The 72,089-nt window shown below is 38.7% G+C and overlaps 2 protein-coding genes across 8 annotated transcripts in view; one reads left to right on the top strand and one right to left on the bottom strand.

Moving 5' to 3' along the window:
- Window positions 1-14,925: 14,925 nt before the first annotated feature.
- On the bottom strand, window positions 14,926-51,523 carry LOC132496153 (zinc finger protein 33B-like). 4 transcript variants are annotated; one of them, XM_060108392.1, is made up of 6 exons: window positions 51,360-51,374; window positions 49,078-49,136; window positions 38,524-38,627; window positions 36,640-36,766; window positions 36,284-36,379; window positions 14,926-17,711 (listed from the first exon to the last, which is right to left on the bottom strand). In XM_060108392.1, exons 4-6 carry the CDS (start codon window positions 36,671-36,673, stop codon window positions 15,499-15,501), a joined length of 2,343 nt encoding a protein of 780 aa, XP_059964375.1. In that variant the 5' UTR covers window positions 36,674-36,766; window positions 38,524-38,627; window positions 49,078-49,136; window positions 51,360-51,374; the 3' UTR covers window positions 14,926-15,498. The 4 variants fall into 4 exon arrangements, with proteins under 4 accessions (XP_059964375.1, XP_059964358.1, XP_059964368.1 ...); XM_060108375.1 differs by lacking the exon at window positions 38,524-38,627 and having other exon boundaries at window positions 51,360-51,523; XM_060108385.1 differs by lacking the exons at window positions 36,284-36,379; window positions 38,524-38,627 and having other exon boundaries at window positions 51,360-51,523.
- Window positions 51,524-61,284: 9,761 nt separating this feature from the next.
- The window catches only part of ZNF248 (zinc finger protein 248), a 21,636-nt gene continuing 10,831 nt past the window's right edge, over window positions 61,285-72,089 (top strand). The window contains exons 1-6 of one of the 4 annotated variants that reach the window (XM_060108424.1): window positions 61,294-61,368; window positions 62,253-62,306; window positions 63,035-63,136; window positions 63,229-63,270; window positions 71,025-71,151; window positions 71,417-71,512. In XM_060108424.1, the coding sequence (XP_059964407.1) occupies window positions 63,256-63,270; window positions 71,025-71,151; window positions 71,417-71,512 (238 nt within the window). In that variant the 5' untranslated portion in view covers window positions 61,294-61,368; window positions 62,253-62,306; window positions 63,035-63,136; window positions 63,229-63,255. Of the gene's footprint in view, window positions 62,307-63,034; window positions 63,137-63,228; window positions 63,271-71,024; window positions 71,152-71,416; window positions 71,513-72,089 lie in introns of all 4 variants that reach the window. The other 3 variants (XM_060108431.1, XM_060108444.1, XM_060108437.1) reach the window with 3 other exon arrangements.

Below are 72,089 nucleotides of genomic sequence, written 5' to 3' on the forward strand. Positions count from 1 at the left end.
CGGACTCTTAGTTGTGGCATGCGGGATCTAGTTCCCCGACCAGGGATCGAACCCGGGCCCCCTGCATTGGGAGTGCAGAGTCTTACCTACTGGACCACCAGGGAAGTCCCCCTGTATCATTTTTTAATTTTCTCACTATCATAATAAACTACATCTTTATGTCATACTTAACTAATACAACCCAATAACAAAAAAAAAGCAAAATAGAATACCCAACTCCACCAGCTACATTACTAGTAAAATTATTTTATTGCCCACGCTTCATAGAATTGTTAAATGCTGCTCCAATCTAAATCCTGCCATCTTGGACCAATGCAGCCTGTGGTGGGGGCCTTGGAGGGCAGGGGACCCACCCTGGGAGCCCAGCAGGCTTCCTAGGCCTGAATGGGCAGGGCAAATGCTTTCTGCTGCTCCTCTCCTGCTCCTCCGGTCCTGGAGGGCCCCTCCTGCCTACCTCTCCTGTTCTCCCCTGGCCTCCTTCCTATGCCCCCAGGACCAACACGGCCCAGAGGGGACCTCTGGGGGCACAGGACCAGGCCTGAGAGCAGGGCAGACTTCCCCGGCCGACTGGGCAGGGAAAATGCTCAGTGTGCTCCCCCCTGATCTGAGCCCCAGAGGGTCCCTCCAGGCGTGGGAACCCCTCCCCCTTCTCAGCCACCCCTCATGGGTGCCAGTCCTGTCAGGCCTCCACTTCTCCACACCCCTCAGTCCCCGCACGTCCTACTGGTTCACTTGGGATTCCTCACATCTCCTTGGGCGTTGAGGTCCCCCACCAGCATCTGGCAGGCACCAGTGTTGTGGGGAGACACTAACTCTGAGTCTTCCCACACCGCCATCTTGACTCTGCCTTGGGGACATAAGAAGGAAGCCAGATGAGAACAGGAGACACAGGCAGGTGGGGCCCTCCAGGACTGGAGGAGTGGGAGAAAGAGCGGAGGACGTCTGTCCTGCACACTTGGGCCCAGGAAGCCTGCTGGACTCCCAGGCAGGGTCCCCCACCCTCTGAGAGTAGGGGCATGCCTGGGCCCCTTCTGTTCCGCTGAGCTTAATTCCCACACCCCCAGGGCCTTTTCTAGCCCTGTGTCTCCTAAGCATAAACCCCGCCCACCACCCAAACCCCGCCCCTGATTAGGCCAGGCCCTCCACAACCAAGGCCTTTTCCACCTTTGTTGTTGTTGTTGTTCTCGTCTTTTTTACTATTGTGGTTTTACCTTCCGGTTGTTGTTTCATCTATATTTCTATTTTTATATTCTAACCATTTTTGTTAGTTTCCCAGTCTAATTTTATTTTTTACTCTGTTACTGTTCTTTTTTTTTTTTTTTTTTTGGCTGCCCCATGTGGCTTGTGGGATCTTGGTTCACAAGCTGGTGGTCGGGCCAAGCTCCTGCAGTGGGAGCTCCAACTCCAAATAGAGAACCTCAGACTCCAGGGGATATTCATTGGAGTGACGTCTCCTGGAGGTCCTCATCTCAGCATCAAGACCCACCTCTACCCAACAGCCTACAAACTCTGTTGGAAGCCTCAGGTCAAACAACCAGTAAGACAGGAGCACAATCCCACACACCAAAAAAAAAAAAAAAAAGACATGGCAAAAAAATATGTCACAGATGAAGAAGCAAGGTAAAAACCTACAACACCAAATAAATGAAGAGGAACTGGGCAATCTACCTGAAAAAAATTCAGAGTGATGATACTAAAGATGATCCAGAATCTTGGAAATAGAATGGAGGCACAGATTGAGAAAATACAAAAAATGTTTAACAAAGATCTAGAAGAACTAAAGAACAACAAACAGAGATGAACAATACAATAACTGAAATGAAAAATACACCAGAAGGAATCAATAACAGAGTAACTGAAGCAGAAGAATGAACAAGTGAGCTGGAAGACAAAATGGTGGAAATAACTGCCAAGGAGCAGAATAAAATAAAAGAATGAAAAGAATTGAAGACCATCTCAGAGACCTCTCGGACAACACTATACACACCAACATTTGAATTATAGGGCTACCAGAAGAAGAAGAGAAAAAGAAAGGGTCTGAGAAAATATTTGAAGAGATTATAGTGGAAAACTTCCCTAACATGGGAAAGGAAATAGCCACCCAAGTCCAGGAAGTGCAGAGAGTCCAATACAGGATAAACCCTAGGAGAAACACACCAAGACACATAGTAATCAAACTAACAAGTATTAAATTCAAAGAAAAAATATTAAAAGCAGCAAGGGAAAAACAAAAAATAACATAAAAAGGAATCCCCATAAGGTTATCAGCTGAATTTTCAGCAGAAACTCTGCAGGTCAGAAGGGAGTAGCAGGATAAACTTAAACTGATGAAAGAGAAAAACGTACAACCAAGATTACTCTACCCAGCAAGGATCTCCTTCAGATTTGACAGAGAAATCAAAAGCTTTTCAGACCAACAAAAGCTAAGAGAATTCAGCACCACCAAACCAGCTTTACAACAAATGCTAAAGAAACTTCTCTCGGCGGGAAACACAAGAGAAGAAAAAGACCCACAAAAACAAACCCAGAACAATTAAGAAAATGGTAATAGGAACATACATATTGATAATAACCTTGAGTGTAACTGGATTAAATGTCCCAACCAAAAGACACAGGCTGGCTGAATGGATACAAAAACAAGACCCATATATATGCTGTCTACAAGAGACCCACTTCAGATCTAGGGACACATACAGAATGAAAGAGGAGGGATGGAAAAAGATATTCCATGCAAACGGAAATCAAAAGAAAGCTAGAGTAGCAATACTCACATTAGATAAAATAGACTTTAAAATAAAGACTGTTACAAGAGATAAGGAAGGACACTACATAATGATCAAGGGATCAATCCAAGAAGAAGATATAACAATTATAAATGTTTATGCACCCAACACAGGAGCACCTTAATAAATAAGGCAAATGCTAACAACCATAAAAGGGGAAATCAACAGTAACACAATAATAGTAGGGGACTTTAACACCCCACTTACCCAATGGACAGATCATCCAAACAGAAAATAAATAAGGAAACACAAGCATTAAATAACACAATAAACCACATAGATTTAATTGATATTTATAGAACATTCCACCTGAAGGTGGCAGAATACACTTTCTTCTCAACTGCACACTGAACATTCTCCAGGATAGATCACATCTTAGGTCACAAATCAAGCCTTTGAAAATTTAAGAAAATTGAAATCGTATCAAGCATCTTTTCTGACCACAACGCTATGAGACTGGAAATCAATTACAGGAAAAAACTGTAAAACACACAAATACATGAAGGCTAAACAGTGTGCTACTAAATAACCAAGAGATCACTGAAGAAATCAAAGAATTAAAAAATACATAAAAACAAATGACAACAAAAACACGATGACCCAAAACCAATGGGATGCAGCAAAAGCAATTCTAAGAGGGAAGTCTATAGCAATTCAATCTCACCTCAAGAAACAAAAATCTCAAATAAACAATCTAACCTTACACCTAAAGCAACTAGAGAAAGAAGAACAAAGAAAACCCAAAGTCAGTAGAAAGAAAGAAATCATAAAGATCAGAGCAGAAATAAATGAAAGAGAAATAAAGAAAACAATAGCAAAGATCAATAAAACTAAAAGCTGGTTCTTTGAGAAGATAAACAAAATTGATAAACCCTTAGCCAGACTCATCAAGAAAAAAAGGAAGAGGACACAAATCAACAAAATCAGAAATGAAAAAGGAGAAATCACAACTGACACTGTAGAAATACAAAGGATTATAAGAGACTACTACAAACAACTATATGCCAATAAAATGGACAACCACGAAGAAATGGACAAATTCTTCAGTTTGTCCATTTGATCTAGGTCATCTAGATTGTTGTCATGCAACTGCTCATACTATTCTTGTATAATCCTTTCATTTCTGTAAAATCATTAGTAATATCCCCACTTTCATTCCTGATATTAGTAATATGAATTCTTTTTAAAAAGTCAATCTAGCTAAATAAAGGTCTGCCAATTTTGTTGATCTTTTCAAAGAACTTTTTTACATTTTGTCTTGTTTTTCTATTTTATTTATCTCAGCTATAATCTTTATTGTATCCTTCTGATCTATGAATGTGAGATGTTTTTCCCAGGTACTTAAAGGTCATTTCAAAGTTTCTTTCAACAATGTTTTGCATTTTTCAGATTATAAGTTTTGCAGTTCTTTTGTCAAATTTACTCCTAAGTATTTTATTCTTTTTTGATGCTATGTAAATAGAATGACTTGTTAAATTTCATTTCTGAGTTATTTGCAAATGTGTAAAAATACAATTGAGTTTTCGTATACTGATGTATCCTGCCAACTTGCTGAACTGGTTTATTAGTTCTAATTGTTTTTTAGTGAATTAAGATTATCTATATTAGATCATGTCACCTGTGAATAGAGATAATTTTACTTTAATTTTCTATTGGTGTGTTTGTAGAACGTTTTCCATACTTTTGTTTTCACTCATTCTATATCAGTTTTATATCTATTGTAAATAAAATGTAGATACTATTTTTAAATGGGGTCTGTCAAATTCTGTACTCTAGTCAATTTACAATTATTGTAATTAATATTGATATATTTAAAATTCCATCTACTCTGTACCTTCTATTAACTTTACCTATCCTATCCATTCCCTTCCTTTTTCTCTTCTTTTATGAATTCTTTTAGATTATTTTTTCCCAGTTTTACATTTAACCCTCAATGTGGTTAGTCCACAATTCTGCTTTGTTGGGTTCTACTGGATCAGTCCATAGTTCCACTTTGAGAACTGCTGGTTTTGTTGGTGTACACCTAAGGCCTTCTCTTGGCTACTCCAAAGGACCATTTCTTTGATTACTGCTGGTGTCCACAGTTCTGTTTCTTCAATTACTGTTGGTTTCTGCTAATGTACACATGACGTAAAGGAATAACAGATCTGTTATTAATGGGAATCTCACTCAGAAACCAAACCTGCAAAATTGGTGAGCATGGGTTGAACGCTTAAATGGTGTGTTCACCACCTAACTCTTAAGACTCCTGTGCTACAATAAGCTAGTCATGGAATGGGTTAGATTGACACTAGGTCAGCTGTCAACCTTGAGAAAATTTCCTTGCAATGAGGTACACCGTAAAGCACCGCAAAATCCCCAACCCAATGGCACATCCCTCTTAGGTATTAATATGGTTCTGAGAGATCCAAGATTAGTTAAAGAAATGGGATCTTCAATTTTCAAAGAACTGAGTGTGCCACCTTCCAGTACACCTCAAGAACTGTGCTCCCTAAAAGCTGTGGTTACCAAAATGGCACAATTTTACTAAGATAACCTAGAATTACAATGGCCATTATGGGGAATGTTCCAATTAGATATGATCATTCATTTGAGAAGTACACTTGAAAGCAAGGGCTCCCAAATCAAACAAACAGAATGGGATACTTATTTTATATGCAGAAGCCTCCAAAAGACTTCAAGATTCCAAAATAGCATCACTGAAAGACTCATTACAAAAGCTAATGAAAAATTAAAGACACAAAAGGTACCTAAAACAAAAGACTAAATGACTGATGTGTCTCCGACCACTCCCCTTCTACCCTCATTTACCTGAGTACTCAGTCTACTAACTCTCTATCTTAATTGCCTTTCCACTCTGAAGACATTGTAAGGCTATAAACAAAAGACTACCAAGTTAGTCACCTTATAGCTGCAACAGCTCCAAGGCCAGAAACCTAGAACACCTGAGCCTCCCCTGTTGCACCCTCCTAGGGGTCCATCACCAAAACACTGGCCCAGAAACTAGTGTCTCGTTTGTAATAAACTCGGATAATGGAAAAAAGATTGTCCTTTTTCAAATCCTTCCATAAAAACTTGAATGTCCCCATTTTCACCCCCAAAGTAGACACCATATGGGGCCCTCCCAGGGCTAACAGGACGCTGAGGAATCCTCCAGCAAACTTCTAGCAATTATTCCCTTAAACAGCTAAGAGAAACTGAGACAGGAACGAAGGGGGGCAGGGCACAACCACTAAAAGAATGAGAAGGGGGACATAGACTTTAAGAAAAACAGAATATGACAGAAACTTATTAGAACCAACTAGGCCCAAGATGGCAGAAGATCTGACTTCCAGTAGACCTTATGCCTCATTGTACGCTCACTCTAATACATAAGCATGCTAAATGACACACCCACCAGTGCCACAACAGGCACCATGACAGTTCCGAGGCTGACCATATAAAGCCAAAAAGTGGGCAGTGGCCCAATTCCTGGAAATTTCCATCCTTTCCCCAAAATAGTTAAAACATTTCTCCCACTCATTAGCATATTAAATTACCCAGCTCATAAAAACTAACAACCCTATACCCCGGGGCCACTCTCTGAGCCCATCTGCATTCTGCCTATGGAATATGTATCTCTCTAAATAAACTTGCTTTCACTTTACTTTGGCTCACTCTTGAATTCTTTCCTGCTTGAAGCCAAGGACCCTCACTTGGTGGTCCATCCCAGGGATTCACTCACATGTCCCAGGACATAACATTTCTCTCTCCTGCAACGAAACTAAAAATTAGTGGAAAACTCTGCCAAAGTATGGTAGGTTCTGGGGCAACTCTCTCTCTACCCAACTTGCTCCACAGTCTGTAGATGGGATCCTAGGAAAACTGGCAGAGCCAGCAAAGGGTGAGAATTCTTACCAGAGTCAACTGTCCTAGATCTATGTAGTGCCTGGTTGAGAGGAAGATAAAATTTCATATTGTCCCTTTCTTTCCAAATTCAGATTCTTGTGAATTTGGTTTTGAGATACCCATTTGTTGTCATCCTTTCTCTCCCAAGGACAACTACTGCCTTCTTGTTTGTCTTATATTGTGTTCTGAGAACCTGGCTTGGTTTTCTGCCTGCTTGGGACATGCAAATTGTTGGTTCTTACATATGCAGGCAGCTTAACAGTCAGGCCAGGAGGCCAAAAAATGTGGCCTGACAGAAACGGTGGGTTGCACCCCATTTGTGGCTAGGATCCTATCAACAACTGCTAGCTCCCAGAGGGACTGTCTTACTTTCTTTTGGCTATCTTTGGGACTGGTTCTGCATCTTGGGAGGGCAGTATCTTTTGCACCCACTTTTTGGGAGGCCTCTTGTGTCCAAGAGGTTATTCAATACTGACAGGTATATTTACTGTTTGTCTCAGCTGAAACCTGACAAGATATGGGAAAAAAAATTTTTTTTAAGGGGCACTATGATCAAAAGTTGGCCAAACTGGAAGCTGATATTCAGAGCTCCATAGGAACTTTTTAAAGGCCTTCTCCTCTAAGCTAAAATGAAACTGTGTACCCAGAGAAAAGAAAAGCATTCCAAAGGGAAACAGCTCTAAATCAAGACCAATGGAATCTTTTGATTTCCATCTTGGTTGACGATCTCCTCTCTAACATAAGGGAGCAAGCTAAAGATAATACTGTCTGATGAGTGGGTTAGCTTCTTGATGTCATTCAGGTTGCAACCCAACTCTCTAAGGAAATAAGAACAACGGTCCTTGTCTTACAAATTTAGTCTTAGCAAGAACAAAAATGCAGCTGTAGAAGCAATTCAAAGCCCACCTAACCTTTTTACCAATCCCAAAAACTTCCCTATTCATCTCAAAAGTGTTATAGATATTGTAAAAAATCTGGACTCAGGGAACAAAAGTCCTTCTTGGTAGAATTTGTATTCTTTTATATATATATATATTTTAAGAGTTTGCCCTCTTTTTTATAAAATATGTATTTATTTATTATTTATTTGGTTGCACTGGGTCTTAGTTGAAGCAGGCGGGCTCCTTAGTTGTGGCTTGTGGGCTTCTTAGTTGCAGCTCATCGGCTACTTAGTTGCAGCTTGTGGGCTCCTTAGTTGCGGCATGCATGTGGGATCTAGTTCCCTGACCAGGGATTGAACTCGGGCTACCTGCATTGGGAGCACAGAGTCTTAACCTCTGCACCACCAGGGAAGTCCCGGAACTTACATTCTTTCTCTGTGCCTTTAGAGAGTCATCTCTAGGAACCCAGGTCATTCTTATCAGAATTCAATGGAGAAAGGATAGTCTTTTCAACAAATGGGAGTGAACAACTGGAAATCCATATCCAAAAAGTTGACCACAGACACAGATGTACAAGTTTAACAAAAAGTTAACTCAAAATAGATCACAGTGGTGTCAGCAAAAATGGTGGAATAAGGAACTCAAAATTATGCAACTCCATAAAAGCAACAAAAATATGGGCAAAAACTGTCAGAATCAACGTTATGAAATCTGGAATTTAATTAAAGCCTTGCATCCAAGTCAGAGTGCAAATTCAAGGAACATGGCTGATTTGGGGTAAGAACAGTGAAACTGTGGTACATTCTAACTTGCCCCCATCACAGTCCTCACTCTCCAGCTTAGGAATAAAATGTCAAAATAATAGCCCACATTTCCAATATTAGAAGAATCACAACAGACCCCACTCACAAACACTTATAATTTATTTATCTGATCTGTCTGATAGCACAGCTCAAAGGCCTTGTATTTCTTTCAGCTAATTCAAAACTGGCCCAGTGCTAAAGTTGCTTCCTGGGGGGCATCTGTCAAAAATATTTACAGACTGATGTTGCCTAAGGTGATGGATGGCATTTGAGGTGAAGCTACAAATAGAAAATCCCAATAAATTCACACAAAAAGGGATTAAATCCAAAACAATTCATCAAGTGGCACTATACAAGATTAACCTACAAAAATCACTGAAACTACAAAACATCACAGAAAGAATGAAAGACCTAAATAAATGAAATGACATCTCATGTTCCTGGACTGGAAGACTTAATATGGTTCAGATGACAATATTACCCAAGGCAATCTACAGATTTAATGTAATCCCTATCAAAATCCAAACAGCTCTTTTTTTTTGCAGAAATAGAAGAGGTGATCCTCAAATTTATAACGAATTGCAAGGGACCCCAAACAGCAGAAAGAATAATGAAAAAGAAGAACAAAGTTGCAAGATTCATGTATTCTGATGTCAAAACTCATTACATAGCTACAGTAATCAAAACAGTGTGGTACTGGGACTTCCCTGGTGGTCCAGTGGATAAGACCCCGTGCTTCCAATTCAGGGGGCATGGGTTCGATCCCTGGTTGGGGAACTAAGATCCCACATGCCACGTGATGTGGCCACAAAAACAAAATAAAACGAAACAGCGTGGTACTAACAGAAGGATAGACACATAGACCAATAAAATAGGATTTAGAGTCCAGAAATAAATCCATACATCTATGCTCAATTAATGTTCAATGGGGGTAGGGGTACCAAATCATTCAATAGAAAAACAATAGTCTCTTCAGCAAGTGGTCCTGGGACAACTGGTTATTGACATGCAAAAGAATGCAGTTAGACGTTTACTTCAGAATATATACAAAAATTAACTCAAAACAGACAAAGGCCTAAATGTGAGAGCTAAAAATATGAAACTATTAGAAGGAAACAGGTAAAAATCATAATCTTGAATTAGACAATTTCTTATATATGAAACCAAACACACAATCAAACAACAAAAGATAAATTGGAGTTGACTGAAATTTAAACATTTCTGCATCAAAGGAAGGACATTATCAAGAGTAAAAAGACAACCTTCAGTATGAGAGAAAATATTTGCATATTATATACCCGATAAAGGTATACAACCCAGAATATATATAAAACACTTATATCTCAAAATCAAACAAAAAATCCAATTAAAAAATGGGAAAATAATCTACTGAACAGACATTTCACCAAAGAAGATATGCTAGTGGCCAACAAGTTCATGAAAAATGCTCAATATCATTAGTTATTAGGAAAATGCAAATCAAAACCACAATAAGATACCACTCACACCCATTAGGATACCTAAAATTTTTAAATACAAAATGTCAAGTGCTGGTAAGTATTAGCGAAACTGGAACCCTCATACATTGCTGGTGGGAATGTAAAATGGTGCAGCTGCTGTGGAAAAGTTTGGCAAGTTCCTAGTAATTCCACTCCTAGTTATAAAAAAATTCACACAAAAACATGTAATATACGTGTTCATAGCAGCATTATTTATAGTAGTCAAAAAGCAGAAACAATCCAAATGTCCATGAACTGAGGGATGGATAAACAAAATATGGTAACTTTACAATGTAATATTATCCAGTCATAAAAAGGAATGAAGTATTCTTAAATGCTATAACAAAGATGACCTTTGAAAATATCATGCTAAGTAAAAGAAACCAGACAATAAAAGGCCACATAGTATATGACTCAATTTATATATAAAAAGTTCAGAATAGGCAACTCCGTAGAGACAGAAAGAGGATTTAGTGGTTGTTAGGGATGAGGATGAGGGTATAATTGGGACTAAGTGCTGATAGGTATGGGATTCTGGAAAAGAAAAGGACATTAGGGAAAAGTTAAGGATATCTAGATATTAAAGTACTGATATGAACTTCAGTTAACAATAAGGTGTCAATATTGGTTCACTATTATAACAAATGTACCATATTAAGATATTAATAATGGAAAATAGCTGTGGGGTATATAGCAACAGAAGAAACAAAACAAAATAAAATGAAATAAAATAAAATAAAAGGCTTAGTGTCCATGATACAATACCTACTGGTCTAAAATATATGTAACTAATGTATTAGAAGACAAGAAAAGAGAGACAGGAAAATATTTTTTAAATAAATAGGCAAGTGGGTTCCAATACTGACAAAAACTACAACCCTAAGATCAAAGAACCCGAAGCATGATAAATGAAAACAAACAAACCAAAAAACCCCAACAAAAAACCCAATCAATTTGGGTTGATCATAATCAATTTCCTGAAAAAGATATGAAGAAAAAAGTTTAAAAAAAAGTTTAAATGAGTCTGAGGGGGGGAAAAAAAAACATGTACAGAGGAAAAAAGATAAAAATTTCCTCAGACTTCTCATCACAAACTATCTAAGGCAAAAGACAATGACATGACATCTTTAAAGCCTCAGAAGAAAACAAACTACCAACAGACAATTCTATATCCAGCTAAAATAACCTTCACAAAAAGGCAAAATAACTCCCCTCCAAATAAAGAAACGAAAACCTGTGAAAATTCATTACCAGAAGTACTGCATTACAAGAAATGTTAAATGAAATTCTCTTAGGCTAAAGCAAAATGATATCAGATGAAAATGTGAATACACACAAAGTAATAGGAAACATCAAAAATGGTAAAATAAGGAGACAAATATAAAATACTTTTCACTCAAATTTATTTTATAAGAAATTTTAAAGTAAGCACAATAGTATATCGTGAGATTGATAATGAACAAAGAAATGGAAAATATGATAAAAACAGTGCAAAATAGGAGAAATTTAAGTACACTCATGTATTTTAAATGTTAAATGATCTATTACTTAAAAGTAGACTTGACAAATTAAAGAAGCCTACTGTAAATTTAAAAGAAACATCTACATGATAATTTTAAAAGAGGTATAGTAAATAAGCCAATAGCGCTGATAAAATAGAATATGGAAAATATACATTCAAATTAAAAAAGGTGAGAGGAAAGGAGGACAAAAGTATAGATGAGATAAATAAAAAACAAAAGCAAACTATTGGTTTATACAATATGGTGTAGAGCCATTTCTCCCTGCTCCTCTCTGTAAAGCTCTTCCTATGAAACAATATGAGACAATCAACAGTGAACTGTGAAAAGTGTTAAGAAAAAGGCAAACTGGTTTATGACCCCAGGACTGGAGGAACAACTGTAGCAGGTCCCTCCACTCAACAGAAGAAGGCCATCCAGACTCATTGTTTCCCAACCCTCAACCTAGCAACAGGAAGTAGGTAGTTTCATTCTTCTCCCCAGATTAAAAGGCAGTCCTTTTGACAGCTCCAGGCAAGCCAGAACTGCTGGCAAAGGGGACTGATCTAGAAGATCCCATCCAACAACAGGCAGACTGGGGAGGCACTCCCCTCCCCTACCAAGAAACAGAAGTAGGTGGGCCGAAATGACAAGAGAGACCCAACTAGCACAAGCACCTTGTCAAGGAAGCCTCTTTGCCTCCACAGGCTAAGATTTCTCTTTTCACTGAGACACCAACTGAATGGTGAGATATATCATATTCATGGATCAGAAGAGTCAATATTATTAAGAGGCCAATTTTCCCCAAACTGACTTATAGAGTCAGTGAAATCATAAAACAATATTAAAGCAGTCTTTTCTTTCAAAAAGAAATTGACAAGTTCATTCTAAAATGTATGTGAAAATGCAAAGGACTTAGAACAACCAAAACAATTTTGAAACAGGAGAACAAAGTTAGAGAACTTATACTATTTCCAAAAAGATTTACTATAAAGATAAGGGAACAGACAGTGTAAAGAAGATATAATGGTCAGAAGAACAAAATAAAGGGTCCATAGATAGACCCCACACACACATAAACAAATAATCAAATGATTTTTTAAAAGATGCCAAGTTAATTCAGTGGAGAAAGGGTAGTCTTTTCAACAAATGGAGCTGAAACAGTTGAATATTCAAATGAAGTAATAAAAATCTAGACCCTTACCATAGACCACATACAAAATGTACTCAAAATAGATCATACACCTAAACAGAGTTAAAACATTTAGAAAACACGGGAAAAAAATCTTTGATGCCATTGGATCTGCAAAGATTTCTTAGAAAAGAAAAAACTGATAAGCTGAACTTCATCAAAATGAAAAGCTTTTTGTGAAAAACCACAGACTGGGGGAAATATTCACAATTAACAAAGAACTCTTATAACTCAATAATAAGAAGACAAACAACCCAAACTAAGAAGAGGCAAATGATATGAACAGATGCTTCACAAAATAAGATACACAAATGGCCAATAAGTAAGTGAAAAATGCCTAACCTCATTATTCATCAGGGATATAAATGAAAACCACAATGAAAAACCTATACACTCCTTAGAATGGCTACATCAAAAAGTGACAATACCAAGCATTGACAAAAATGTGGAACAACTGCAACTCTTGCACACTGCTGATGGAAATGTAAGATGGAACAACAACTTCAAAAAAGTTTGATATTGCACATAATAACCCTACCAACCCAGAAATTTTACTCTTAAGTTTTTAACCGAGAGATATAAAAACACCAGTCTACACAAAAATGCACATTAAGTTCATTACAGCTATGTTCTTAACAATCAAAAACTGCAAACAACAGGTGAATGGATTAAAAAACTGTAATATATGCATACAGTGGAATACCACTCAGCAATAAAAATGAAGGTATTTATTGATACATGCTAAAACATGTTATGAATCTCAAAATCATGCTGAATGAAAGAAGACAAACAAGAGGACATCTTGTATAATTCCATTTATGTGAAATGCAATTAAAAAAATCAATCTAACCTAGTGCTAGAAAGCAGATCATTGGTTTGCCAGGGGCCAGAAGGGAGAGGGACATCCCAGGAGGGACTGGGAAGGGGAATGAGGAACCCTTCTGCATAAGGGGTATGCTGTCTTTCTTAATTGCAGGAATGATTACATATGGTTATACTCTTATTAAAACTCATTAAATCAGCTACTTAAATAGGGTATATTTTACCACATTTAAATTATACTTCAAAGTTGATTAAAAAACCCTCAAACCTTATTACTTTATATTGAAACTGAAAAAATTTTAAATCATAAACAGAAAAATGGACAATATTGTTATAGTTACACAGTCATATATTATGTTTTTTTTTAAGTTTTCTTGATATGGACCACTTTTAAAGTCTTTATTGAATTTGTTACAATATTGCTTCCGCTTTATGTTTTGGTTTTTTGGACACAAGGCATGTGGGATCTTAGCTCCCCGACCAGGGATCGAACCCACACCCCCTGCATTGGAAAGTGAAGTCTTAACCACTGGACTGCCACGGAAGACCCCATATATTACGTTTTATTAAAATGAATCAACTAAAGCAAAATATATCAACATGTATAAATACCAAAACCATGCATTTGAAGACAAAAGTTGCAGAACACGTTCCCAGTGATATACCTGTAAAACAATGTTATATCACACACATATACACAATAATATATGTGTATTATTGTAAAAGTAATGAGACGTGGGATCAGTATTAACCAAATTTAGAATACTGTGGAAGGTGGTAACAGTTATAGGATGTAGAATGGGCTATGAAAAGCTTCCTGTAAATTTAAATGGGAGCACTGAGGTCTTATGTCCTAGAGTATTCTAGCCAGTACTCTAGCTTCATTCACACTCAATGTTTCCAGTTACTGAACCTAAGAAGAGGAAGCAGAAGCAGTCTCAATGCTGCCCCTGGCTGATCCTGACAATTGTTCTGGGGATCTAGTCCATTCTGAGATCCCCTAGAGGTACACCCCTGGATGAACCAGACAATTAGGCAGTACAGTCATCCCTCAGTATCTGCTGGGGACTGGTTCCAGGACACCTCTTCAAATACCAAAATCAGCTGATGCTCAAGTTCTTTACAGTAGGCCCTCCATACTCTTGGGTTCTGCATATGTGGATTCAACCAACCACAGAACCGCAGATAGGAAAACACAGACATGAAGGACCAACTGTATTTGCATGGGTAATAGCACAGTTGGGGTGCAGACTCATCAAAAACATGTGATGGCTCATGATGTGGAAGGCCATGGGCTGATACGTGTTTCTCCAAAAGTAGTATCAGAGACTGAGAAGATTATTCAATTTACTTGTGCTTTTAAAAAAGCTTCATATTCCAGTTAATATTTTTATAAATGCCTATTTTCAGTTTTATTTCTACTAAAAGATTTGAAATAAGTGCAAAATATAACTTTTAGAATAACATCATATCTAAAGGAACATTTCTGTCCATATTTCCTAAGTTGACAGACTTCCTTCAAAACAATCTTCAGATATAATAAAGTCTGAATTCTGTTAAAGCTTTCACATTAAAAACATCTTTAAGACGTCATCTCAACATCGCCTTGTTCAGTAAAATGGCATTTCTTGATATAGGCTCAACTATATTTGCTGTATTCTTCAGGTCTTTTCCCTATTATTTCCCTGACATACAGTAAGTACAACTTGTGTATGAAGCTTTCAAAAAAATACAAGATGTTGACAGCTTTCCCCAGGCAGGTGTGGTTTATCTGACTGTTAGTAATGGCCAAGTTCTGGAAGAACATTTTCCTACATACATTTGATTCACAGGATTATCTCCTACGTAAGTTATTTGTTTAACAAGCCCTAACTTATAATATTTCCCCACATTCCCTATATACATTAGTAGGGTTTCTTCTACATGTATTCATTTTTTAGTTGTCTTATTAATAGATATTCATTACATTCATAGTAATTTCCCCCATGGTTACTCTTTCATTTACTTTGGAATATGACTTAGGGTAAAAAATTTGCCACTTTACATTCATAGGGGTCATGTTCTGTGTGAATTCTCCATAGTATTTCAAGGTATGAAACGCTAGATACTAAGATTTCTCTAATTGCTAAATTTAAAAGATTTTTTCCCCTGTATGTAATTTTGAATGTACTGTGAGAACTGATTTCTTAGAGGTTTTCCCACACTCAATACATTCATAGGGTTTCTCCCTTATGTGTCTTCTCTGATGTACTTTGAGACCTGAGTTGCAACTGAAGGTTTTCCCACAATGACTGCATTCATAGGGTTTCTCCCCTGTGTGTGTCCTCTGATGTTTAGTGAGATCTGACTTATGATAGAAAGGCTTCCCGCATTCATTACACTTATAAGGTTTTTCCCCTGTGTGTATCCTCTGATGTACAGTGAGGACTGATTTCTCAGAGAAAGATTTCCCACACTCCTTACATTCATAGGGCTTCTCCCCTGTGTGAGTTCTCTGATGTGATCTGAGGACTGAATTGCAAGTGAAGGTTTTCCCACACTGATCACAGTGAGAAGACTTCTCCCCTCTGTGTGTTCTCTTATGTACTGTATAGTCTGACTTATAGTAGAAGGTTTTCCCACATTTTTTACACACATAGGGTTTTTCCCCTGTGTGAGCTCTCTGGTGTACTGTAAGGTATGAATTTCTAGAGAAGAATTTCCCACATTCCTTACATTCATAGGGTTTCTCACCTGTGTGAGTTCTCTGGTGTTTAGTGAGATCTGACTTATTGTAAAAGGTTTTTCCACATTCGTTACACTTATAAGGTTTTTCCCCTGTGTGTATTCTCTGATGTACCGTGAGGACTGATTTCTCAGAGAAGGATTTCCCACACTCATTACATTCATAGGGTTTCTCCTTAGTGTGTGTTCTCTGGTGTACTTTTAGGCCTGAATTGCGACTGAAGGTTTTCTCGCATTCATTACATTTGTAGGGTTTCCTCCCTATGTGAGTTTTCTGGTGTTTAGTGACATCTGACTTATGACAGAAGGTTTTCCCACATACCTTACATTCATATGGTTTCTCACCTGAGTGAGTTCTCTGATGTACTGTAAGGTATGAATTCCTGGAGAAAAATTTCCCACATTGACTACACTCATAGGGTTTCTCACCTGTGTGTGTTTTCTGATGTACTGTGAGAACTGAGTTGCTTATGAAGGTTTTCCCACATTGATTACATTCATAGGGTTTCTCCCCTGTGTGAATTCTCTGGTGTACTGTGAGATATGACTTATGGTAGAAGCTTTTTCTACATTCCTTACATTCATAGGGTTTCTCTCCTGTGTGAGTTCTCTGATGAATTATGAGGTGTGAATTCCTAGAGAAGGATTTCCCACATTCATTACATTTATAGGGCTTCTCTCCAGTGTGGATTCTCTGATGTAAAGTGAGAAGTGACTTCCTAGAGAAGCATTTCCCACATTCGTTACATTCATAGGGTTTCTCTCCTGTATGTAGTCTCTGATGTTTGGTGAGTTTTGATTTTTCACAGAATGCTTTTTCACATTCATTACATTCATAGACATTGTCTCCTATAGTTGTTCTCTGAGTTACATTAAGAACTGACTTCTCCCAGAAAGGTTCCCCCAGGTTGTTACATTCAAATGTTCTCTCTCCTGAGTCAGGAAAGTTTGATCTGCTGAAATTACCCACTTTTTCAATATGTTCATAATCTTTCACCTTCAAATGAACTCTATGTTTCAAGAGAGATAATTTCTCAGAGGTTTTACCATGTTCATTAAACTCATAAAGACTTTCTCTTTTTGGGGGGGTTGAATAATTACAGAATGTTTTATCACATTCCCTATGTTCACAAGGACTCTGTCCCTTGTGAGCTTGTTTATATGTGATGAAAAGTGTCTTCTCACAGAAATCTTTCCCACGTTCTTTGTAGTCAAAAGACTGCTCTACATTTTTAATTTTCTCATAGGGAATGAAGTCTTCATTATGACTGAGGTACTTTCCATTTTGAATGAATTCATAAGGTATCTCTCCCACATGAGTTTTTTCATGGTTAATACGAAGGAATAATTTTCCATATGCGCTGAGATCATCAGACTTCTTTCTTAAATAGTTTTTCTCAATAATTAATTCTGAAATATATTTCAAACTCATACCACTTGTGTCACATTTACAAGGTATTTTTACAGAAGAAACTGGGTATGTGCTGAAATTAAACATTTTTCCTAATACATTACCTCTCTCTATAGTCAGTGTTTTGTTGCTGATAAACGGAGCTTGCCTGAAATGTCTGTCCTGGATTTCCTGACTCTGCTCTAGCTGGTTATCAACTTTGCACACTTCTGGAAAAGAGAAAAAAAAACACTATAAGTTATTAATTTTATTACAATTATGATAAACTTACACTTACATACAAATGCCCTTTTATATGATTGACTCAGTTTCTTAAAATAAGAGTAATCCAAGATGTTCGTGTCCCTCATCCTTTTGGCTTAGAAGAAATAAACAAAACCTGACAGAGCAGAAATTGGGGATAAAAACTTAGAATGCACCCATCTACATTTGATAATTTATAAATATGTACTTCAAGACTTAATACAGAGGTTTAAAATAAATACAAATCACAGTGAATAAAGGAAGACAGACTTTGAAAAAAAAAAGACTGATCCAGGTGTGGGAAATGCAGAGAAACAGAGAGGCAATGATTACTAGGTAAGAATACCCTGGAGAAATATCAGAGGACTGATTTGATCTTTTGAAGGATACAGATTAGACTTTACATGATTTCCTTATACTTAAAATACTGTGGCTAAATCTCTATGGTTTACATGTTTCTCATTCAATTCTCCTCTTTTTTTTTTTTTTTTTTCTTTTTGCGGTATGTGGGCCTCTCACTGTTGTGGCCTCTCCCGTTGCAGAGCACAGGGTCCGGATGCACAGGCTCAGCGGCCATGGCTCACGGGCCCAGCCGCTCCGCAGCATGTGGGATCTTCCCAGACCGGGGCACGAACTTGTGTCCCCTGCATCGGCAGGCAGACTCTCAACCACTGCGCCACCAGGGGAACCTGTTTTTAGTTTTAGTATATTCAGGTTATTCTCTAAGAGTTTCTGCAAAAGTTAACCTATCCAACCATCAAATGCTAACTTTTCCTCATCTTAAATTTGCTGTGACAAATTTAATATGTTAATGTATTTTTTTGCTTTTAAACCCAGATCTCTACATTTCTGGGTTTTATTTATATTTAAAACCATGGAGGACCTGACCTAAAATATTCACTGATACTTACATTTATTTATCCTAAGAATTCTCAGCTAGACTTCATCTTGTTATCTTCCTGTTCAGTATTTGCAATATAACAATGATGACCCTGTTCAAAAACCTGTCCAGAGCCCACTGTCTCCAAGCATCATTAGACAAAATAGACTGCAGTTACCATTCTGGGGGGAAAAAATACTTTTTCCAACTATATTCATATTGGGTACCCACACTATCACTCCACAAGGCCATAATAAATGTATTCTTTGTAGAAATGACAGACTATTAATTTTCCAGAAATTGTTCAAGTTCAACCAAGACTTTCACTAAGCTGGTTTACATTCCTATTTTGGCTTTGCTTAGAACTTAAACATTAAACATCAGGGAAATGACACTGTCTCATATCTGCTTCCCAATATGTCTTTACAAACATCTCTACAATTTCAAGTTCTATTTACACTGAAATTTAAAATTCATTACATTCTGTACATCTCATTCTATCACAACACTGGACAATACTCCTTTGTAACATAAACATCCTCTATTAACTGCTGAAATTTAAAATACTCAGTTGTCTTTTTTTTTCCCCTTCTTTTCCCAACTATAACCCATGGTCTTACAAGTGTTTACTTCTGATTTCCTTTGAATACCTTGAGTGGATATGGAATTAATGGGCCTTAACAAGCAGTGTGCTTTTCAAAACACAAATCACAAATTTTATTCAAACCTGTAATTTTTGAACAAGGATCTAAAGGTTTAAAACTCAATATATGCATTGAGAAGTTAATTCTTTTGTAGTGTCTTCTGAATGAATCAGTATAAAGGCCCTCTCACTCATCAAGAGTAACAATTAAGTAATGATCCAATATCCATTATAAGTTATATAACAGAATAAGATATGCTCTCTTTTGAGAAAGCATAATATACATAAGAAAACAGCCTCATTCAATATCCATACACTATCAAGAATTAGAATCTACAGCAGATAATGTATATCAAAACAAGCAAGAAACATTTCATGAAAGCTGGGGAACCTTGAGCTTAAATTTTAAAATTTATCAAAATATTTTTACTTCAAAGGATAAAAATAAAAAATAAAAATAAACTAAAGTGAATACATGTTTCAACATGTATACACATATATTATAAGCTAATGGGAAATACCAAGATTTGTTGGAAATATCTCTTAAAAATAACTGCTTATTAAATCTATAATTTTTATTATGAAAATAATGTACAAATATCTCATTAATGGGTATCATCAATATTTAAAACAAATAATTCATTTCAAAGCACTGTTAAAAAGCACATAAATACAGAGACTCTCAAGCTTTCTCTTTTATATCAATAAACTCTAAACTGATTTTTAATGGATATAGTTTCTATTCTGTTTCATGAATGGTAAAGCCAGGATTTGAAGCACAAAGACAAAGGAAAAAGAAAACCACAAGTATTTAAATAAAAATCAGTGGATGGTCACCTTAAGGCAAGCACTGAGTATAAAAAAAAACCTAATTAATAAATATAGCATTCTATATAGTGGAATAACATCCCTTTTTGGATCACTAACCAAAAAGGGCTTAATTATTTAAAAACAAATATGCTAGTACTGAGTTTATACCAGCTATTAGACCAAATCACTGCACGTCCATGAATAAACCTTAATCCTGACCTCAGGACCTTAGTACACAGTAGAGGAAATGTGGTAAGTGGATGCACAAATACAGCTATACTATATTGCAGAATGTAATAAACACATAAAAGAGAAATGAAGGATTATGAGAGTGGGAACAGGTAGAGATATTTTTTTTGAGGGGATCTATGAAGGCTTTTTAGAGGAAAGGGTAGAGATTTGTTTTGTTTTGTTTTGTTCTGGACTTACAAAGGATATAAAAATTATGAAACAGATATTTTTTAGTACTCTATTTTGAAATGAATAAGAAAATCAAACAATGGCAAAATGTATAGCTCCTTCTGAATATTAATAATTTTTATCATGGTAAATGAAGCATTATATGAATCTGCTGTACAAATACTGAACTATGACTAATTTAGTCATTAATCTGTAGAGGGGATAATTTCCAAATTCTAAATATGAGTTTGGGTATTTTTCAGCTTATAAATATTACTTGTTTTGTGAAAATATAATTTTAAGCAGAGTGCTCTTTTATTTATTTTATTTTATTTTTTTGCGGTATGCGGGCCTCTCACTGTTGTGGCCTCTCCCGTTGTGGAGCACAGGCTCCGGATGCGCAGGCTCAGCAGCCATGGCTCACGGGCCCAGCCACTCCGCGGCATATGGGATCCTCCCAGACTGGGGCACGAACCCATATCCCCTGCATCGGCAGGCGGACTCTCAACCACTGCGCCACCAGGGAGGCCCCAGAGTGCTCTTTTTTGCTCAAAAAATTATTTATGGAAATATATTATTTTTCTCTTTTGGCTCAGATGTTCGACAAAGTCAAGAAATAATCTAAAAAGAAGAGTAAAAAACAAAAAACAAGAAAAATGCTTAAAAATATTAATAATGATAATAACAACAAGAAAAATAACAAACCATCTCTATGAGCCAGGCTCTGTTCCATGTACCTTTCACATATTAATTCATGAGAATCACTGAGTACATAGGAATCAAACATAGAGCTGTAGGGAAGGAAAGCATATATATGGGTGATACTCAGGAAGGATTAAATGGGAGTTTAGCACCCCCAGTTTTGTGCCAGCATTATTAAGGGACTTCCCTGGTGGTCCAGTGGGTAAGACTCCATGCTCCCAATGCAAAGGGCCCAGGTTTGACTCCTGGTTGGGGAACTAGATCCTGCATGCATGCCGCCACTAAGAGTCTGCATGCCGCAACTAAGAGTCTGCATGCTGCAACTAAGAAGTCCACATGCTGCAATTATGAGCCCGCATGCCGCAACTAAAAAAAAAAAGATCCCGCATGTCTCAACTAAGACTCGGCACAGCCTAAATAAATAAATAAATAAATAAATATATTAAAAAACATCATTAAAAGAGAAAAACTTAAATTTCGTATATTACACATTGGGAAAAATGTAACTCAGGCTACTAACATGATAAATTAGATGCTTTGGGGGGAAAAGTATAATTTCATTTAGAAACTAGAACAAACTAAAACAATATGGTTAGTGTTCTGGGTGGTGTCAGTGGAAAATGAGAAAATAAAAATATTTTTTAAATACTTTTACAAAAGTATAACAATAATAGTGATCTAGGGACTTCCCTGGTGGTCCACTGGTTAGGAATTCACCTTCCAGTGCATGGGATGCGGGTTCAATCCCTGCTCTGGGAACTAAGACCCCACATACCACAGGGCAACTAAACCCACGTGCTGCAACTATTGAGCCCACGTGCTCTGGAGCCCATGCACCACAACTAGAGAAGCCCAAGCCGCAACAAAGATCCCATGCATGGCAACAAAGAGCCCGTGCGCCACAACGAAAGACCCCACATGTTGCAATCCCACGTGCCTCAACCCTGTGTGCTGCAACTAAGACCTGATGCATCCAAATAAATATTTTTTAAAAAACCAATAATAGTGATCTAATATCAGTAAGAAAGGATGATAGAGAGAAAAATAAAATGCTGCTATGTCAGTTTTAAGAGTAGAAGGTTCACAGAACCTAATAAATGAAGATAAGAGGGAAGATTGTAATTTGTGAATGATGATTTTAATAGTAGCTCTGGCCACATTAGAGGAATTGGAGTATCCTGTTAGAGATGTTCTGCAGACACATAAAACACAGAATGCTGAGTGAGCAAAAGATGCTGAAGATATGAAGTTACTAAAACCTGATATCTTAGATATAGGTTATTTTATTATTTGAAGATCCAATTTGACAATTTGACTGGTAAATTTAGTCCTTTTGTATACAATTATGGTGAATATTAAATATGTCACATCTCCATTTTACTTGACACTTTATATTTGTCACAGTTTTACTACTACTTTTATTGTACCTTTCTTCCTTTGTCTTAAACTGATTTTTTTTTATCTTTTCCACTTTTTTCTCTTTACAACTTTGGAGGTTATACATACCTGTTTCTCCACTTTAGGTGGCTGTCCATTAAATTCTGTCATTAATACTTAACTTAAAATCTAAGATGATTCTATAAGCTGAACCTCTTTTTCTGAACAAGCGAAGAGTCAAATGCCATTTGATCACCTCCCAACCCAATTATGCAACTATTTTTTAGTTTATCATAGTGTCTTTTTTAGCCTTACAAATGAGATACCATAATGATTCTATCCACATGTTGTTTAGCTTTAGCTATAAGTTTCCTAATTTCTTATGATTTACCACTCCTCTCATCTCAAGCACTCTTCTGGGTTTCATTTTCTCTCTTCCTGTAGTATTTCTATTTTAATTTTACTAACAAAATTATACAAAAGATATTGTTCCTATAATTTATTTCAGGACCAATCCAAATTTAATCATACACTCTGACAAAGACTCTCTCCTTGACTAAATTTTAGTTAAGCTCCTCTGAGACTTATTCTTGACTAGGTCTTGACCTTGGCCTTTCATGTCTGTCTCTGCTGAGCAGTTTTAGCAAGAATCCTTGTCAGTCTAGCGACAATCTCCTCACCCTTGATATCTCCTCACCCATAAGTTCCTCATGCTCCAACCATGATTTATAAACCCTCAGCCTGCATTTAGCAAGAATTCTGTTACACCAGTTTAGCAAGAATCTCCCTACCCCTGATGTCTCCTCTTAGTAATTTTCTATTCACTTACCCCTTCACTCTGCTTGTTGGCTACAAATCCCCAGCTGCCTTTGCTGTATTTGGAGTTGAGCTCAGTTTTACTGAAACTTTATCCCTCTATTGCAATAGTTACTGAATAAAATCTATATTGCCTTTAACTAATATCTGGCTTTATTTCTCTTTGACAACTCTCATCCTTTAAAAAATAGCTTCTCAGGGGCTTCCCTGGTGGTGCAGTGGTTGAAAGTCCACCTGCCGATGCAGGGGACACGGGTTTGTGCCCCGGTCTGGGAAGATCCCACATGCCGTGGAACGGCTGGGCCCATGAGCCATGGCCACTGAGCCTGCGCGTCCGGAGCCTGTGCTCTGCAATGGGAGAGGCCACAACAGTGAGAGGCCCGCATACCGCAAAAAAAAAAAAAAAAAAAAAAAAAATAGCTTCCTGAGTTCATTATTCTAGATTGACAAATATTTTTTGCTTCAATTTAGATGTCTCTGGAAATGTCTCATTCCTTAGGCGGTAACCTGATTTAATCTCTGGCTGCTATTAAGATCCAGTGTTCTCCAGTTATACTAATAGTACTTAAGTATATATTACTTTTTATTTATCCTGCTTGGTGTGCTTTTTGTGTCCACATATGTGGTCTTACTGAATGATTTCTGGAAAATTCTAAGCTATTATTGCTTCAAATATTGCTTCTCCATTCTTCTTTCTGCTTCTTGTGATCCAATGATTCATGTTATATCTGTCTTCTCATCCCTGTCCTATACATCTTTGAACGTATTGACCTATTTTCCTTCTCCTGTTACCCTATACTTGGACTGTGTCATTTATTTAGTGGTATTTTCTAGTAAAGTCTCTTCAGCTGCATCTAATCTGGTACTTAATCCATTTTTTAGAATTTAAACAACTTATTTTTAGTTCTAAAAATTCTAATGGAAAAAATAAATAAATAATATAAAAATTCTAATGGGTTATTCAACAATCTGCCTAGCCATTTAGACATTCTTTCTTCCTTACTGATTTTATTTCATCTTTTATTTCTTTGAATGGATGCTTTACACTTAACTATCTAAAAAAGCCATTATTTTAATTAACAGGTGTTGGAAAATATGTTATTCCTGCTTAATCTCACGAACAATATATTTCTTTAAGTTTTTTTTTAAGCTCCTATTTAATAAGTGAGAATCCTAATGTCCTGCATTGAGGGTGCTTTTCCTTAAGAGAGAACTCATTTTCTTTTGCTTAAAGCAAGCTACCAACCTGAGATGAATTTAGCCAACAATCTGGATCCCCTACTATGGGAGTATAGGGGGACAGGAGTAGAAGATAAATACTCTATCCCCAGAGAAGGAGCAGAGAACCCATCTTGGGCCCAAAATCCGTAGCTGATACAGAAGTAGAAGTCTCTTACCACTGAAGAAAAGGGAGGTACGCTGAGGAAACCCCACTGCCGAGGCCCAGGCTCACACCTAAAACTGAAGCTGGATCAGAACAACAAAGAACACCCTTGCCCTCACCAGAAGTACAGCATGAAGTAACAAGTAGTAGCAGCCCACTGCTGGAGGAAGAGCAAGAGCAGAAAGATAAACCTCTGTAATACAGCTTTGGGAGGACAGCTAAAAGCTGAAAATGGAGCACAAATACTGAGAAAATTCTCCTGACGTGAAAGATCCAAGAACCACGGAATAATATCAAACACAGCCACATATAAGTAACTGGAGTCACAGAAAAAACGATAGAAAAGATGAAAGACATCAAACCATGTATTTGAGCTGAGAAAACAACAAAAAAAATACAGACAAAACAAAACAAAGCTAACCCTAGAAACATCACAGCCAAACAGTTGAAAACCAAAGATAAAAAAAGTCTTGGGGCCTCCCTGGTGGCGCAAGTGGTTGAGAGTCCGCCTGCCGATGCAGGGGATACGGGTTCGTGCCCCGGTCTGGGAGGATCCCATATGCCGCGGAGCGGCTGGGCCCGTGAGCCATGGCCGCTGGGCCTGCGCGTCCGGAGCCTGTGCTCTGCAACGGGGGAGGCCACAACAGTGAGAGGCCCGCATACCGCAAAAAAAAAAAAAAAAAAAGTCTTGGATGCAGCTAGAAAAAACAGAACATTAAGTACAGAAGAACAAAGGAGGAAGTAAGAGTGTAAGCCAGAAGACAGTGGATCAGCTCTTTAAAGTAAGGACAGAAAAAAAAAGTGCCAATCCAGAAATCTGCACTCAGAGAAATTCTATACTTCACAACTAAAGATTAAATAAAGGCCTTTTTAGACAAATAAAAGCTGAGAAAATTAACTGCCAACAGGGATTCCCTGGTGGCGCAGTGGTTAAGAATCTGCCTGCCAATGCAGGGGACACAGGTTCGAACACGGGTCCCACATGCCACGGAGCAACTAAGCCCATGCGCCACAACTACTGAGCCTGCACTCCACAGCCCGTGAGCCACAACTACTGAGCCCGCATGTCACAACTGCTGAAGCCCGCGTGCCTATAGCCCATGCTCCACAACAAGAGAAGCCACCACAGTGAGAAGCCTGCGCACCACAGTGAAGGGTAGCCCCCACTTGCCGCAACTAGAGAAAGCCCGCGCACAGCAACGAAGACCCAACACAGCCAAAAATAAAATAAATAAAATAAATAAATTTACACACAAAAAATTAACTGCCAACAGACCTGTGTTACACGTAGTACTAAAGAAAGTACTGGAGAGAGTAAGATAAACAAAGAAATAGAGTGCTGAACATGGTTTTTAAAAAGGTAAATAAAAGACTTTTTAATCACTTTCAAAGATGATGGGCTGTCTCAAGCAAAAATATTAATTATACATTGTGGGGTTTCTAAGTAAAATTGTATGGCTACCACATCACATAAAGTGGGAGAAGGTGACAGGAGTATATTGTTATAAGACTGTAAGACCACATGTAGAATAGTATACTTAGACTGTGATAAACTGAAGATGTATACAGTGTACCACAGGGCAACCACTTAAAAGATAAATTAAGACAGAGGTATTACTAATAAGTAAATAGTAGAGATAAAACAAACAAAAAACTCAATCTAAAAGAGATTTTTTTTTTTCGCTGCACCAGGCGGCTCACAGAATCTTAGCTCCCCGACCAGGGATCAAACCTGGACCCTCAGCAGTGAAAGCGCAGAATCCTAACCACTGGACTGCCAAGGAATTCCCCAAAAGAGATTTTAAAAAGGAAAAAAGGGGGAGAAAAGGATAGATGAGACAAATAGGAAAAAACCGTGAAATAAATTTGAATCCAAACATACAAAAATTACGTTAAACTTAAGTGGTCAAAATATTACAATTAAAACGTAGAGGTTTTCACATTAGATAAAAAAGACCCAAACATATGCTATCTGTAAGAAATCCACTTTAAATATAAAAGAATGGGAAAAGGTATACCATGGAAACATTAACTAAAAGAAAGCTGGAGTAGCTATAATAATATCAAAGTAACTTTAAAACAGAGAGTTCTCTCAGGGATAGAGAGACATTACATAATCATAAAGGGATCAATCCATCAAGAGGATGTAAAGATCCTAATATGTATGCATCTAATAATTCTTCAAAATTCATAAAGCAAAAACCAATAGAACTGAAAAGGAGAAATGAACAAATGCAAAATTATAGCTAGAGACTTCAATACTGCTCTCTCAATGTGTCACTGACAGAGCTTTTAAGTGTTATACCCCAACCCCATTTTCCCATTGCCATGTGATTTTTAATGTAGTATTTTGCATAAAACAATATTTTTTTAAGAATGCACACATCCTGTTTTAACAGAATTCACTGTACTACTATATTCCTTTCCATGTTTTTAGCCTCCCCTTATCAAGAGATACAGCCTTTCTGTGTTCCTCAGATTTGTAACTGTTAAGGTCTGCACATCCTAACTAATTGTTATCAAGTAAGTTTTTGCTTTAAATTCTGTGTTCTAGGATCACCCACTAAAATAACATGTATGTTTATTTCCCCACATATAGGCATCTGTGAGGGGTTTTTTTCCACAGATGGAAAGTCTCTTGTCAGAGAAACAATAGTGCTACTGAAAAACATGGCTTATGTGTCTGTTTCCACACGTAGCCCTACTATGTCTGATTTGCAGAACCAAATTGTATCCAAAAAGGCTCCAGCTATCCTGTGCCCAACATTGTGGTTAATCTAAACATTTAGGTTTCACACCTCAGAGTGTTTACTTTGTCCCTGATAAGTACTTTGCCAATTCCTTTTAGTGTCAGAAATGCTTTTGTTTTTTATCCATCTGCTGATACATACACTCCTGCTTGATTTTTTCAGTGATTTTGCAGCTTCTATATTTGTACTGATTTGGGACTTTAGATGTCCTCTAGTGTTATTAAATGGAGTTTATATTGCTTATTTACTTTAATATTTCTGGATGATTTGCAGGCAGGGATAGAGACAATGCTGACTTCACACATCCTTCTTTGAAGAAGTTCACTCTGTCCTTTAAACACTGTCTTCTCTTGGCTACAGGACACCACATTCTGTTTCCCCCTAATCTCCAAACTGCTGCTTCTCTTTCTTCTGCTGAGTCATCTCATTCTCATGGCTTCTGAAAGGTAGTGTCCCAGGGTACAGCCTTCAGACCTCTCAAATCTGCATTCCTTCTCCTAAGGAGAGATGTTATCTAACCCCTTAGCTTTAAATACTGCATTTTAAAACTTTAAATATTGCCATGGCTGATAATTTCCAAATAAGTATCTCCAACCTGGACTCTCCCCTAATCTACCTCTGCTTATATACCCATATGTTTATTCACAAGTAAACGTGGATATTTTATAATCACCTGAAATTTGGTATGTGCAATTTAAACTCCTAATAACTCCTCCCAAGTTGTTTCTCTCCAATTTTCCCAATCTTGGCAATTGGTGCCCATTCATCCAATTTTTCTGGATGAAACCCCTGGAGTTTTTCTTGACTCCTCTCTTTCTCTCACATTCCTTGCCCAATTCAAGAGCAAATCTTGTAGGTCCCACCTTCAAAATAAATCCAGATGTCAATCACTTTTATTCTTCCTCACTACTTCCAACCAAGGGTAACCTACCATCACATTTACAGAGATTAAAATACTATTCTGACTGATGTTCCTACTTTCAGCCCTCTACCCTCAATAGTATTTTCTTTGCTCAGCAGCCAGAGAAATCAATTTAAAAAAACATATTAGCATATGTTGCTTACTGGGTTAAATTATACCAATGGCTTCTCATCTCACTCAGAATAAAATCAAAGTCCTTATCGTGGTCCAAATGGCACCACATAATTTCAGCTCCCATTACCTCTAAAATGCCAACTCATTCTACTCTTCGCTCACTCATTTCCCCCAATCCACAGTCATATTTATGTGTCCTCAAAAACACCAAGTACATCCCTGCCTTGGTGGACTGACATTTGATGTCACCTCTGCCACCAAGACTCCCCATGATTCTCATCTTCATTTTATTCAAGTTTATAATATTAGAAAGGCCTTCTTGACCTCCTGTCTAAAATAAAACACTCCATCATTCTTAACCTTCTCTAATTTCCTAACTATTTACTGGCATATTTTAAGTGTATATATGTGTAATTGTTTGTTTCTTATCCTTCTCTCCCTATCAGAATGCAAGCTCCATGAGGTCAGGGGCAAAATTTAGTTCATTGATATATTTCCAACACCTAAAACCAGAGTAATGAACGTATGTACTCAATATCTGTTGAATGAAAAAACGGGGGCGGGGCAGGGGAGTCAAGATGGCATACTAGGAGAATGTGGAATTCACGTCTCCTCACAACTAGGGCACCTACCAGGCACCAGTGGGGGACTGCAGACACCTCAAGGGCCAGGAGTAACCCCCAGCGACTGGGTAGGACATGGGGCTTGGGGGGAGTAAAGGGGGAGGAGAAGTGGAGGCGGCAGGGAACTGGCGCTCCTGAGGGGTGGCTGGGGGAGGGGAAGTGATACCACGCCAAAAGGGAAAATTTGGGGAACCAATGGGAGGGCAGAGGATCAAAAGGGAGCGTGGCCAGGTTTCCCCTGCCCACTTGGACCCCCAGGAACCTGCTGAGATCCCGGGCCTGATCCTCTGCACACCCAGGCCTCCTCTAGTTGCCCAGATCCTGAGGGAGTGGTGGGGGAAGGGGGAGCAAAAGTAAAGGCTGGACCTCCGGGACCAGCACCCCTGAAGGGTGGCTGGGGGAGGGAAGGAGTTCCTACACCCAGCAGAACCCACCCACGGTTAGGGGTACAGTGGCTACAGGGAAGATGGTGGGGGAGGGGCACGAAGGAACGGAGGGGAATGGGTCCAGTGCTTTCCCTGCCCACTTAGGCATGGGAGAGCCTCTTGGGCTCCAGGGCCTAATCCTCTGCCCTTGGAGCCTCCCTCCTGCCGTGCAGAGCCCGAGCCCCACCCCTGCACCCCCACCTGGGGCCCCACCTCTGCACTCGGAGACCCCCTCCAACGGGGCTGGGCCTAAACCCCATCCACACACCCTCACTCAGGGCCCTGCCTCCAAACTCCAGAACTCTACATTCCGGAGGCCCTCCTTTCCACGTGCTGCCTCTCCCCTTCTGCGCAGGTCCTAAGCAGAGGCCCCGCCCCACAATCAAACGTCACCCCACCTATGCCCCACCCCACACTTGAACATCACCCCGCCAAGGCCCCACCCCATACTCAAACGTCACCCCCCCACCCGCGTCGGTCCTGAGCCACCCAAAATCCCGGCCCTCCCTAAGTTACAACCCCTGCCTAAACTCTGCCCCCAGAGCCAAGGCTTTTCTTTTTCTTTTCTTTTTTCCTCTTTTAGACTGGGGTTCTATTTTATCCTGTTGATTCTTTTATATTTTTATTTTTCCTAATAAAACTTTTATTTTTCTAATTTTATTTTATTTTTTATACTTTGTTAGTGATCTCTCCTTTTGGCTTGCTTCCCAACCCCCCTTTTTTGCTTTTTTCTGTCGTGGTTTTATTTTACCTTGTTGCAGTTGTTTCAATTACAGTTTTATTTTTCCTAATATATTTTTTACCTTTCTAATTTTATTTTGTTTTTTATTCTTTGATATTATGCTGCTCCTTTTCTTCTTTCTTTTTTCCTTTTTTTTTTTTTTAACCACACCATGAAGCTTGTGGGATCTTGGTTCCCAGTCCAGAGGTTGGGCCCGAGCTCCTGTGGTGGGAGCTCCAAGTCCAAACTGCTGGACTAACAGCGAACCTCAGACCCCAGGGAATATCAATCAGAGTGAGGCCTCCCGGAGGTCATCATCTCAGCATCAAGACCAAGCTCTATCCAACTGCCTGCAAATTCCATTGCTGGGCATCTCAGGCCAAACAACCAGTAAGACAGGAATACAGCACCACCCATCAAAAAAAAAAAAAAAGAAAAATGAAACAACAAAAAAATGTGTTACAGACGAAGGAGCAAAGTAAAAACCTACAAGACCAAATAAATGAATGTGAAATAGGCAACCTACCTGAAAAAGAATTCAGAGTAATGATAGTAAAGATGATGCAGAATCTCAGAAACAGAATGGAGAAAATACAAGAAACATTTCACAAGGATCTAGAAGAACTAAAGAGCAAACAAACAGTAATGAACAACACAATCACTGAAGTTAAAAATACTCTAGAAGGAATCAATAACAGAATACCTGAGGCAGAAGAATGGATAAGTGAGCTGGAAGATAAAATGGTGGAAATAACTCCCAGGGAGCAGAATAAAGAAAAAAGAATGAAAAGAATTGAGGACAGTCTCAGAGACCTCTGAGACAACACAAAACGCACCAACATTCGAATTTTACGGGTCCCAGAAGAAGAGAAGAAGAAAGGGTCGGAGAAAATATTTGAAGAGATTATAGTCAAAAACTTCCTTAGCATGGAAAAGGAAATAGTCCATCAAGTCCAGGAAGCACAGAGAGTCCCATATAGGATAAACCCAAAGAGAAACACGCTGAGACACACATTAATCAAACTATCAAAAATTAAATACAAAGAAAAAATATTAAAGCAGCAAGTGAAAAGCAACAAATAACATACAAGGGAATCTCAATAAGGTTAACATCTGATTTTTCAGCAGAAACTCTGCAAGCCAGAAGGGAGTGGCAGAACATATTTAAAGTGATGAAAGAGAAAAACCAACAACCAAGGTTACTCTACCCAGCAAGGATCTCATTCAGATTCGATGGAGAAATTAAAACCTTTACAGATGAGCAAACGTTAAGAGAATTCAGTACCACAAAAACAGCTTTACAACAAATGCTAAAGAAACTTCTCTAGGCAGGAAACACAAGAGAAGGAAAAGACCTACAATAATAAACCCAAAACAATTAAGAAAATGGTAATAGGAACATGCATATCGATAATTACCTTAACTATAAATGGATTAAATGCTCCAACCAAAAGACACAGACTGGCTGAATGGATACAAAAAGAAGAGCGGTATATATGCTGTCTAGAAGAGACCCATTTCAGTCCTAGGGACACATACAGACTGAAAGTGAGGGGATGGAAAAAGACATTCCATGCAAATGGAAATCAAAAGAAAGCTGGAGTAGCAATTCTCATATCAGACAAAATAGACTTTAAAATAAAGACTATTACAAGAGACAAAGAAGGACACTACATAATGATCAAGGGATCAATCCAAGAAGAAGATATAACAATTGTAAATATTTATGCACCCAACATAGGAGCACCTCAAAACATAAAGCAAATGCTAACAGCCATAAAAGGGGAAATGGACAGTAACACAATCATAGTAGGGGACTTTAACACCCCACTTTCACCAATGGACAGATCATCTAAAATGAAAATAAATAAGGAAACACAAGCTTTAAATGACACATTAAAAGATGGACTTAATTGATACTTATAGGACATTCCATCCAAAAACAACAGAATACACTTTCTTCTCAAGTGCTCATGGAATATTCTCCAGGATAGATGATATCTTGGGTCACAAATCAAGCCTTGGTAAATTTAAGAAAATTGAAATCATAACAAGTATCTTTTCCGACCACAGTGCTATGAGACTAAATATCAATTAGAGGAAAAGAACTATAAAAATACAAACATGTGGGGTTCCAAGGTGGTGCAGTGGTTAAGAATCTGCCTGCCAATGCAGGGGACACGGGTTCGAGCCCTGGCCCGGGAAGATCCCACATGCCACAGAACACCTAAGCCGGTGCACCACAACTACTGAGCTGGCGCTCTACAAGCCAAAACTACTGAAGCCTGCGCGCCTAGAGCCTCTGCTCTGCAGCAAGAGAAGCCACCGCAATGAGAAGCCTGTGAACCTCAACGAAGAGTAGCCCCCTCTCGCTGCAACAAGAGAAAGCCCGCTCAGCAACGAAGACCCAATGCAGCCAAAAATAAATAAATAAATAGATTAATTAATTAATTAAAAAATACAAACACATGGCTGAACAATATGCTACTAAATAACCAAGAGATCACTGAAGAAATCAAAGAGGAAATCAAAAAATACCTAAAAACAAACGACAATGAAAACATGACGACCGAAAACCTATGGGATGCAGCAAAAGCAGTTCTATGAGGGAAGTTCATAGCAATACAATCCTACCCCAAGAAAAAAGAAAAATCTCAAATAAACAACCTAACCTTACATCTAAAGCAATTAGAGAAAGAAGAAAAAAAAAACCCTGAAGTTAGCAGAAGGAAAGTAATCATAAAGATAAGACCAGAAATAAATGAAAAAGAAATGAAGGAAACGATAGCAAAGATCAATAAAACTAAAAGTGGTTCTTTAAGATAAACAAAATTGATAAATCATTAGCCAGACTTATCAAGAAAAAAAGGGAGAAGACTCAAATCAACAGAATTAGAAATGAAAAAGGAAAAGTAACAACTGACACTGCAGAAATACAAAGGATCATGAGACATTAGTACAAGCAACTATATGCCAATAAAATGGACAACCCGGAAGAAATGGACAAATTCTTAGAAAAGCACAATCTTCCGAGACTGAACCAGGAAGAAATAGAAAATATACACCAATCACAAGCACTGAAATGGAAATTTGATTAAAAATCTTCCAACAAACAAAAGCCCAGCACCAGATGGCTTCACAGGAGAATTCTATCAAATATTTAGAGAAGAGCTAACACCTATCCTTCTCAAACTCTTCCAAAATATACCAGAGGGAGGAACGCTCCCAAACTCATTTTAAGAGGCCACCATCACCCTGATACCAAAACCAGACAAGGATGTCACAAAAAAGAAAACAACAGGCCAATATCACTGATGAACACAGATGCAAAAATCCTCAACAAAATACTAGCAAACAGAATCCAACAACACATTAAAAGGATCATACACCATGATCAAGTGGGGTTTATCCCAGGAATGCAAGGATTTTTCAATATACACAAATCAATCAATGTGATACACCATATTAACAAATTGAAGGAGAAAAACCATATGATCATCTCAATAGATGCAGAAAAAGCTTTTGACAAAATTCAACACTCATTTATGAGAAAAACCCTCCAGAAAGTAGGCATAGAGGGAACCTATCTCAACATAATAAAGGCCATATATGACAAACCCACAGCCAACATCGTTCTCAATGGTGAAAAACTGAAATAATTTCTGCTAAGATCAGGAAAAAGACAAGGTTGCGCACTCTCACCACTATTATTCAACATAGTTTTGGAAGTTATAGCCACAACAATCAGAGAAGAAAAAGAAATAAAAGGAATCAAAATCGGAAAAGAAGAAATAAAACTGTCACTGTTTGCAGATGACATGATACTACACATAAAGAATCCTAAAGATGCTACCAGAAAACTACTAGAGCTAATCAATGAATTTGGTAAAGTAGCAGGATACAAAATTAATGCACAGAAATCTCTTGCATTCCTATACACTAATTATGAAAAATCTGAAAGTGAAATTAAGGAAACATTCCCATTTACCATTGCAAAAAAAAGAATAAAATACCTAGGAATAAACCTACCTAAGGAGACAAAAGACCTGTATGCAGAAATGTGTAAGATACTGATGAAAGAAATTAAAGATGATACAAACAGATGGAGAGATATACTATGTTCTTGGATTGGAAGAATCAACATTGTGAAAATGACTCTACTACCCAAAGCAAACTACAGATTCAATGCAATCCCTATCAAACTACCAATGGCATTTTTCACAGAACTAGAACAAAGATTTTCACAATTTGTATGGAAACAGAAAATATCCCGAGTAGCCAAAACAATCTTGAGAAGAAAAATGGAGCTGGAGGAATCAGACTCCTGGACTTCAGACTATACTACAAAGTTACAGTAATCAAGACAGTATGGTACTGGCACAAAAACAGAAATATAGATCAATGGAACAGGATAGAAAGCCCAGAGATAAACCATGCACATATGGTCACCTTATCTTTGATAAAAGGCCAGAGTATACAATGGAGAAAAGACAGCCTGTTCAATAAGTGGTGCTGGGGAAAATGGACAGCTACATGTAAAAGAATGAAATTAGAACACTTCCTAACACTATACACAAAAATACACTCAAAATGGATTAAAGACCTAAATGTAAGGCCAGACACTATAAAACTCTTAGAGGAAAACACAGACAGAACAGTCTATGACATAAATCACAGCAAGATCCTTTTTGACCCACCTCCTAGAGAAATGGAAATAAAAACAAAAATAAACAAATGGGACCTAATGAAACTTAAAAGCTTTGGCACAGCAAAGGAAACAAGACGAAAAGACAACCCTCAGAATGGGAGAAAATATTTGCAAACGAAGCAACTGACAAAGGATTAGTCTCCAAAATATACAAGCAGCTCATGCAGCTCAGTATCAAAAAAACAAAAAACTGAATCCAAAAATGGGCAGAAGACCTAAACAGACATTTCTCCAATGAAGATATACAGATTGCCAACAAACAGATGAAAGAATGCTCAACATCACTAATCATTAGAGAAATGCAAATCCAAACTACAATGAGGTATCACCTCACACCGGTCAGAATGGCCATCATCAAAAAATCTACAAACAATAAATGCTGGAGAGGGTGTGGAGAAAAGGGAACCCGCTTGCATTGTTGGTGGGAATGTAAATTGGTACAGCCACTATGGAGAACAGTATGGAGGCTCCTTAAAAAATTAAAAATAGAACTACCATATGACCCAGTAATCCTACTACTGGGCATATACCCTGAGAAAACCATAATTCTAAAAGAGTCATGTACCACAATGTTCATTTCAGCTCTATTTACTATAGCCAGGACATGGAAGCAACCTAAATGCCCATCGACAGACGAATGGATAAAGAAGATGTGGTACATATATACAATGGAGTATTACTCAGCCATAAAAAAGAAGCAAAATTGAGTTATTTGTAGTGAGGTGGATGGACCTACAGTCTGTCATACAGGGTGAAGTAAGTCAGAAAGAGAAAAATAAATACCATGTACTAACACATATATATGGAATCTAAAAGGAAAAAAAAGGTTCTGATGAACCTAGAGGCAGGACAGGAATAAAGACACAGCCATAGAGAATGGAGTTGAGGACCCAGGGAGGGTGAAGGGTAAGCTGGAATGAAGCAAGAAAGTAGCATTGACATATATACACTACCAAATGTAAAACAGATAGCTAGTGGGAAGCAGTTGCATGGCACAGGGAGATCAGCTTGGTGCTTTGTAACCACCTAGAGGGGTGGGATAAGGAAGGTGGGAGGGAGATGCAAGAGGGAGGGAATATGGGGATATACATATGTATATAGCTGATTCACTTTGTCACACAGCAGAAACTAACACAACACTGTAAAGCAATTATACTCCAATAAAGATGTTAAAAGAAAAAATGAACACATGAGCAATACTTAAGATTAATAAGAATTTGTACCTATCACCAGGTGTCCTTCTGTTTAATACAGCCTAACTCACCTGGGTAGCTCTGGCTTGGGGACTCTTCCTCTAATACCCATGGTTGCTCTCCTTGTTCCAACCTGAAGATCAGTTCTGGTTTAGGGATGCAATACCCTGTGAATGGGAAATGACATGGGAATTGCGCTAGGCTCATGGGCTTTAGGGCTCCTGAAGAAAACAGAAAATGAAGCTTCAGGGACCAATTTCAATCTATTATTGGGAAAAGAAAAATTCTTTATGGTGTTTCAACAGTCCTTCTTCTTATCACACTGGATCTCAAGCCTAAGTATCTTCAAACTCAAAAAATTTCCACAGGTGTCAGCAACCAAGAAAGGACATGCATACTAGGAATCTACACGGAAAACAATCCCTACCCACTGAGACGAGATGACTATAGTTCTCCAGCATCACATCCCTGTACAGTGTCCTCTGAGCATGGTCCAGCTGCTGCCACTCCTCCTTGGTGAAGTCCAAAGTCACATCCTCAAATGATAAGGATTCCTGAAATAGCACATTTGTGCTCAAATTTAAGTAATCAGAATTGAAAGACATGGAGAAGCTACATGAGAATGGTTATACTGTTCACTATTCAGAGTCAATCAAAATATGTTTTGGGATGTCTACTTCTGCACTGTACTTGGTTGGAGAGGGAGAAATCATAACAGATATTCCCTACTACTGGTATAAGCTATTGATGCCTGCATGCCATAAAAACTATCCTACTTTGGGGGAATCTGAAGACAAAGCAATGTTACTGTTATCAAGAAGCATATAATCTGAAAAACAGACAAACATACAAGCATATAACTACAATAAGATGTTACTATTGTGAAAAGATGAGCAAAGTTGATTGCAGTTTCAAAGGGGACAAAAGTTCTATTCCTGCTATTAGGGTGGGTTTCACTGAGGAGGTAAAATTCTGAGTGGTTAAACAACATTAAAGTAACATTCATGAACCTGGGGCAACAGCAATAACCATGGGTACCTCTAAAAAAAGTAGTTAAAGGAAAAGCAATTAGCATGTAAGAGAGTACCATTTGGGACTATGATAAGATAAAGAGCTATGGAGTTATTCAGGGAGTGAGTTATTGAATAATTTTGGATATAACTCCTGTAGAATAGGGGTGTCCAAAATATCTGCTTACTCTTCCTTCTGGGAAACCTTTTTATTTATTTATAAATTGTAAACTTATATTGTCAATCTATATATAAAATTTCATTCTTATTTTTTTAGATTAAAAAAAATGTAGGTAGGCACCTGAGTATTTTCTTCCCATAACTGAACAGTCTCATACAATCTTCACCAAGAGTCGATTCTATCTCAAGAAACCACTTTCTTTGCTCATCTAGAACGAGCAACTCCTCAACTGTTAAAGTTTTATCAAGAGATTGGAGTAATTCAGTAATATCTTCAGGCTCCACTTCTATTTCTAGTTCTCTTGCTATTCTACCATACCTGCACTTACTTCCTCCACTGAAGTCTCAAACTCCTCAAATCATCCATGAGGGCTGAAATCAGCTTCTTCCAAATGCCTGTTAATGTTGATACGTAAACCTCTTCCAATGAATCACAAACACTCCTAATGGCTTCTAGAATGGTGAATCCTTTCCAGAAGGTTTTTACTTTGCCAGATCCATCAGAGAAATCACTGTCTATGACAGCTATAGTGCTATGAAACCTATTTTTTAAATAACAAGACTTGAACATCAAAATCACTCCTTGACCCATGGGCTGCAGATGCTGTGTTATCAGGCATGAAAACAATATTAATCTCATTGTACATCTCCATCAGAGCTCTTGGGTGACCAGGTGCACTCTCAATGAACAGTAGTATTTTGAAAGGAATCTTTTTTTCTGAGCAGTAAGTCTCAATAGTAGGCTTAGAATATTCATCAAACCATGTTAAAAGCTGATGTGCTGTCATCCAGACTCTGTTGTTCCATTTATAGAACACAGGCAGAGTAGCTATAGCATAATTCTTAAGGGTCCTAGGACTTTGCAAATGGTAAATGAGCATCAGCTTCAACTTAAAGTCAACAGCTGCATTAGCCCCTAACAAGAGAATCAGCCTGTCCTTTGAAGCCAGGCACTGACTTCTCTCTAGCCATGCAAGTCCTAGATGGCATCTTCTTCCAATTTAAGGCTGTTTTGTCTACATTGAAAATCTGTTGTTTAGTGTAGCCACCTTCACTAATTATCTTAGCTAGATCTTCTAAATAACTTGCTATAGTTTCTACATCAGCACTTGCTGCTTCACCTTGCACTTTGATATTATGGAGACGTCTTCTTTCCTTAAACCTCATGAACCAGACTCTGCTAGCTTCAGATGTTTCTTCTGCAGCTTTCCTCACCTCTCTCAGCCTTAAATGGAATTGAAGAAAAGATAATTAGGTCCTTGTTCTGGATTAGGCTTTGGTTAAGGGAATGTTGTAGCTGCTTTCATCTTCTATCCAGACCACTAAAACTGTCTCCATATCAGCAATAAGCCTGTTTCACCTTCTTATCATTTGTGTGTTTACTGGAGTAGCACTTTTAATTTCCTTCAAGAACTTTTCCTTTGATTCACAACTTGACTAACAGTTTGGTGCAAGAGGCCTAGCTTTTGGTCTATCTAGGCTTTCAGCATGCTTTCCTCACTAAGTTTAATCTAGCTTTTGATTTAAAGTGAGAAATGTGCGATTCTTCCTTTCACTTGAACACTTAAAGGCCACTGTAGAGTTATTAGTTTGCCTAATTTCAATACTGTTGTGTCTCAGGGAATACAGAGGCCCAAGGAGAGGGAAAGAGACTGGGTAACAGCTGGTTGGTGGAGCAGTCAGAACACATACAACATTTAAGTTCACTGTCTTATATGGGTGTGGTTTGTGGTGCCCCAAAACAATTACAATAGTAACATCAAAGATCACTGATCACAGATCACCATAACAAATATAATAATAATGAAAAAGTTTGAAATATTGTGAAAATTACCAAAATATGACAACAGACATGTAGTGAGCAAATGCTTTTGGAACAATGTGCCAAAAGACTCGATGCAGAGTTACCACAAATCTTCAATTTGTAAAAAAAATACAGTATCTGTGAAGTGCAGTAAAGCAAAGCACAATAAAACAAGGTACGCCTGTATTATACATGACAATGAAAAATGGAAATGGCAAGCGTCTTTCAGTAAAGAAATGGAAAACTAAAATGTGGTATGGTCTCCTAATAAAATATTATATGACATTAAAAAGAATAAAGTATTAATCAATTTGGACCAATCTTAAGTACAATATTAAAATTTTTTTTTTTTTTTTTTTTTTTGCGGTATGCGGGCCTCTCACTGTTGTGGCCTCCCCCGTTGCGGAGCACAGGCTCCGGACGCGCAGGCTCCGGACGCGCAGGCTCAGCGGCCATGGCTCACGGGCCCAGCCGCTCCGCAGCATATGGGATCCTCCCAGACCGGGGCACGAACCCGTATCCCCTGCATCGGCAGGCGGACTCTCAACCACTTGCGCCACCAGGGAGGCCCTTAAAATTTTTTAAACGGAGGTACAGTAACCTACATATCAAATGAGATAACTGACATAATTCTAAGAAGCATATAAAACAAAATATATATCCTTCCATGATACATACATTTCTGTCTACTTACACAAATAGAATGAGAAATTAATGTATATATATAAATATATAAACATGTATATGAACAGTGAGTCAAGAATGAAAACCCAGCTATGGTAGGCTGAATAATGGCCTAAGGATGTTCATGTCCTAATCCCTAGAACATGTGAATATTACTGTATATGGCAAGAGGGCCTTTGTAGATGTGATTAGCTAAGAATCCTGAAAAGAGAGCATCCTGGATTATCCAGGTGGACCCTAAGGATAATCAAAGGTGTCCTAATAAATAAGAAGGAGCCAGAAAGAGATGTGACTACAGAAGAGGAGAAGGCAGTTTAAAGAAAGAGTTTAGACTGATGTGATATGCCTTGAAAATGGAGGAAGGTGCCACAACAGCTGAAAAAAGCAAGGAAACAGATTCTCCCATCAGAGCCCAGAAGGTACAAGTCCTGTCATCACCTTGTAAGATTAATTTGGACTTCCCTCTAACTTTGTGTTGGTTTAAACCATTAAATCTGTGGCAATTTGTTACAGCTGTAACAGAAAACTAATATACAGGGATACATTAATTGCTAGGAGTCAAAGTCCTTAGTTGTTCTGAAGGAGACATCACTAGAAGGGTAGAAAGAGGGTTGTATGAAGTTATAGGAGCTGCTAGTAGAGGCTTTACAGAAGAGCAGGCAGTGGGGTCAAATGATGCAGAGAGGTCAAGTAACTCCAAAACTGCAACAGATCACTGGTAACAGACTCTGACCAGGGAAAACAGCAGAGCACAGAACTCTCAGGGCCACATCCCTCCAAAGGAACACCTAAAAACCTGGCAAAAACTATCAGAATCAACTTTAGCAGAACTCTGGAAAATAGACAGTGGTTACAACAATCAAGAGAATGATTAATCAAGAAAAATGCAACTGAAACCTGGTAGGAGGGATCTTGTGTTGTTTTAACTTACCCTTGCTCCATCTCACCCTCTCAGGCTGTATTAGATTGCTATGGTTGCCATAACAAAGTATACAGACTGAGTGGCTTAAACAACATAAATTTATTATCTCACAGATCTGGAGGCTAGAAGTCCAAGATTAAGGTGTCAGCAGGGCTGGTTCCTTCTGAGGGCTGTGAGATAAGAAGCTATTCAAAGCCTTTCTCCTTGGCTTTCAGATGGCTGTCTTCTCCCTGTAACTCTACAATGTCTTCCTGCTATATGTAGCTCTGTGTCCAAATTTCCCTTTTATAAGGACACTAGTATTGGATTAGGGCCCACTCTAATGAACTCACTTTAACCTGATTACCTCTGTAAAGACCCTTTCTCCCAATAAGGTCATATTCTGAGATATCAATGATTAGGACTTTAACATATAAATTTTCAGGAGACAATTCAACCAGTAACATTTGGTCTTGAAGATGGACTCCAATATTCTTGGTGTAGATTCCTGGTGCCAGAGAGAGCAGAATGGAGCTGTTTCTCAACAATTGGGGTTGTTTGTTTTGATCCGTCTGGTGGATACCTGAAAAGACTACAGCAGAATGCTCAGAACCTCTCACATCAGAGAAATGACTACGCGAAGGGCATTTACTGAAAACATTTAAAGGCAAATGAACCAGCTGCTGCCACTGGGGCAAAGGACGTCAGCTGGAGCAAACAAAAGATATGTCAAAAAAGTCTGTGAAGGGCTTCCCTGGTGGCGCAGTGGTTGAGAGTCCGCCTGCCGATGCAGGGGACGCGGGTTCGTGCCCCGTCCGGGAGGATCCCACATGCCGCGGAGCGACTGAGCCCGTGAGCCATGGCTGCTGGGCCTGCGCGTCCGGAGCCTGTGCTCCGCAACGGGAGGGGCCACAACAGTGAGAGGCCCGTGTACCGCAAAAAAAAAAAAAAAAAGTCTGTGAAGAAAAGCTGAGGAGTGAAATGCTTTGGGGCTTTGAAAAGTTTCCATATAGTCCTGGAAATCTAGAAGACCCACACATATCTAGGATGAGGCACATGTTCAAAAAAGACCTGACAAGATCCTAAGCTCTCAACTCTAGGTGACTATCAAGCTCTGTACAAATAAGAAGTGAGGGTGAGGGAAGAGTTGTAAACTGCCCAGTGTGGTGTTGAGGATATGCTCCAATACACACAAACCCCACAGTAAGGACTGGGGAGTTTTTGGTTTTGTTGACTCCAGGCACTTAAGGAAATCTCTGTTAAATCACTAGTTGAGCACTATGTAAATGGGACAGAGATTTCAGTAATGACGTGCAACAAAGAAGACAGTCTTTACAAAAATAGTTTAGAAATTTACCAAACAAACAAAAAACTATGCCTCACACAACAGTAACCACTCTGAGGGTTGGGGAGGAGATCTGATCTCTGAATTAACACATTGTAATATTCAAAATGTCCAGTTTCACCAAAAAATTATAAGGCATTTAAATGAGAAAGTATAGCCCTTTCACAAGAAAAAAATTCACAGACACCTTCCCTGAGGAGGCCTAATCTTTGGATTTACTAGACAAAGATTATAAATCAATTGTCTTAAATAAGGTTAAAGAAGTAAAGGAAACCATGGGGGGGGAAATTAAAGGAAACCAGAAGAATGATGTTCCACCAAAGAGAATATCAACAAATAGAAATCCTGAAGTTGAAAGGTACAAAAATTGAAATAAAAACTTCAGTAGAGGGTTCAACAGCAGATGTGAACAGATGGAAAAAAGAATCAGCAAACTAGAAGATAGGTAAACTGAAATTATACAGTTTGAGAGGCAGACAGAAAAAAGAATAAAGAAAGATAAACAGAGCCTAAGAGATCTGTGGGACACCATCAAGCACACCAACATTTGCATATTGGGAGTACCAGAAGGAAAGTAAAAGACAGAAAAAATATTTGAAAAAATAAAAGCCAAAAACCTCCCAAATTTGATGAAAGACATGAACCTACACATCCAAAAAGCTCAAGGAACTTCAAGTAAGATATGCACAAAGAGACCCACTAAAACACAGTATAATCAATTTTCAAAGATAAAGAGAATCTTGAAAGAAATAAGAGAGAAGTGACTCATCATGTACAGGAGATCCTGAAAAGGAATATCCAATTTCTCATCAGAAACCATGGAGGACAAGAGGCAGTGGCATGACATATTAAAGTGCTGAAAGAAAAAACTTTCAATGAAGAATTCTGTATTCAAAAATACTGTTCTTCCAAACAAAGAGATATTAATCCATTCTCAGATAAACAAAAGCCGAGGGAGTTTGTTGTTAATAGACTTGTCCTTCAAGAAAACCTAAAGAGTCCTTCAAGCTAAAATGAATGGAAGACACTAACTCAAAGCTAGTTAAAGAAATAAAGAACACCATTAAACTACAAAGGTAGGGACTTCCCTGGTGGTCCAGTGGGTAAGACTCTGCGCTCCCAATGCAGGGGGCCCAGGTTTGATCCTTGGTTGGGGAACTAGATCCCATATACATGCTGAAACTAAGAGTCCACATGCCACAACTAAGAAGCCTGCATGCCAAAACTAAGAAGTCCACATGCCACCACTAAAGGTCCCACATGCCCACATGCTGCAACTAAGACCCGACACAGCCAAAATAAATAAATAAAATAAATAAATAAACAAACAAATAATTTTAAAAACTATAAAGGTATACATGAAAGCCAATATTATTATATTTTTGGTTAATAACTCCTTTTTTTTCCCTATCTGACTTAAAAGACAAAAGCATAAAACAATAATTATAAATCTATGGCACATGGATTAGATTCCTAGGGCTGCTATGACAAATTCCCACAAACTGGTGGTTTATAATGAGAAATTTATCCTCTCATAGTTCTAGAGTCTAGATGTCCAAAAGCAAGGTGTTAGCAAGGCCATGCTCTCTCTGCAACTCGAGACAGAAACATTCCTTGCCTCCCTCTCATTTCTGATGGTGGCCAGCAATACTTGACATTCTCTGGATTGAAGCTGCATTACTCCAATCTCTGCTTCTGTCATCATATGGTGTTCTCCCTGTTTATCTCTATCCTTCTGATACTGTGATACAGTAAGGAATATATATATATATATATATATATTGGTCTTTGTCTCTGACAGGAGGAAGGAAATAATAAAGATTAGAGGAGAGACAAATAAGTGGAATAAAAAAACAGAATGAACAAAACCAAAAGTGCTTCTCTAAAAAACAAACAACAAAACTGACAAACCTCTAGCTAGACTGACAAAGTAAAAAAGACTCAAAATATTAAAATCAGAAATGGAGACATTACTACCAACCTAACAGAAATAAAGAGGGTTATAAGACAATACTAAAAAACAACTTACATCAAAAAATTAGAAACTTAGATTAAATGGATAAATTCCTAGAAACACACAAATAACCAACTGACTCAGGAAGAAATACAAAATGTGAATAGCAAGCAAAGAGATCAAATCAGTAATCAAAAACTTCTCAACAAAGATAAGTCCAGAACCAGATGACTTCACTGGTGAATTTTAACAAACATTTAAAGAAGAATTAACACTAATCCTTCCCAAACTCTTCCCAAAAAGAGGAAGAAAAACCCTGAAAAACGTTTTTCAGACCCCTGAAAAACGCAGGGGTTAAGGTTGATGACCTCAGTGCAGTTGAAAATCCGAGTATAACTTCAGAGCTATCCCTCCTTATCTGCGGTTCTGCACCTGCAGATTCAACCATCCATGGATTGTGTAGTACTGTAATATCTAGTATTGAAAAAACTCTGCATATAAGAGGACCCATGCAGTTTAAACCTGTGTAGTTCAAGGGTAAACTGTACCTCTTAACTAATTCAATGAGGCCAGCATTAATTACCCTAATATCTAAGTTAGATAAAGGCATCACAATAAAATGAAATTACAGGCCAAAATGCCTTATGAATATAAATGTAATATCCTCAACAAAATACTACAAAATTGAGTCCAAACAACATATTAAAAGGATCATGGGTAATTCCCTGGCGATCCAGTGATTAGGACTCCACACTTCCACTGCTGGGGGCAAGGGTTCCATCCCTGGTTGGGGAACTAAGATCCCGCGAGCTGCGTGGTGCAGCATGAATGAATGAATGAATAAACAAACAAACAAATAAACAGATCATGAATCATGACGAAGTAGAATTTATACCAGGAATGCAAGAGCAGTTCAACATGAGAAAATCAATTTAATATACCAAATGAAGATGAAAAATCCCCACATGATGCTCAAGTGAAGCAGAAAAAGCACTTGACTACATCCAAAACCTTTTCAGGATAATATCACTCAATAAACTAGGAACAGAAGTGAACTGCCCAACCTGATAAAAAGGCTTTTACGAAAAACCCACAGCTAACATATTTAATGGTAAAAGACTGAAAGCTTTCCCACTTAAATGCGGAACAAGACAAGAATACCCACCTTGGTCAATTCTATTCAACACTGTAAAAGAAGTCCCAGCCAGAGAACCCAGGCAATAAAAAGAAATAAAGCCATCCAAATTAGAAACAGTGAAGTAAAACTATCTGTCTTTAGATGACATGATCTTACATACAGAAAATCCTAAAATATCCATCAAAAAAGTATTAGAGCTAATAAATTCAATAAAATTGTAGAACACAAGATTAACACACAAAATATCAGTTTAATGAACAATCCAAAAGTAAATTAAGAAAACAACTGTACTTACAATACCATCAAAAAGAATAAAATACTTTGGAACAGAGTTAACCAAGGAGGTCCAAGACTTGTATACAGTGAAAACTACAAAACTTTGCTGAAAGAAATTAAAGACCTAAATAATGGAAGGACACTCCTTGTTCATGGGATAAAATACTTAATATAGTCAAGATAAGAATACTCCCCAGTGTTCCACAAATTCGATGACAAATCCAACAACCTTTTTTGCAGAAATGGACATGATCTTTAAATTCACATGGAATTGCAAGGAACCTCGATAGCCAAAACAACCTTGACAAAGAAGAACAAATCAGAGGACTCACGTGTTCTGACTTCAAAACTTGCCACAAAGCTAGAGAATCAAAACAGTATGGAACTGGCATAAGGATACACATATAGATCAAGTGAACAGAACTGAAAGTCTGGAAATAAACCTACACATCTCTGGTGAACTATTTCTCATCAAGAGTACCAAGACCACTTAATGTGAAAAAAACAGTCTCTTCAACAAACGGTGTTGGGACAACTGGATATCTACATACAAATATATGAAACTGGACCCCTTCCTCATGTTATATATGCAAAAATTAACTCAAAATAGATCAAAGACCTAAATGTAAGAGCTAAAACTGTAACACTCTTAGGAGAAAACATAGTAAATCTTCATGATCTTGGTGTGCCAATGAGTTCTTAGATATGACATCAAAAGCACATACAACAGAAGAAAAATAGATAAACCAAACTTCATCAAAATTAAAACCCTTGGGCTTCCCTGGGGTGCAGTGGTTAAGAATCCTCCTGCCAATACAGGGGACACGGGTTTGAGCCCTGGTCTGGGAAGATCCCACACGCCACAGAGCAACTAAGCCCGTGAGCCACAACTACTGAGCCTGCGTTCTAGATCCCACGAGCTGCAACTACTGAGCCCGCGAGCCACAACTACTGAAGCCCGTGCACCTAGAGCCTGTGCTCCACAAGAGAAGCCACCACAATGAGAAGCCCACACACCACAACGAAGAGTAGCTCCCACTCGCTGCAACTAGAGAAAGCCCGCATGCAGCAACAAAGACCCAACACAGCCAAATATAAAAGAAATAAAATAAATTTATAAAAAAAAGAATCAAGCACCACTAAACGAATTTATTAAAAAAAATTAAAACCCTTTTTGATTCAAAGTATATACTATCAAAAGAATGAAAAGACAACTCAAAGAATGGGAGGAAATATTTGAAAATCATATAACTGATAGAAGCCTAGTACCCGACATACTCTTATAATAAACAACCCAATTTTAAAATGGACAAAGGACATGAATAGATATGTCTGCAAAGCAGTTATAGAAATGTCCAAGAAGCACACAAAATGGTGCTCATTTGTCATTACGGAAAAGCAAATCAAAACCACAATGAGATATGACTTCGCACACACTAGGATGGCTGTAATAAAAAAATATAGACGTTAACAAGTGTTGCTGAGGATGAGGAAAAACCAGAACTCTCATATATTGCTGGTGAAAATGTAAAATTGTGCAGCCATTGTGAAAAAGTTTGGTGGTTCCTCATTAAGTTAAAAATAATTAACATAGGACACAGCATTTCCACTTCTAGGTATATACCCATAATTGAAAACAGGTTTTTTTTTAATGAAATACAATTATTTAATGAGACTATTCAAGACTGGAAAAGATGCAGTGATACAGGCAGAAAACAGGTTTTCAAACAAAAATTTGCACAAATGTTGACGGTGGCACTATTCGCAATAGCTGTAAGGTGGAAACAACAAAGATGTCCATCAACTGACACCTGCATAAACAAAATGTGGTACATCCATACAGTGGAACATTGAGTCATGAAAAGAAATGAAAACTTGGTAAAAGAGTACAAACTTTCAGCTATAAAATGAAAAAGGTCTGATGATCTAATGTATAACATGGTGACTACACTGATAACATTGTATTGATTGTATAATTGAAATCTGCGGAGAACTTAAATGTCTCACAAAAAAAGAGAAAAACATGTGAGGTGGTGGATGTGTTAATTTACTAGATGGGAGGAATCCTTTCATAACATATATGTATATCAAATTGTCATGATATGTACTTTAAAAATCTTACAATTTTGTCAATTATACCTTAATAAAGCTGGGGGGTGGGGAAGGAGTGAAGTCTGATACATGTGGCAATATGGATGAAATTTGAAAACATACTAAATGAAAGATGCAAAAAACACATACTGTATAATTACATTTATGTAAAATATCTACAAGAGGCAAGTTCTTAGAGTCAGAAAGTAAATTAGTAGTTGCCAGGGACTGGGGTAAAAGGGGAATAGAGAATGACTTTAAAGGGTATTAGATTTTATTTTGGGAGGATGGAAATGTTCTGGAACTAGATAGTGATGATGATTGCACAATACTGTGAATGTATTAAACGCCACTGAAATGTACACTTTAAAATGGTTAATTGTTTATGTGTACTTAAACAATACATGTTATTGGTGACTTTCACTGACCAAATTCCAGCAAATGATGAGGCAGAATCCATTCTGCATGAAGCAGATTGAAATTTGATTAGGTGCAGAAACATCTGCCAGAAAATCTTCTCTTAACTGAACACTCTACATACTGAGTAAGACAAAGAATTTTAGAAATTTATTTTAAGGACATGCAGTCAATTTATTCTGTAGATGTTCTAGTTTTATCCAGGGGTGGGACCAAAAAAAAAACCAAGACCATCAGAAAGCTGTCTACATGAGCATCAGTAATATGGCCTCCTGAAAAATCTCATTAACTGGGTTTTGCTTGGTACCATCTTTTGCATCCACTGAAGAATAATTACAGGCATTTATTTCATGGTTGCCACCAAAAGGTTGTTCATCATTTACAGGAAAAGAAACAAAAGGTTTTTTTTTTTTTCTTCTTTCAGCTTTCAATGTCAGAATATCTTTTGGCTCCAAAAGGAATCAGGCAGCTTTATTCAGATGATCAATAAAAGCCATGTAACATAGTCTTTTTTTTGGCCATGACTACCAGAATGGTCAGAAATATTTGCAGCTCTAATGAGAACCTACTCTATAGCTCAGGGAACTCTACTCAATGCTCTGTGGTGACCTAAATGGGAAGGAAATCCAAAAATAAAGAGGGGATATAGGTATACATATAGCTGATTCACTTTGCTGTACTGTAGAAATGAACACATCATAAAGCTACTCCAATAAAAATTATTTTTTAAATAAATAAATATTTGCAGCTTGAATTTGGTAACCACATAGTTTCTTATGATCTGTGTGTATGTGTCTCCTTGCCAACTCTGCTCTAGTGACCTGCTATTCCAATGCTACTGGCCTGTAGACCTCAATATCACCATCACCTGCAATCTCAGGCCCCATTCCATGTTTTGCAAACTTTCCAGGTGATTTTAATGCACATTAAAGTTTGAGAACCATTATGCTATGCTGTTTCCCTCAGTTTCATTTTATCTATTTCTACTTTTCCATTTCAAGTATAGGAGTCATTAACCTCATAAAATACATTGTTAAACAGTGCAGAAAAACTTTAACAACTCACATAAGATTTCTTCATATTTTGCTGGTCTTGGAAAAATGTTGAAATCTCTGAAGGTATAGCTGGGATAGAAAGAGAGGAACAAAGTCATTAGAGATACAGACTGCCTGCACCTCCTGGATTTGCCTATTTAAATGGCTATAAAAATAGCCTGGGTAAAATGCTTCTTTGTGGGAGAATATCCTTTTCATCCTGGAGAAGGGGCAGGAAAGGACATATGAAAAAAAGTACTCACATGTCTATGTGTGACTGTGATATGGTCATGCAGAGCTTGGGTATGCAATTTTTCACTGGGTGAATGTAATTATTTCCTACTTTTTTAAAAACAATATATGTACCCCTTTATTTCAAAGAAATTTAAAAATTACAAGGAAATTGGTCAAATATCAATACCCTAAATGAAGGGACACTAAGCTTTCATTAAGTTATACAGCAAATGTTGTAATGTACACATATATTTTCTTATTTACTGCTTGAGGTAGAGGATTCACCCAAAGCTATGGAAAAAGGGAAGGAGGCACTTCAAGGCTACTTTTTAACTGTTTTTCTAAAGTATGTGTATAGATAAACAACAAGGACCTACTGTATAGCACAGGGAACTATAAAATATAGTTATAGATATATAAAGCTATTCAGTATCTTGTAATAATCTATAATGGAAAAGAATCTGAAAAAGAATATATATGTGTAACTGAATCACTTTGCTGTACACCTGAAACACTGTAAATCAATGATACTTCAATTTTAAAAATCAACTAATTAAAAAAAAATTTTAATATGGATAAAAGTAAAAAAAAAAAAAAAAGTATATATAGATCCTCAAAAGACTGCCTTTTAAGAAACGTTTTACCAATGATGATGCAGCAGCAACCGGCCTGGGTATCAGGAGACTCAACATCTACTCTTGGCTCTGCCACTAACACAAAGCCAGGGAAATTCATTTACACCCTGAGGACCAATTTTTCCCAACTTTTAACAAGACAAAGAGAAAGTTCTTCTTATACTGTTGTGTATAAGAAAATCATCAGCATATTTTTAGATGCCAGGTTCACTGTGCTAAGAGCTCAGAATCTGGGATGAGTGAGTGAAAAATAGAGAGTGCGGGTTAAACCGGGAATGCTAAAACAGAATTCATTCCAATCTAGCTGTAAAGCTCCTTTCCTCACACCATGTCCTCAAAAGCTCTCCCATGAACTTATATTTCCTGAGTAGCCTAACCCTCCTTCATTCCTCTCAGCCCAGTTCCCCTGCCTTCTGAAAACTGGTCCAGACTTTCCTCCATCAGGCAGTCTGTGACGACTTCTGAATGTGGCAACATCATCCAAATCTCACTCATTCTGAGCAGACGGTGTAAACCTGGGATCTGCTCCCTTCTAGGAACTACTGCCTCTGCTAAAACACTCGCTCAGATGGTGGAGTGGTTCCCTCCCACGTCGGATTCTGTTCCTAGAGACTCCTCCTTACTTCACAAGAGGTACTTTATTCCAAGGTACATGAGAAATGCACCTAAGGAACAAATTCATTTAATTGGAACCTTCACCCAGGCCCGCAGTTCAACTCTTAGTATCCATTATTCCATAGAATCTCAGATCAGACCTTCAATAAACTCACACTCAAGGCTGCTCAGAACACAAAACTAGACTGTTACAGAACTAACTCAGAAACAATTATGCTGTCTGTCCCAAGGACTCCGAAGACATCTAGAAATCCCAGAAACAGCTGTTACGTGGTAATACTCAACCGTTCAAATTATTTCTTCACACGTCAAATTATTTTTGCTAAGTTCTGGGGAGGATGCAGTGCTGGCTTTTATAACCAAGACAGTAAATGCGAACGACCATGACATTCGGAGAAAATCTGAGTTTGTCTTCTAGTTTGTTATCTGATAGTTTTGTGGCTTTGTCTATATAACTGTCCTCTCAGTGTCAGTGTTCTAATCTGCTACAGCGGGGAGAGTTATACTGACCTAAGTGACAGGTTGTGAGCCATAAAGTAACGAGTAAGAAGAAGAATTATTTCTATGAACCACGGTAGCTAACATTTACTGCCAGGCACTGTGCTATGGTATTTAATCCTCTGAACTACCCCACGTGGCACGTTATTAATATCTTGAGTTTCACAGACGAAAAAATGAAGTCTCACGTAGGTAACTATCCCAGATAATTCCTTTATACCTAGTTCTGCCCTGCACCCAAGTTCCCCTCAAACCCGCCCCCCACTCGCGGGCAGGGCGCACCCATCACGCAGAGACCAGGCGGCCTGCGTCGCGGAATCTGCAGCCTCACCGAGGTATGGCGTCCCCACGCCCGACGCCGGCGACTTCTCCAGCCGGAAACTCCGCCAAGGCCGCCACCACCTGCCCTCTCAGGTTCTTACGCCGCGGGTCCTGCCCCTCCCCACCGTAGGGCACCGCGGCCCCCTGCCTACTCCCTGAAGCCGCGCAGGGCCGCCCACCCTCCCCCCTCCCCCCTCCCCCCTCCCCCCGGCCCTCGTCCAACCCTTCTGCCTCGCCCGCCACTCCCACTAGGGCCGCACCAGCTCCCTGAGCGGCGCGCAGACCCGGACACTCCGTGACCATCTGCCACAACCGCCCCGAGGCTTTCTAGAGGCAGAGCCTCCAGGCTATTACACATGCGCAGAAGGAGCCGCAAAAAAGAGTCCCGTTCCCGTGACCATGCGCGGTGAGCTCACGAACTTCCAGACTCCATTTCCCAGAAGCCTGCTCGCCCAGTACCTTGAAAGAATTTCGGTAACATTTTTGTTCCTTAGCAATTCAGATATTGTGGGGTAGGGTTCTCACTTCTACTGTATGCAGCCCTGAGTTCTTTTAGTACCTCAGAAAAACAGTCTGACAGCCAGTGTGCCTTTTAAACAACAGGCTACCCAAGGAAGCAAAGTTGTAAATCAATGTGAATTATGAATATGAACAGGAAAGTTACCTTAAATACTAAGAAATTAAATGAATTAAATACTAGGAAATACTAGCAATAAGATGATACTGTTTAAAAGTAAACAGTAAATGGTAGCATTTCTCTCAGCAGTGAAAAAGATAAGCAAGATAGCGCGTTGGATATCAAAAATAAATCCAGGCTTCGGGTAAAGAGAAGCCTCTAAAAAAGACTATTGCAATCGAAATAATGCCCTGACTTAAGAATCGGAAAGCGTCTCAAAATTAAGTAGAAAAAGGCTTTTCTTTTCTAGGGAGGAATAAGAAAGATTAGCGGGAACTCGAGAGGAAATTGAGTGAGTGGAGGAGGTGAACAAACAGCGTGATGGGGTAGTCTGACTGGAAATTTGTCTGACTCTGTTAAGCCCTTTTTGGAATGAGCTGTTAAGGGATGGGAGGATATATTCTGTATTTCTGTGCTTGGTCACACTGGGGGACAGCCAAAGTTCGGGGCTTGTGAGGGTGAGAGAAGCCTGATTAAAGTTTGGTCCAAGCTAAGTCAGTGTAGACCTACCCTACAAGAAATTCTAAACTACATCTGTTAGCCTGAAAAGGAAGAATACTCAACAATAGACAGTAACTTAAAGCCATATTAACAAATAAAGAATACCAGTAAAGATAACTACATAGGCAAATATAAAAACAAGCACTGTTGTGTTTCTTTGTTAGTAACTCCTCCTTTTTTTTTTTTTTTTTATGAGTGGGATTGTGTTCCCGTCTCCCTGGTTGTTTGGCCTGAGGCTTCCAACACTGGAGATTGTAGGCTGTTGGGTAGAGCTGGGTCTTGGTGCTGAGATGAGGACCTCCATGACACCTCACTCTGATGAATATTCCCTGGGGTCTGAGGTTCTCTGTTGTTAGTCCAGTGGTTCGGACTCGGAGCTCCCAACGCAGGAGCTTCAGCCTGACCCGGCTCGTGAACCAAGATTCTGCAAGCTGTATGGGGTGGCAAGAAAAAAAAAAAGAGAGAACAATAAAGAAGTAAAAAATAAAATTAGACTAGAAAACTAACAGATATGTTAGAAAGACTGTAAAAATAAAAATATAGATGAATCAACAACCAGAAGGTGCAACAGTACCTCAATAGTAAAAAAGAGGGAAAAAAAAAAAGTAACTCCTCTTTTTGTTTCTCGTGTAATTTAAAAGACAAATGCACCAACAGTAATCATGAGACAATGTTAATTCTAAGAATCACACAAATTACCAAAACTGGCTCAAGAAGAAATAGAAATCTGAACAGATCCATAACAAGAGATTGAATTAGTAATCAAACCCCTACCCCCAACAAAGAAAAGTCTAGAATCAGATGGCTTCATCGGTGAATTCTACCAAATATTTAAAGAATTTCCCGGGGCCTCCCTGGTGGCGCAAGTGGTTGAGAGTCCGCCTGCCGATGCAGGGGATACGGGTTCGTGCCCCGGTCTGGGAGGATCCCATATGCCGCGGAGCGGCTGGGCCCGTGAGCCATGGCCACTGAGCCTGCGCGTCCGGAGCCTGCGCGTCCGGAGCCTGCGCGTCCGGAGCCTGTGCTCCGCGACGGGGGAGGCCACAACAGTGAGAGGCCCGCATACCGCAAAAAAAAAAAAAAAAAAAAAAAAAAGAATTTCCCAAACTTTCATAAAATAGCAAAGGAGAGATCACTACTAAACTCATTCTATGATGCTAGCATTATCCTTGTTTAAAAAAAATGACAACGTCACAAAAAAACTTCGGATGTAAATTCCTTATCACTATAGATCAAAAAATCCTCAACAAAATACTAGCAACCTAAATTAAACAGCATATTTTAAAAAAAGATTATACACCATGACCAAGTGGGATTTATTCCAGGAATGTGAGAGTGGTTTAACATACAAAAAGAGTTGCTATCACATAAAATTAGCCATCACTTGTGCTTTGCAAATTAGTTCACAATAAACAGTTGAGAGCAACTTAAAAATAAACTGTGGTAATGCATAACGAGGAACAGCAGGTCGTAAATGAAAGTAATAATGTATATATACTAACTCACAAGTGGGAGTGGTTTACATGGCATGTTTTTTTTTTTTTTTTTTTTTTGCTGTAGCGGGCCTCTCACTGCTGTGGTCTCTCCCGTTGCGGAGCACAGGCTCCGGACACACAGGCTCCGCGGCCATGGCTCGCGGGCCCAGCCGCTCCGCGGCATGTGGGATCTTCCGGGATAGGGGCACGAACCCGTGTCCCCTGCATCGGCAGGCGGACTCTCAACCACTGCGCCACCAGGGAAGCCCAACATGGCATGTTTTTTAATAAAAATTGTAGTTCACAAGAATATGTAGGGAATTCCCTGGTGGTGCAGTGGCTAGGACTACAAGCTCCCAATTCAGGGGGCCCGGGGTTTGATCCCTGGTCAGGGAACTAGATCCCACATGCATGACGCAACTAGGGAGCCCGCCTGCCGCAACTAAGACCCAGTATTTTTTACAATTATTACAGGCAAATCCTATTCTTTAGAGTTCTCATTATTTCTTACTAGTGAATCCTTCAATACTGCAATCTGTCCTTATAATTAATAATTCCTTATATTAAAATTTCCCAGCTCAAATTACTAATTACTACGTACTGTGATTTGGCTCTGATTAATACAGAATTGGTACCAGGAGTGATCTCAGGAGATACACAAAGATGGCATTTTAGTATCGGTTTGGCTGTGCCTTTCTGTTTGAGTGCAATGCTGCTCTCCTTGCCAGTGGTAAATGGGATGTTTGTAATCCATAACATGCAGAAACATCACAATTAATCAAACTATCATGTATGAAGCACTAACTGAAACATGTGCCTTGTGGGCCCAAGAGGCTACTGCACTTGACTGTTACAGCAGTGATCATGACTATAAGGATTGAGCTGTGGGAGAAATTCTTCTGAGTACCCTTGAGCACTTACAAAGAGAAAATGACAAACTCCAGGTCTGTCATTTCTCAGCAAAAATCATGGTGTGACGGAGTCTTCAGAACATAATCTGCAAAATTCAGATACAATGCAAAATTATTTGACATATGAAGAGCCAGGAAAATGGGACCTATGCCTAAAAAAAAAAAAAAAAAAATCATGGTGTGAGAACCAGACAACTTCCGTGGCAGCCCTAAGAGAAGCTCTTATTCTGTTGCTGTTACGCCTGACATTGCTGAAATTCAAACACAAAATTTAATTGTGTGGGACTTCTGGTTCTGACCAAAGTGGAGTAGTCCCATCCCTTACAATTATTCTCTCTCACAACGAAAATACCCTGGACATAACACGCCAAACAACCATAGAAAGACTCTGAAAGGTGGAAAGAAGGCAAACTGCCTATGGGCCTACCAAGGCATCTAGTACCGCTAGAGCAATGGTGGTGATTTCCATTGGTTTTATTACCTCCCATATATCTCAGACAAGGTACTGCAGAAGCCCACAAAAGACCATAAACAAAACAAAACAAAAACCGAGCCTTTTCCCTCTAGCCTAAGGACCAAGAAAAGAGTGGTCTAACAGAATCCACTCACCTACCCCCTGCTGTGTGGTAGCAGATGGTGGTGTTCTGATTCCCCACTAATCCCCCATTCCCTTCCTGGTGGAAGCAGGCAGTGTTTCAAATTCCCCTGCTCAGTGATATTGACAACACAAGCAGGGAGTTGATCTTCCATCCCCCATCAACAAGAAGCAGAAAGTGTTCTGATTAACCTACCACAGTAGTGTCAATGGGACTGAGCTAGGAGCTGATTTTTTCATCTCTCACCTAGTGAAAGCAAGTGGTGTTTTGATCCCCCTGCCAGGGTAATGACAGACGAGTCCATTGGTGAGCTAAGCCTCCACCTGTAACTGCCATCCATGAAACTGAGCAAGGCAATTCAACTCAGAACTCCACTTTCTGAACTCCACTTTCTTTCCATCGTTGGTGTCAGTGAGGCCCAGTGGGTAGCTGAACCTACTTAGCTACCTGGCAGCAATGAGATTAAATAAGGCAATATAAAGAAGGGCTGGTCAGCAATTTGGTGCCTCCAACCGCCTAATGTCAGGGGAGCTCAGTGAGCAGCTAAGGTTCGACCCCCTGGGCGACAATGAGGCAGAGCAAGGTTATGCAAGGGAGAGCTAGTCAACACTCCACTTCCCACCTCTTTAGTGTCAGGTGGCACAGCAGAAGCTGAGCCTCCACAGCTCAGCATCAGAGAAGCAGAACTATGTGTGGAAGGCAGGTACTGAGCTTCCTTGCTCCCCTGGTATCAGCAAGGCCCAGCAGGGAGCTGAGCTTACATGCTCAACTGGAGACAGTGAGATTGTGTGAGTCAGTGCCCCACTTTTACAAGGAGGATGTCAATGAGACTGAGGCAGGGGCTGACCATGTACCCCACCTATCTACAACAAGGCAATGGTTATCAGAACTCCACTTTTTCCAGGGTAGTATCAGCAAAGCCCAGCAAGAAGTACAACAGACACCCCCAACCCGCCTTTCATGCTACAACTAAACAAGGGGACTGCCTGTTAAGAAAGAAAATTAAATAGGTTCCAGAGTCCTGAAATATAATATCCAGATTTTCCAGGATACAATTACAAAACACTCATCATAACAAAATCTAGGACAATAACAACTTGAATGAAAAAAGACAGAAACCAACATTGAGATGAATTAAATGTTGGAATGGTCTGATTGGGATTTTAAAGCAACTATCATCAAAATTACAAATATGCCTGAAACCCAATGAAAAAATAGAAAAAGCTCAGCAAACAGATATGTTAGAGAGAGGGGAGGGAGGGAAAAAGAGAGAGAGAGAGAGAGAGCAGGAACAAAATGGAAAGTAGAGAACTGAAAAAACTCAATAACTATATTTTTTCAAATGGCTGGGTAGGATCAATAGTAGAGTGGAAATGAAAAAGGACAGAATCAGTGAATTCGAGAGCAGATCAATAAAATTTACTCAATTCAAACAACAGAGAGGAAATTGACTTTTAAAAAAATGAACAGTCTCAGGGATCTGTGAGATAACAATAAAAGAGCTAACGTCCCTGAAGGAGAGGAGAGAGAGGAACTGAAAAAGTACTTGAAGAAATAATGGCTGAAACTTTCACAGATTTTCACAAAGAAAAATTTTAAACCATAAACATAAAAGAAGCTGAGCAAATCCCAGATAAAATAAGCCCAAAGAAATCAATACCAAGTTACATCACAATTAAACTTCTAAAGACAAAGAAAAAAAATCTTGAAAGCAGAGACAAAAGATACTGCGAAATTTACTGTCATTTGAATTGATATTCCCCACAAATAATAGAGATGAAAGGAGAAACAGACAAATCCACAATTATAGCTCAAGACTTCAACTCTTAGACCCACTCTTAGAACTACTAAACAGTAAATCAGTAAGAATACAGAACTGAATGATACAATCAACTAACAGGACCTAAGTGACATATATAGAACACTCCACTCAAAATCAACAGCATATATATTTTTTTCAAGTACCAACGAAACATTCACTATGAGAGACCATACTGAGTCATAAAATAAGCCTCATCAAATTTAAAATGACTGAAATTATACAGATATCTTCTCTGATCATAATGTAATAAAACTTGAAATCAGTAACAGAAAGACAATAGGAAAATCTCTGAACACTTGAAAATGTAACAACGTATCTAAATAATCAGTTGATAAAAAGGGTAGTCTCAAAGGAAATTTTAAAAATATATAGAAATGAATGAAAATGAAAATACAGCCTACCAAAACATGTGAGACAGTTAAAGTAGGATTGAGAAAAGTTTATAGCATTAAATGCTTATATCAGAATCAAGGCAAGATCTGAAATCAATTATCTAAGTTTCTACTCCAAGAAACTTAAAAAGAGAGAGAGAGAGAGAGAGAGAGAGCAAAATAGGCCCAAAGCAAGCAGACAAAGGAAATACTATAGACAGGGCAGAAATCAATGAAATTGAAAACTGGAAAACAATAGAGAAAATCAATGAAAGAAAAAGTTGGTTCCTCAAAAAGAAAAAAAAAAATCCATAGAACTGGTAAACCTCTAACCAGACTAACAAATCTAAAAATACTGAGCTCCTGTAAGCCATGTGGCATGGCCAAAAAAAAAAAAAATTGTGTGTAAGGATGTGGAAAAATAGGAACTATCATACACTTCTGGTGAGGATGAAAAATTGTGAAGCCACTGTGGAAAAAAGTCTGGCAGTTCTTCAAAATATTAAACATAGAGTTACCATGTGAATCACAAATTTAATTCCTAGGTAAATACCCAAGAGTAACATGTCCAAGCAAAAGTTATACATGAATGTTTATAGCAACGTTATTCACAATATCTAAAAGGTGGAAACAATCCAAATGTCCATCACCTGATGAAGGGATAAAGGAAATTGATACAAAACAAAAATATTCCATACAAGGGAATATTATTCAGTCATAAAAAAGAATGATGTATTAATACGTGCTAAAACACGGAAGAAACTTTTTTAATAAATTTATTTCATTTACTTATATTTGGCTGCGTTGGGTCTTCGTTGCTGCGCGCGGGCTTTCTCTAGTTGCAGCGAGCAGGGGCTACTCTTCGTTGCGGTGTGTGGGCTTCTCATTGCAGTGGCTTTTCTTGTTGTGGAACACAGGCTCTGGGCATGCCGGCTTCAGTAGTTGTGGCTCGTGGGCTCTAGAGCACAGGTGCAGTAGTCGTGGTGCACAGGATTAGTTGCTCCGCAGCATGTGGGATCTTCCTGGACCAAGCCTCGAACCTGTGTCCCCGGCACGGCAGACGGAATCTTAACCACTGTGCCACCAGGGAAGCCCATGGAAGAACTTTGAAAAACATTATGTAAAGTGAAAGAAATCAGTCACAAGAGGCCACATATTGTTTGATTCCATTTATATGGAGACAACAATAGATTAGTAGTTGCATGGCATTGGGGAGATGAAGGTATAGGGGGATGATAGCTAAAGCGTATGGGGGTTTCTTTTGAGTTGATGAAAGTGCTCTAAAACTGACTGTGGTGATGATCACTCTTATCTGTCCATACACTAAAAACGACTGAATTGTACACTTTAGATGAGTGAGTTGTATGTTATATGAATTATATCTCAATAAAACTGTTATTTCTTAAAAATGATAGGAATACTTTAAGAGGATCCAAAAGCTAACCTATAATAGCTCTCAATGCCCAAACACAGAACAATTTGAGCAACATAATAACATAATAGTATTGGATGAAATTAAAAGAGTGAGGGAAAAGGAACTGACCTAAAAAAAAAAGAGAGCAACAACATGAGTGAATCTTAAATGAATTTTGCTAAGCCAAACCCAGGAGATACATATAATTCCATTTGACATTCTGAAAAGGGTAAAATTGTAGAACAGAAGACAGATCAGAGAGTGCCAGTGGTTGAGTGAGAAGGTGGGTTGAATAACCATGGTTGGGAATAAAAGAAATATCCATACAGATATAAATAAATGATGTAATAAATAAATGCTGGAAATGAAAGTTTTCCCTTACAGGGGGTTCCCGATTAATAAATATAGAAGAAAGAGGTGAAATATAAAATCACCAATTGGAACACCACAGTAATAACTGTTGTAGGCAAGATCCACCAGTGAAAGCTAAAATTAGTAGCCAAAACTCTAAGTAGGAATAGTATATTTGCATAGCCTTAAAGGTTCTCGCCCCAAATTTACTACTAAATGTGGTGATTTAAAAATATGATCCTAAATTTGAGATGGAGCTTATTCCGCTCCCACTGAGTGCACTGGACTTAGTAACCCACCTCTAAGCATAGATTGGAAAGGGAAAAATCCTAAAGATATAGTGGAGAAACCTGTCAGACATCACCTTCACCAAGTAACCAAGGTTAATATAAGTTGTGTTGATATCATGTGTCCCCTCATATATAGGTAGGACACCTCCTCTCTGTGGTATTCTTTCTAAAAATTTATAACCTCAGTCCAATCAGGAGAAAACATCAGACAAACTCAAAGTCAGGGACATTCTTCATAATATCTGACCACTATTCTTCAAACATCTGAAGGTAATAAAAGACAAGGAAAGACCACGTAACTATTGCAGATGGGACGAGACCAAACAGACTTGATGATTAAACATACTGTGGTATCCTGGATTGAATCCTGGATCAGTAAAAGCGCGTTAATGGAAAAACTGATGAACTCTGAATAAACTCTGTAGTTTAGTTGATACAATTGTACCCGTATCACTTTCTTAGTTTTGGTAAATGTACCATGGTTATGTAAAATGTTAACAATTAGAGGGACTTCCCTGGTGGTCCAGTGGTTAAGAATACGCCTTCCAATGTAGGGGACTTGGGTTTGATCCCTGGTGGGGGAACTGAGATCCCACATGCCACAAGGCAACTGAGCCCGCATGTGCGCGCAACTAGAGAAATCCTCACGCTGCAACGAAGGTCCCATGTGCCGCAGCTAAGACCTGATGCAGCCTAAATGTTAACAATTAGGTGAAACTGGGTGAAGAGTATATGGGAACTATCTTTGCAACTCTTCTGTAAACCTGAAGTTAGTAAAAAAAAAAAAAAAAGTTAAATGACATTGATCAAAAAGAGTTAACTACATATTCTTTTATGAAAAGTTCATCATAAAATAATACACCCATATGCTCATACTGTGCTAAAAATGTCATGAGCATGCCCACATAAAAGAATGTATATTTGGTTCCAGGTAAAGCTTTTCTGAGAGATGATAAAGTGCTTTCTTCTTAAGTTTGGTGTGTGAACAGTTTCTTACATAGGAACAGTTTTTATTATTAATACTGAATTGCTAGGTTGCTTTTTTCCTCATTCCGGAAAATAACTAGGCTGCTCACAGATATTATTTTAGTTTACATAGATTTATTGTCTAAACTATAGAAGATAAATTTATCAAAACTAAAGTAACATCTGTCCACGTTCATAAATGAAATTCATGTACCACTTTGCTTCTCTTGGTTTGTGTCTAGTCGAAAACGCACACTGCTTTGACATACATCTCCGGGACACGGACAGAATCCAGGGTCCAGGTAGCAGGACTGACTATATCAGATAGTAATATCTCAATTCAGTCACCAAGGCAGAAACTCTCCAGCTGATTTCTAAAGGAGTGGGCATGGTGTATACTGGGCAGGGTAATCTTAAGAAACGTACTGAACAATTTATGTGCCAGACGCCATCCTAAGGTAGAGCCACTTTTCCAACCCAAGCTGCCAGGAGCCAACTTCTAGCTCGCCGCCACCGCGCCACGCCGCTCTCTCCCTCTGCGCATGTGCATCCCCGCCTTCTCCTCCCGGCTCGTCCTCCCCCGGCCTCCAGCCCCTCGTGGGAAGCAGTCCCTGGCCTCCAGGTCCACGCGGCGAGGGAGCTGCGGGTGAGCCCCAGAGGGTGGGGGCGAGGGCCTAGGGGACCCCGCGCGGCTCGGGGAGCCGGCGGAGGCAGCGGTGCCGGGTGGTAGGTTGGAGCCCCGCGGACATCGGCAGGACCCCAGGAGTCTGCGGCGCCTGCAGAATTGAAGGGACTGCAAGCGGCGGCGCCTCTGCCTGGAGAGGCCGGAGTCCCACGCGGGAACGCGGACTCTCGGGCTCGCTCAGTCCTCAGCTGTTCAGCCCTTAAGTTGAGCGGGCGGCGCCGTCGTGTGGCCGCGGGTGGGGAGTGCGCGTGCGTGACGTGTGCGCTAGGCCCGCGGGGAGGGAGCGGGGTTGTCAAGGGGAGAGCGCGTGCGTGACGTGTGATCTGGGCCTGCGGGGAGGGGCGAGGAATGCGGGGAAGAGCGAGTGCGCGTGCGCATGTGCGCGCGCGCGCGCGCTTCACGTAGTGACGTGTGCGTGTGCGTCGCTTGTGCGCTGGGATTACTGGGCGCAGGGAGGATGTGGGAGAGAACGACTGCCCCAGGAGTGGGGCTCGGAAATACTTGAATTTCCTGGACCAACTAGCCGCTGGGAGATTTGTCTTGCTTAGCTGTAAAATGCGGATATCTAGAGTGCTTGCCGCACTGTGTTGTTTTGAGCGCTCACGTTTTGTTAGCTGCTGTTGTATTTAATTGTTTTGTATGTAATACAGGCGGCTGGAGCTTGGATAAGTCTCTAGGGCCTCCATTCCTCAGTTAATTAGTTTGTGAAATGGGATTGGAGGGGGCTGGACCAGCTAGCCACCAAGGCCTTTTCCTGGCTCTAACATCACCCAGATCCCAAGTTATTATTTATTATGTATTCATTTGTTATTTGTTGTGTATAATCATGACACGGTATCCTGAAGCCATCGAAGGCTGTGTGACGGTGGAAGGTCTGAGACAAATTTAAGAAGAGAGAGGTGAGCTGGAGCTGAGATGGGTGGGCATGCAGACTGCACAGGAAATGTCACCTGTTTGGAGAGTTTGTGAAGTCATGGTCGGGGTTGAAAGGCTCACCAGCCATAGCTAAGGAAATTCTGTCATTGTCTGTCCCTAACACCTCCTCCTCCCCCTCATTCTCCAGTCACTGTTTCCTGAGGTGAGCTGCCCTCAATGTCCCATTTTTCATGGCATCTAGAGAAATGCTGAGGTTCCTGCTCCCCCGCCCGGATAGACGCGCAGGATGGTAGTGCAGGCAGGTCCTTTTTGGGTTATCTGTTGCTTACTTGAAAAATGAAAAAAAAAAAAAATTGAGCCTGAGAAGGTGAGTGGCTCAGGTCATGCAATTTGTTAGTGGTAGAATCGAGGTTGAAAGTCAGGTCTGCAGATTCATGGGCCACTGCCCATTTTGTGACTGTTAGGTCAAAGTTAGTTTTTTATTAAAAGATCCTTCTGAAAATTGTAAGCAGGTGAGAACATTAAAAAAAAGAATCTTGCCTTAAACACTCCCATCCCTTTTTTCAGAGGTTTCTTGTATTATCTGACCTCATAGGATTAATGATGTTAGCAGATTACCAGGTGAACAATATGGTCTGAGGTGTTTTTCTCCCCCTACAACATCAGTTTTGGCAGATCCATAGTGTTCCCTCCTTTAGATTACTGTTCAATGTTAAACTCATCTCATGTTTTTAATTTTTCTGTGTCACAGAACCTAAATTGGTAATAAATCAGTAAGAAACAAATGTTTACATTCACTCAGTGAAAAGTATCATGTCTAAGCTCAACATAAATCGGAGCCACACATGGACAAGTAAGTATCTTGTGTGTGGAGCTGTGTAGGCAGGTGAATCCAGGAACTGCAAGGCAGGCCAAGTTCTTACTTCCTTCTTCCTTCTCCCTCAGCTCTCCCTCCTCCACTAAGAGTGAAAAATGAACAAATCCCAGGTGAGTTTTTTTTGTTTATTTATTGCCATTTTGTCTTAAAATGCATCTTCTGAAGTTTCTAAAGGTTTATAAAACCTCGTGTCAGCTCATTTGTATTTCTAGCTTGAGTAGCAGGTAGTCCTGGCTTTTGTTTCTGCATTTCCATTTCCATTTCCACCTAATACATGCAGTCTTGCTTCTTCACCACCACTCACCTGAATCAGTTCTGGAAAAGACCACCAAATTGTAATCAAATCCAGTTTTTGTCTTTGTCTTAGTCTTACTTGATGCTTTTGCAGCATTTGGTACTATTATCCATAGTCTCTTTGTTTTGAAAGTCTCCTCTGTTGTTGTCTATGACACTACCCTCCTAGCTCTCCTTTTCCTAACTTCTGTCCCTCATGAAGTTGGCTTTGCCTTTTGCCCCAGCATTGCTTATCACTGGGTTTATTGCTTATCCCCTGCTTATCTATCCTTAGCCAACTGCCCTTCCCAGTATACCTATTTTTCCTGACTGTTTTTGTCTTTTTTAAAAAAATGAAATAATTAAAAATTGTTAGTATATTAACATGGTTAAAAAAAAAAGTAAGTGATACAAAAAAAGTAAGTAAAGGGACTTCCCTGGTGGTCCAGTGGTTAAGACGCCGTGCTTCTACTGTGGGGGGATGTGGGTTCGATCCCTGGTCGGGGAGCTGAGATCCCGCATGCTGCTCGGCGCAACTAAAACATGAAAAAAAAAAAAAGTAAGTAAAAATTCACACCCCATCCTCTCTGTAGCTGACGCTTCCTCCAGGTAGGATGACATTTATTTCTCATCTAAACTGTGACACTTTCACTGAGAGTGAAAGAGGTTTTATTAACAATTATGCTGAGACAGCTGGCATATATTGGGACACTCCCAGACGAACTGCAGTGTATTGTCACCCTACTATAGGTATACATTATTTCTATTTCTTGTTTGTCCTCCCAGTGTTTCTTTATTCAGTTGAAAGAAAATATGTGCTCCCGGCCTTTATTTAAAAGGGAATCTATTATTAGAGCTTCTTAAATTTAGATGCACCTGTACATCCCTGGCAACGTGTTAAAATGCAGATTTTGATTTAGTGTATCTGGGTGGGGACCTGGAGTCTGCATTTCTAATAAGCTCCCAGATGGAGTTGATTCTGCTGCTCAGGGAACCACACTGAGTAGCGAGTGTATACACTATTTCCCATTCTTCTTCTTCTTCTTTTTTTTTCTTCCCCCTTTTTTCACTTCTTTTTTCAGCCTGTTGCCAGGGATCTTTCTGTAACAGAACATCTTTCTTTGTTAACAATCACATGGTAATTCAATTGCGAATGTTCCATAGTTTATTAAACTAGTTATTAACTATTTCCAACCTTTTGCTACTACAAACCATGTTTTAATGAATAGCCTTGTACATGTAGATTTATTCTATCAGATAAATTCCCAGAAGTGAGATTGCCAGGTCAAAGGGTTGAATACAATCGATAAACTTGATCCTTTTGGTGGGATTATAGATAGTATCATTTTGTATTTCCATTGGTACTGCATGATAGTGCTTTTTCTCTGTAACTTCTCCCATAGAAATACGTGGTTCACTTTTGGATTTTGGCAACTGATAGGTAAAAATTAGTATTTTATGTACTTTACATCTATAATTATCTTAACTATGAGAGAGGTTGAAGATTTTTTTCATGTATCTAAAAGGTGTCTTATTTTTATATTTCTGTGAACTATCTGTTCATATCTTTTGCCCATTTTGCTCTTAGGTTTCTGGCGTTTTTCTTTTTTTCAATGTCTGGTTAGATCTTTGTATATTAGGGATACTAATGCTTGTCTTTTATATGAGTTATTTTCTAGTATATCATTTGTCTTTTGATGATTGTTCATGGTTTTTTTTCCCCATGCAGGTATTCTGCTTCAGGACACCACATTTCACTTAGTCATCATGTTTCCTTAGGCTCCCCTTGGCTGTGACAGTTTCTCAGACTTTCCTTGTTTTTGATGACCTTGTCGGTTTTGAGGAGTACAAGACAGGTGTTTTGTAGAATGTCCCTCACTTGGGAATTGTCTGCTGTTTTTCTCGTGATTATATTGGGGAAATTGTTTTCTTAGAGAAAGACCACAGAGGTAGAGTGCCATTTGGTAACATCTTATCAGGGTAAATGCTCTCCACATGACTTTTCACTTTTCAACAGATGATGAATCACTTTTGATCACGTGGCTGAGGTCATGTGGTCAACTTTCTCCACTGCAAAGTTATTCTTTTTTCCTCTGTTTTCATACTGTACCCTTTGGAAGAAAGTGGGGAGTTATGCTACACCTCCTTCATGGTGGAGTATCCACATAAATTATTAGGAGTTCTGCACAGGAGACTTGTGTATTTATTAACTCAGTCAGTGTTGAATATCAATGTGAACTCACGGCTAGTTATTTTTTACCTTGTTTATAGTCCAGTACTACCTTGTTCATTTTGTTGCTCAAATTGTTTCAGCTTGGTTATTAAATAGAGCACTTTCAACTGGTTCCTGTGTCCTTCTGATGTACCCCATTATTGTGTTTTTGTCTGAGTACTTCTTCTACACTTTCTGGTAGTAGAAGATACTCCAGGCTCATCTTATATTTCCTGCCCTAGAATTAGCCATTTTTCCCTGAAGAGATCTGGTTCCTTTTATTGGAGCATGGTATTAGAAACCAAGATTGGGGGGCTGGATTGCTACTGGTTTCTAATCCCTTAAGAGACCCTCTCAGCTGACTGAACAAGAAAATATATATGTATACTAACTCACATATATACACATATCTATAAATATTTCAGTATGTAACCGTCTGTGTTTGCATTAAGCTAAGTATTATTTCACACTGATGTCCCCTGCTGTAATCATTATCACATGGAACATTCTAGCCTTCTCTCCTTACTTGTCTGGAACTCCCGTTCTAGCAATCTGGCTACCACCATCCGCATTTCATTTACTTAATTGTTCAATTCCAGCATACATGTATAAGTGATTTCTTTTTTTTTATTTTATTTTTGTGGTACGCGGGCCTCTCACTGTTGTGGCCTCTCCCATTGTGGAGCACAGGCTCCGGACGCCCAGGCTCAGCAGTCATGGCTCATGAGCCCAGCCACTCCACGGCATGTGGGATCTTCCCAGACCGGGGCATGAACCCGTGTCCCTTGCATCGGCAGGCGGACTCTCAACCACTGCGCCACCAGGGAAGCCCATGTATAAGTGATTTCTGAGTCATTAACCCATGGACTCTTGGTTTCTTCCAGTTTTTGGTCACTATGAATTAAGCTGCTAGAAACATGTGGGTTTTTACATAGACATACATTTTTAAATAGCTAGGGTGTGAAATTGCTTGATTATATGTTAAGACTGTTTAGCTTTGTAAGAAACTGCCAGCCAATTTTACAAAAGTGCTGTATCATTTTACATTCCTACCAACTGTGAATCAGAATTCCTCTTGTTCTGCATCTGGAACTGAAACTGATGTTGTCATTGTTTTGGATTTAACTGTTCCAGTAGATGTGTTATGGTATCTCATTTTTGTTTTAATTTATATTTCCCTAATGACAGATGATATTGAGCATTTGTTCATAAATTTATCTGCTATCCATATGTCTTTGCTTGACATGTTTATTCATATCTTTGGTCCATTTTTCTATTAGGTGATTTGTTTTCTTACGATTAAGTTTTCAGAGTTCTTTTGCGTATTTTGAATGTAACTTCTTTATTAGATATATATGTTGCAAATATTTTCTTCCAATCGCGGCCTCTCTTGTTGCGGAGCACAGGCTCCAGATGCGCAGGCTCAGTAGTTGTGGCTCACGGGCCTATTTGCTCTGCGGCATGTGGAATCCTCCCGGACCAGAGCTCGAACCTGCGTCCCCTGCATTAGCAGGCAGATTCTCAACCACTGCGCCACCAGGGAAGCCAAAATATTTTATTTTAAATGAAACCCAACCCATGTATTTTTTTAATGGAATGTGCTTTTTTCTGTTGTATTTAAAAACTCATCACCAAATCCAAGATCACATAGATTTCCTATGTTCTATATTGTCTTCTAGAAATTTAATAGTTTTGCTTTTTTTTTTTTTTTTTTTTTGCTCAGTACTGAATCTTCTGATTGATGAATGTGGAATATCTCTCCATTTATTTAGATCTTCGATTTTTTCCATCAGTTTTTGTTTTTCTGCATATCCCTGAAATATATTGTGTTAGATTTATATTTGAATACTTTTTTTTGGTAGTCGTATTGTAAATGGTTTTTTTTTTTTCTTTTTTTTTGCGGTACACGGGCCTCTCACTGTTGTGGCCTCTCCCGTTGCGGAGCACAGGCTCCGGACATGCAGGCTCAGCGGCCATGGCTCATGGGCCTAGCCGCTCCGCGGCATGTGGGATCTTCCCAGACCAGGGCACGAACCCGTGTTCCCTGCATCAGCAGGCGGACTCTCAACCACTGCACCACCAGGGAAGCCCAACAGTTGACTTTTTATTATTGACCTTATATCCTATGATGTTGCTATATTCACTTATTACTTCCAGGATTTTTTTTCTTTTTCTTTTTGTAGATTCTTTGGGACTTTCTACATAGACGATGTTGACTTCAAATAAAGACAGTTTTATTTTTTCTTTCTAATCATATTTCAGTTTTTTATTTTATTTCAGTTTTTTTGTTTTTTGTCTTGTTGTAGGTCTTTCTGTACTAGCTAGGACTTGAATAGGAGCATTAAGACAGGACATCCTTGCCCTATTCCTGCACTTAGGGGAGAAGTGTCCAGTCTCATAACATTAAGTATGATGTTAGCTTCTTCATTAAGTTGGGAAAGTTCCCCTCTATTCCTAGTTTGCTGAGAGTTTTTATCATGAATGACTGTAGGATTCTGTCAGATGCTTTTTCTTCATTAATTGATATGATCATGTAACTTTTCTTCTTTGGCTTATTGATATGTTGGATTATATTGATTGATTTTTTTAATGCTGACCCAGCCTTCCATACCTGCAATAAATTCCACTTGGTTGTGGTTTGTATTTCTTTTTATACATTGTCAGATTTGATTTGCCAATATTTGAGAATTTTTGCATCTATGTTATTGAGAGACATTAGTCTTTATTTTTCTCATAATGTCTTTATCTAGTTTTGGTATTAGGGTAAATGTTGGCCTCATGTAATGAGTTTGGAGGTGTTATTTACCAGAGGAGATTATGGAGAATTGTTATTTTTTCCTTAAATGTATAGTAGAATTCACCAGTGATGCCATCTGGGTTTGGTTCTTTCTATTTTGGAAGTTTTAATTATTGATTCAGTTTTTTTTTTTTTAACAGAAATGAGTCTATGCAGGTTATCTGTATCTCCTTGTGTGAATTTGGTAGCTGTGTCTTTTAAGGAATTTGTCAATTTCATCTATGTTACCAATTTTTCAGGAATAGAATTACTTGTAGTATTCTCTTATTATTTTTTTAATGCCATTAGGCTTAGTAGTGTCAACCTGTCTTTCATTTCTGAGATTTCCAATTTGCCTCTTTTTTCTTTTTTTCTTGGTTAGATTGAAGGTTTATTAATTTTGTTGATCTTTTCAAAGAAGCAACTTTGGGTTTCATTGGCTTTTTGCATTTTTTTCACATTTTCAATTTAATTGATTTATTCTGATTTTTATTATTTCCTTTGCTTGGTTTAGGCTTAATTTGCCTTTTTTCTCTAGTTTACTAAGATAGAAGCTTAGGTTTTTTATTTTAAATCTTTTCTAATATATACATTTGATGCTATAAATGTCCCTCTGTGCACTGCTTTCACTGCATCGCACAAATTTTGATACATGGTATTTTCATTTTTATTCCATTTCATTTAAAATATTTTAAAATTTCTTTTGAGACTTCTTTGACTTATAGGTTATTTAAAACTTATAGGTTAGACTTATAGGTTATTTATAAGTATGTTGTTTAATTTTCAACTCTTGGGGATTTTTCAGTTATCTCTTGCTTATTGATTTCTATTTAATTCCATTGTGGTCTGAGAACATATTTTGTATGATAGCTATTGTTTTAAATTTGTTAAGGTGTGTTTTGTGGCCAGGATTATGGTCTATCTAGGTGAATGGATCATATGAGCTAGAATAGAATGATAGAATATGTGTTTTATTTTTTTGGATGGAATATTCTACAGATGCCAGTTAGATCATGTTGAATGATAGTGCTGTGCAGGTCATCTGTATACTTAATGATTTTCTGCCTGCTCAGTCGCTCAAGATAGAAGACTCCAACTATGGTTTTAGATTTGTCTATTTCTCCTTTCATTTCTATCAGTTTTTGCTGTATGTATTTTGATACTCTTTTGTTAGATGAATATGTTTCAGATTGTGTCTTCTTTCTCTAATATGATTTGAACCCATCTAATGGTTCTTAATTTCAGATATTGTAATTTTCAACTTTGGAATGCCCATTTTATGCAAGTATGTATGTATCTGTGTGTGTTTGTATACACATGTATCAGAGGTCCCCAAGACCATCACCAGGTTCAGTGATTTGCTAAGATGACTCAGTATGTAGTTGTACTTACTGCTATCACTTATTGAAGTGAAAGGATACAAAGCACAATCAGCAAAGGGAAAAGGCACATGGGGCATAGTCCAGAGGACACCAGGCACAAGCTTCTAAGAGTCTTCTCCCAGGACACACTTAAGTCCTCTAGCGGTGAGATGTGGCAACAGATTTGAAATGTCTGCCAGGGAAGCTCAACAGACACTCAGTGTTCAGCATGTTTATCAGGGGCTAGTCACATAGGTGCTTTCTGCTTAGCATATAACAGAATTCCACACTCCAGAAGGAATGTATGTGTGCAGCAAAAACCATATTGTTTACACAAACAGTTTAGGCTCAGTGAACCATTCTTATTAAGGACTGGTAAGAACCCTCCTGAAATCCAAGTTCCCAGATGCCAGCCAAGGAACACCCTTGTAGCAGATCTTTCAGAGGATAGCAGTCTCAGGCCTGCTCTGTTAATTCTTTCTCTACAACACACATACCACATATCTGTTGAACTTCTCCCATCCTTTCATTTATTTTGTTCATATTTTCCTCTATTTTATTGAACATATTAATCATAACTCATTTTGAAGTTCTTGTTTGTTCCAGTATCTGAGTGTCCTATGGGTACGCTTTTCTTTTCTTTTTTTCCTTGGTCTTTGTCTCTTCATATAACATGAAATTTTTTATTGGATGCCAAACATTGTATTTAACAACACAAATATTGGTAGAGGCTCCAGAAAATGATCTCTTTTAGCAGAGAGGATTCATCCATTTCTCTGTTGGGCAGGTAGAGTACAGGACGGGTCACTTTAACCAGTCACGGGTTGAGCTCGGTTAGGGCCTGTACCGTATTAATTTTAATCCCTCTGTTCATTTTAACAACTGAAAGTTTTACTTCTTTAGTGACAGTTAACTTTATAATATAAAAGATAATATGAAAGAACATTTTCTTGGTAACCCCAGTCTACTTTGTGCATAATGCTAGCTCCTACAATGTCTAATTTAATAAATGTTATTGTGTATGTCTCCTTATCAGGAATAACATTTGTAGCAACTAGTTCCACCCCCTTAGTGGAAACTCAATTTGTACAAGATATTACTTTTTTCCTACATAGGATAGCATAAAAGAAGGCAATTCTATATACCAATTTTTAGTAAACTCTAAAGAGATTAGTTCTTTTAAATATTTACCACTCATAGAGCTCTGACAATTTCATATAGAAAAGGAATATACTGTTACAGGAACAAGTGTCATTCAAAGATGTGTGTGTGGACTTCACCCAGGAAGAGTGGTACCTGCTGGATCCTGCTCAGAAGATACTATACAGAGACGTGATCCTGGAAAATTACAGCCATCTTGTCTCAGTAGGTAAGAATTTTTTCTCCATGTGAACGAGTAGCATGCATTTCTTAGTTGATGAAACATAAGAACTCCCTGTGGAATTTTCTGATGGAGATTCAAGGGATCAGATGACTGATCCCTTTTGGCCACTATAAGGAATGCTATATTCTTACCTCTTTAAGGATTGGTTCATTTAGGCACCTCTTTTAGGTAGCTCCTGAAGCTATACATTTCTTCCCCATCATTTTTTCAGAGCCCCCGAAGCCATAGACCTGTGTTATTTTCTTTACAGGGAATTGCATTACTAAGCCAGAAGTGATCTTCAAGATCGAGCAAGGAGAAGAACCTTGGATATTAGAGGAAAGATTCACAAAACAGTGCCGTTCAGGTGAGTTAGTGAGTTCACAGGCAGATGGAAGCCAGAGGAAATGAGATCTTAGGGCACTGGTTTATGGTTTATGAACTTTGAACTATTTTTCCAAAAAAACATTTTTTAGCCCCAGACCTTTGGAAGTGATTAAGGACAGTTGGCCCACATCCCTTTGTTACCTTAATCACATTCCTCCATATGTCACTTTCACTCATAAATGCTTCCCTTTGTTATTTGACATTTTAGAGTGATTTACCTATATCCATAATCCAAACTCATTTGGCTTCATCTGAGATAATTTTTCTTGGTTACTTTATCTTTTAAAATTGTTCACCTTCTCTGTATTGTCTTTGGACATCTCTTGTTAGGTAGTATGTATTCATGCAATACTTCCATATATTCACTTAACAAATATATGCTGAGCACCCAATATGACCCAGCTATGTTTATAGGTAATTAAAAGAATGTCCCTATAATCACAGAGTGTCTATTACAGTGAGGGACAGAAAAGCATACGTGTGTGTATAGGTGTAGGTGTGTGTATGTGTATGGAGTTATACATGCTTGTATACAACACACATGGTGTTGGATGGTG

The sequence above is a fragment of the Mesoplodon densirostris genome, chromosome 1 (genome assembly GCF_025265405.1).
Source record: "Mesoplodon densirostris isolate mMesDen1 chromosome 1, mMesDen1 primary haplotype, whole genome shotgun sequence".
In the NCBI taxonomy this organism is placed as follows: Eukaryota; Metazoa; Chordata; class Mammalia; order Artiodactyla; family Ziphiidae; genus Mesoplodon; species Mesoplodon densirostris.

Coding starts and splice junctions, on each gene's coding strand:
- LOC132496153 (XM_060108375.1), bottom strand. Junction 36,380..36,639: donor TAGTCATCTCGTCTCAGTGG/GTAGGGATTGTT, acceptor TCCCATTCACAG/GGTATTGCATCCCTAAACCA. Junction 17,712..36,283: donor CCCAAGCCAGAGCTACCCAG/GTGAGTTAGGCT, acceptor TCTCTTTTCCAG/AAGTGTGCAAAGTTGATAAC.